Raw genomic sequence first — 62741 nt, forward strand, 5'->3', positions numbered from 1 at the left:
CTCACAAGAGACGAATAGAGATGAAGTCGATGAGGCTTTATTAAGCGTGACTTGTTCCCCGCAGTTCAGTAGCAGACTGGCCTGCGGGGGAGAACTCCTGGTTCTTATACTCCGCCTTCAGGGCAGAGCTAGAGGTCAACAGCCAACCAGGACCCGGGATCTGTCAGCCAATGACATCACGGCTTCACAGTCCCACATGACCCCTAATGCATACTACCACAGCCATACAACCTGAAGGCTTCTCAATTAATCGGGCGGACCGCACGGCATCATCAGGCAAAGCGAAGGGTGGAGGGGTTTGCCTCCTCATCAACTCCTGGTGCTTGGATGTGGCGACTCTGGCGACCTACTGCTCCCAGACCTGGAATACCTGACTGTGAAGTGCCGCCCATATTATCTTCCACATGAGTTCACTTCAGACATTATCACAGCGGTCTACATCCCACCCCAGGCAGTAGTGAGGAAGGCGCTGAACGAACTATACACAGTAATAAACAACTACGAAACAGAACACCCGGAGGCCTTGTTCATTGTGGCCGGAGACTTCAACAAGGCCAACCTCAAGAGTGTACTGCCAAAATTCCACCAGCACATCTCCTGTCCCACCAGGGGCGACAACACTCTTGACCACTGCTACTCAAAAATCAAGGGCGCCTACCGTTCCATCCCCCGACCGCACTTTGGGAAATCAGACCATAAGACGGTGCTCCTTCTCCCGGCATACAAGCAGAAACTCAAGTGGGAGAATCCAGCTAAGAAGGTTGTGCAGTGCTGGTCCGAGGAGACAGAAGAGCTCTTACGTGACTGCTTAGAGACAGTGGACTGGTCCATATTTAAGAACTCAGCGACCAACTTAAATGAGTATGCCACCACCGTCACAGACTTCATCAGCAAATGTATGGACGACTGCGTGCCAAAGAAAGCAGTACGTGCGTTCCCCAACCGGAAACCATGGCTCAATCGCGAGATTGACTCCCTACTGAAGGACAGATCTGAGACGTTCAAGGCAGACGACCCTGACCTATACAAGGAATCCAGGTACGACCTCCGCAAAGCCATCCGGAATGCCAAGAGAGAATATCAAACCAAGATAGAGTCACAGACAGACTCTCGGCGGTTGTGGCAATGACTAAACAACATAACGGGCTACAAAGCGAAACCGAACAGTATCTCTGGCAGCAGCGCACCACTCCCCGATGAACTCAATGCATTCTATGCTCGGTTCGAGCAGGTAACCAACAATCCGCTGGCGAGTGCCCCAGCAGCCCATAATTCACCCATACCCACCATCACAGCTTCCGAAGTCAGATTGGCCTTCCTGAAAGTGAACCCTCGGAAGGCGACGGGCCCAGACGGGATCCCTGGTCGTGCACTCAGAGCCTGCGCAGACCAGCTGGCAGAGGTATTCATGGACATCTTTAACCTGTCCCTACTCCACTCTGAGGTCCCCACCTGCTTCAAGAAGACCACCATCATACCGGTACCAAAGAAGAACCAGGCAACGTGCCTCAATGACTACCGACCAGTGGCCCTGACTTCAGTCGTAATGAAGTGCTTCGAGAGGTTGATCATGAAGCGCATCAGCTCCACACTCCCAGAACGCCTTGATCCACTGCAATTCGCATACCGCTGCAACCGGTCCACATCAGACACCATTTCCCTGGCCCTACACTCATCCCTAGAGCATCTCGAAAACAAGGACTCCTACATTAGACTCCTATTTATTGACTACAGCTCCGCCTTCAACACCATAATCATAGCCAAGCTCATATTAAAGCTCCAAAACCTAGGACTTGGCTCCCCACTCTGCAACTGGATCCTCGATTTTCTGACCAACAGACCACAATCAGTAAGAATGAACAACAACACCTCCTCCACAATCGTCCTCAACACCGGCGCCCCGCAAGGCTGCGTACTTAGCCCCCTACTCTACTCCCTGTACACACACGACTGCGTGGCAAAACTTGGTTCCAACTCCATCTACAAGTTTGCTGACGATACGACCAAAGTGGGCCGGATCTCGAATAATGATGAGTCTGAATACAGGAGGGAGATAGAGAACCTAGTGGAGTGGTGTAGCGACAACAATCTCTCCCTCAATGCCAGCAAAACTAAAGAGCTGGTAATTGACTTCAGGAAGCAAAGTATGGTACACACCCCTGTCAGCATCAACGGGGCCGAGGTGGAGATGGTTAGCAGTTTCAAATTCCTTGGGGTGCATATCTCCAAAAATCTGTCCTGGTCCACCCACGTCGATGCTACCACCAGGAAAGCAAAACAGCGCCTATACTTCCTCAGGAAACTAAGGAAATTCGGCATGTCCACATTGACTTTTACCAACTTTTACAGATGCACCATAGAAAGCATCCTATCAGGCTGCATCACAGCCTGGTATGGCAACTGCTCGGCCCAGGACCGCAAGAAACTTCAGAGAGTCGTGAACACCGCCCAGTCCATCACACAAACCTGCCTCCCATCCATTGACTCCATCTACACCTCCCGCTGCCTGTGGAAAGCGGGCAGTATAATCAAAGATCCCTCCCACCCGGCTTACTCACTCTTCCAACTTCTTCCATCGGGCAGGAGATATAGAAGTCTGAGAACACGCACGAACAGACTCAAAAACAGCTTCTTCCCCACTATCACCAGACTCCTAAATGACCCTCTTATGGACTGACTTCATTAACGCTACACCCTGTATGCTTCATCCGATGCCAGTGCTTTTGTAGTTACATTGTATATGTTGTGTTGCCCTATTATGTATTTTCTTTTATTCCCTTTTCTTCTCATGTACTTAATGATCTGTTGAGCTGCTCGCAGAAAAATACTTTACACTGTACCTCGGTACACGTGACAATAAACAATCCAATCCAATCCAAATACAGCACTGAGGGCAACAAGAGACCCTGGAGAGAGGGCAACTTCCAATACAGCACTGAGGGCAACAAGAGACTCCGGAGAGAGAGCAACTTCCAATACAGCACTGAGGGCAACAAGAGACTCCGGAGAGAGAGCAACTTCCAATAAAGCACTGAGGGCAACAAGAGACTCCGGAGAGAGAGCAACTTCCAATAAAGCACTGAGGGCAACAAGATACCCCATAGAGTGTGCAATTTCCAATAAAGCACTGAGGGCAGCAAGAGACCCTGGAGAGAGAGCAACTTCCAATAAAGTACTGAGGGCAACAAGAGACCCTGGAGAGAGAGCAACTTCCAATAAAGTACTGAGGGCAACAAGAGACCCTGGAGAGAGAGCAACTTCCAATAAAGCACTGAGGGCAACAAGAGACCCTGGAGAGAGAGCAACTTCCAATAAAGTACTGAGGGCAACAAGAGACCCTGGAGAGAGAGCAACTTCCAATAAAGTACTGAGGGCAACAAGAGACCCTGGAGAGAGAGCAACTTCCAATAAAGCACTGAGGGCAACAAGAGACCCTGGAGAGAGGTTAACGAGATTGTCCTTCAAAGTCGAATGCAAAAGAAACACATGATCCAATCAGCTACGTGACAACATGAAGATTGCTTTAAACAGTAGAATGGAAGCACAACAGAAGACACTGGAGGAGACTCTGCTGATTTCCAGGAAAACTCAGGATGCAGCAAGCGAGCTTCTCAAATAAAAGGAATATCTGTTGAAACACCTTCACATATTACACAAATCCCTCAGGATATAGTTTATTCCCCATGGAGATTAAAAAGGGAAGCCAAATGATTTTATATATATATTTATTTTTAATTTAGAGTACCCAATTACTTTTTTTCCAATTATGGGGCAATTTACGTGGCTAATCCACCCATCCTGCACATCCTTTGGATTGTGGGGGCGAGACCAATGCAAACACGGGGAGAATGTGCAAACTTCACAGACAGTGGCCTGGGACCGGGACCGAACCCGGGTCCTTGGCGGCGTGAGGCAGCCTTGCTAATCCCTGCACCATCGTTCAGCTCTAAGCCAAGTTAATTTAACATTACCCTGAAGAAACTGAAGAACCAGGAAGCAGGGAAGACTCAGCAATGTTCCATATTCCAGGAGGAGGCCGAAGGTTACAAAGAACAGACCGAAGAACTGAAGAAGCAGTTGAATGGCAAAGTGGAGACATTGAAACTAAAAGCCTTAGAACTTTCAAAGCTGCAGACAGAGAAAGAAAAGATGGAAATAAGATCGGAAAATGTAAATCTGACCCTGAACGGTAAGGTGCCGGAAGGAGTAAAAGTATTGGATGTCTCGTATGTACTGAAAACCATTGAGCTGCATGTCAGGCTTCATAAACTTACAAAACAATTTGTAAGTATAATGGCAAACAAGTGTTTGACTGAAATTGTGAGATAAGTGGAATTGAAAGTTCCATTTGAGAAACATGTGCATCCAGCAAGAACATGGCAGATAACATGGCAAAAGGATGTTTGAGTCCATTCCAGGAATGAAATGAATGCACATTCCCTTCGAAAGGAATACGACTAATCCACAGTGCACAAAAAAAGCAGACGAGCTGTTAATGAAGAGAAACATCACTCGAAAGAGTGCAGAAAGCAAATCAAATGGCCACAACCAAGTATCAGAAACACAGAGGCCCTCCACACATAACAGACCAATATGTGGCAGAACTGTCAAGCCTCAGCGCTGTCTGAATTGATAAAGTCGGAGTCTTGAGATGGGGATGCAGGGGTAGCAAGTAAGGATTGCATTACAGATAGTTATTCTCTATTGGAAAGGAAAGTTTTCTTTGGAGAAGAAAGGGGGATATTGTGGTACCTACATGCCATTGTATTGTAAAGGTGCTTGGCAGAGCAAGAATTAACCTGAGACTGGGAATAATACTGCCCACGGTATGATGTATTGAGTCACATGGCAAAGATTGAGTGAGAACAGCCCAGAGAGAACAATCTGGAAGCAGCCTACCTTCTTGGTCAGCGGCGCCATGCATGACAGTAACCTGGAATTTGGAAATAGTTAAAGACTAACAATAAATAATTCATGTTTAAATATACAAGTCTCACAATATCCTTGTTGAGACATTTTAAAAATCCATATTACAACAGTTGTTCCTTTTGGAAGACAAATAACCATGTAATTAATATTTGCTGGTGACTTAGATTTTGTTGGATTCATTTAGTGCTGCGTCAAAGCAGCATTTGTGGAAGACACAGGTTGTTTAGCTTGGTAATGTGCTGAAATGCTTCACAGCAGAGTTCTAGAAGAAGAATGGAGTTACTTTCATAAATATTGACAACACTGGGAGAGAGTCTCATGTGAGTGAAACACATCTGAGAGAGGTGGTGGCTAAAGATATACGCTTCAGCAGCTTCTACAGGTGAAGATACTGAAGACGTGAAATTATTGCTGAACATGTTCTGATTGTGCTCAGGAAAGGTAAAAATGGGACCCAGTGAAGACACTGCCCCTGAGCTGGGTGAAAAACAGTAGTGATAATGCAGTGTGTCACAAAAGGTATGCAGCGAAACTACACCTGCAGCAAAAGTCCACTGAGGTCTTATCACTTCCATACACCTTGGTAGAATATAGCTTATATTTTACGCCAACTATTTCAGCTTGTTTCAGATAGAAGTTGAAGGGACATAACAAGGAGGTTAGAGACAGAGTACATGTTTTCAGAATTTATTATTCTTTCAGTTCATAACTTCATGTAATTTCCTTCTTATATCCTTGTAGTCAATTTTATGACCCCTTGCCCTATCTTAATTACATTTTGTAATGCTTCATCTGAATCTCATTATGCAGCTCAATTAATTTTATACCTTTGGTGCTAGAAATACACTGAGAGGCACTTTTATTCTTTACAGCCTTTCTAGCTGGCCAGATGTGCTGCCTTGCATGTGTGGCATTGCTGAATATTCGCTCATGGTTACGTTGGGAAGCAAGGGCAGGATTTTCCGGTCGCGTCCGTCCCGAGACTGGAAGTTCCTGCCCGAGGTCAACGGACCTCTAAATGGTCCACCAAATTTTCCATCCCTCCCACGGGACTGCAAAATTTACCCCCAAATGTCCAATGCAAGCTGCACGCATGTTTAACATGAATGGCCATGCCTACTGACAAATTGGGATCACTTCAAGTCACTCAACTATATTGTATTCAGTTAATGCTTCACACGTGGTTGAATGATCCATGAGGAAGGATCTGGTTGATGCCATCCTCAACTAAATTAGTCTCATTGTCTTCGGCACAAACTCTGCTCTATAGACTTGCTTTGTGTGCAACAGAGCGAACCTGAGACAGAGACTTTTTTATTAGAGCTGCTCACGAATCTCATGACGATGCTTTTGCTACTATTGTCCATTACAGCTGTATCCTTTCTTTCCTTTTCTGTAAATTAGGGCATGAAATACTTTGATCCATTATCCAGTAAATATTTACTTTCTAGTCGCTGTGTTATTCATAAATACAGTGGAGAAGGTAATTTTCTTTTTCTGGATTATAGAATCATAGAATTTACAGTGCAGAAGGAGGCCATTCAGCCCATCGAGTCTGCACCGGCTCTTGGAAAGAGCACCCCATCCAATGTCAACACCTACACCCTATCCCCACAACCCAGCAACCCCACCCAACACTAAGGGCAATTTTGGACACTGAGGGCAATTTAGCATGGTCAATCCACCTAACCTGCACATCTTTGGACTGTGGGAGGAAACCGGAGAACCCAGAGGAAACCCACGCACACACGGGGAGGATGTGCAGACTCCGCACAGACAGTGACCCAAGCCAGGAATCAAACCTGGGACCCTGCTGTGAAGCAATTGTGCTACCCACTATGCTACCGTGCTGCCCCTGTGCTGGATGTGCAACAGTTCATCTTAAGACAGGTAGATGGCAATGCCAGAAGCCCCAGCATTCTTGCAATAATGCCTCCTTGAAATGAGCTTCCAAAAGCCACTAATGCTGAACTTTTGTCTTTTCGATCATTTGCTTTTGGTTTATCAGTTAAACTTCCTAAACAATGATCTTAATGAACAAGAATACATTTGTTGAGTAGAGTTCTCCATCGGCGAGATCCTCTGGACCGCCAGCAGTGCATTCATGCCCACGGCTTTACCCGACGGTGTGGGGTGGCCACAATGGAAAATTCTATTGGCTAGCAGCGGGAACGGAGAATCCCGCAGCTGGCGAGGGCACACTGCGCGGAAAAAGCCACTGGTGGACCGGAGGATCCCGGTGCTTATCTTTGGTGAGGTTTTACATAAAGCTGCAGATATCGGGGGAGGGATTCTCCATTTCAGAGGCGGAGTATTGACACCGGGTCTGAATCGGTGGACTTCTATGACAACAAAATTGGCGCCGTTGCCGGATTAGTTAATGAACCGTGAATGGGCTAGCACCGGAGTCATGTGGAACTGGGATTCCACTGAAAAATAGTGCCCAATTCACTGAAGTTGGGATTGACACTCGATAGATTGACAAGCTGCAACCGCATATTAGCACTCCACTCCCCACACAGACTCAACCCAGCCAACAAGATGGCAGCACAGAGAGCGGCACCCCGGTTGGCAGACGCTGAGCTGGAGACCTCGTTGGACATCGTGAGGCGGGCTATCCTGTACCCCGGGGGAGAGGGGGGGGGAAGAAGGCTGCCACCTGCTGCCATACACTGGACCTGGGCATAAGTGACAGAAGGCATGAGCGCCATGGGCCCAACAGACATACTGGACAGCAGTGCAGCAAAACACTGCATGACCTCCTCAGGACGGCCAGGCTGAATAGGCAGCAACATGCCACTGGCAGAAACCCCTGTCTTACATACCCATAACAACAACCCTCCCCCCACCCGGAGGACAACCAGGCCCAACCCGCTAGCAGTGTGCGCGTTCCCCACCCTGCACCACATGCCAGCACACATACCGGCCACCATGGAGGGATGCCCGGGCCACGGAGGCCACCAGCTGCCCACCCCTGTGCTGCATGCGTCCGACTACCTAAAATTTTGCCTTTTCTGTCTACTGCCCCCCACTCACCCCTCCAGGAGAAGGCAGCACATAACCGTCGGGACTGCCGGGAGAGAGAGATGGCCGGAGGGGGACAGGCGGATCTGTGGCACCTCATTGCAGTGGAGCGGCGGACACTGGACCCGGTTGGTGGGATTGGAGAGAGGGCAGTCACTGAGACGGAGGTCGCCATCGGGTGAGCAAGTGAGCCCCAGTTGAGTTGTGGTTCCTCATGGCATGTGTGGTATGACCCCAACACTACCCGTCACCACTCCTTCACCACCACCACGCTAACCCTCACCACCCAAAAACCATCCCACACCACCACATGCCATCCCCTCACCACCCCCACATCACCCGCACACCACCCACCACCCCAACATGCGTTCCAATCATGCATCATGTCTTGTGTGTTGCTGGATGACCTGGTGATGGGACAAGCCCTTCTGGTGTCCCTTGACCCCAACCACAAGTGGTTACCAGTGACCATGAGGCAACAGACAGCGACGAGGGCCCCCAAACCACAGTACGAGACATCACGGAGCACCAGTCAAGGACGTCATTGACTACCTGTCACAGCTTATTCCAACACCCTCCACCATCCCAGGCACACTCACCTCGATGAGCACATTAGTGAAGAGAATCCTGGGACACCATCTGGTGCTCACCACACACGTGCTGTGTACATCGGGTGGATGTTAGAACCCCCAAGGGGGTGGATGGTCGGAGGGAAGACCAACCTCAGGGACTAGCTCCGTCCAGAGGGGTTTCGGGCTTCTTGAAAGAGTAGTCCCATCTATAGTGTAGATGCAGAAGCAGAGACAGGGATTACATGAGGGGTTATCACCGACCATCCAGCACCTGGAGGTGCAGTTGGAGGAGTTCAACCGCTTACAGGGGCAGGGGTTTGTGCCAACAATGCTTGCCACCCAGACCAACACCACAAGAGTGACATCCACAGTGGAGGCCTTGGGGTGAAGGTATTGGTGATGGGTCTAGATGTCCAAGGCCTGGGGCACTCTGTGCAGGTGGTGGCCGAGGCACAAGACAGTGCTGCCTTGTCACAGACAGCCATTTACCAGAGCCACCTGGACATTGCAGCGGCCCTTCAGAGCTTGGTCCAGTCGCAGCAGGTCATGGCTGAGGGCGCAGCGGCATTGCCCGAGCGCTGACCGAACTGAGCCAGTCACAGAGAGAGATGGCACTATCACTGGGTGAAGTGGCACAGTTCCAGAGGGAGGTGGCCCAGTTCCAGAGAAATGTGGCAGAGTCACTGTGTGATGTGGCATAGTCCCAAAGCGAGATGGTCCATTCCCTGTGGTCCATGGCCATGAGTGTTGAAACCCTGGTCGAGACGGGAGCAGGCCTCCAGGGCTGGTATCGCCAGGTGGTGCGGGGGGGAGGGTGGGGGGTGGGGGGGGGGCTCAGAGGATAGCTCCGCTCGCACCCTTGTCCCCATGGAGTAGCCCAGCGGCCATCAGGCACCCCAAGGGAGCAGGAGGTGATGGGGCAAATGTCGGTGACTCCCGCAGAGGAGGTGCCGGAACCCCACAGTGCCTCAGGCTCCACCCTTCCTGTCCCTGATGCACCTGGTGGGCAGCTGGCAGAACAGGGTGGCACCACACCACCTGGGACACCGGCCACCAAAGGGGACGAGGGTCACAGCGTAGTAACCGCAACATTCCGTCTCGACTCCTGATGTATCACCTGGAGGTCCACCTAGACATAGCGTTAGGGCCCGTAAGGCCAGAAAGGTAGACACCAGTTAAGTTGGCACGGGTGCAGCGTTAGGGCCGAGAGCACAAACCTGTTCATACATTTTTACCTGTTCACAACATTGCAACCAGCCTCGGTGCTCTGTCAGAATGGTGGAAGGGGTGGGCTGGGCTGGCTGTAGAGGGGACAATGGGAGGTGGGGGGGAGATGGGTGAATGTTGGGTGTAGACTTGGGCCAGGGAGCCCATTTCAGCCACCGCTCACTGCCCCGGTACTCACCCAACCCCCATCCCTCTCCACCCCAAAACGCCCTTACCCCCCCACCATACACACTTCCCCCACCCAAAGGGTTCGATGGGACGGAATATCCAGCTCACATGCTAGGATCACACAGGTGGACGGTGGAAAGTGCTACCGTGGGCAGGAGTCAGACCTTGTCAAATGATGCGGAGCATCAGAGGTCATCGCAGAGTGGGCCATCATCATCCTCCATCCCATGAACCAGGCCCGCTGTTACTGCCAATTCAGGGCCTGCACCCCTGCAGTGAGGCAGGTAAGAATCACGAGGGGGTTGTTGGGAGTGGGTTGCTGGAGGGGAGGGCGGTGGCGCAGGAAAGATGGTCATGGGAGGAGGTGGTCGGCCTGGCGGGGGAGAGGGGATTTCATGGGGTTCCCGTGCCAGGCCCCCAGCCGGTGAACCTGGAGGCGATTAATGCGTCTTGTGCATGCCAGTCCAGATTCACACGTTGTCTGGACTCCTGTGCCTGCCTGGGTCCCATGTCCTGCCCATCCAGGCCCTCGGATGGACGAGGCCTGGCTTTCATTCCCCTCCTCCACCTTGTCATCCCCCTCTGCTATGTGAGGTTGTGGAGGACGCAACAGGCCATCACAATGTGGGATACTCTCCTAGCGCTACACTGAGGGCACCCCCAGAGCAGTCCAGGCACTTGAACTTCTTCTTCAGGAGGGCAAAACCCCGCTCGATCATGTCCCTGGTCGATGCATGGGCGTCGTTGTAGCGGGTTTCCGCGTCGGTCTGTAGCCTCTTAATAGGCGTCATCAGCCACAAACCCCAACCCCACGGCCCATCCCCTGGTCGCCCCCCCCCCCCCCCCATCACCCCCACTATCCCCCCCAGCACAGGCAGATGCCCCCTCCACCAGACAGCCCTGCCAGTGGTAGCACATCTGGGAACATGTCCGACCCCCTTTCTCTCCCTCATCAGCCATAGTGCCTGTTTCCCAATTTTTAAAACCACAAGTGATGCTCGCCATTGGCAAGTTCGCTTGGCAGAGGTGGAGCATCGCGGAAGTCCTGGAGAATACCGGGTCAGGTCCGTTAATGACATGCCAAGGCGGTGTACTACATGTGTGAAGTAGAATGCATTGACACTGCAGTCGGGACACCAGAGCATGGCATTCTGTCAGGCGTCCGGCGCCAGCCACCATTTCCACCTAATGCGCGAATTCTCCGCTCAATTACCTTTCGAGTTCCGGCGTCGGTGGACTGAGAATCCCACTCCTGGTTTTAAACTCCTCTACTCATACACACATGCACATCCAAAGTCACATTAGTGGCAGGACAAAGGGAATGAAAAGGTATGCTGCGACTAAATGTTAATGTAAAATTGGAAATGTTGACAAACAAAGGAAGAACCCGTTTCCCTGAGCAGAGAGGGGGCATAAATTTAAAATAATTGGGGGAAGAATTAGAGGTGAGTTGAGGAGAAAATATTTTCACCCGGAGAGCGGTGGGGATGAGGAACTTGCTGTTTGAAAAGGTGGTAGATGCAGCAATGCTCAGCACATTTAAACAAAAGCTGCTTGGATATGCATTTGGATGTGAAGTGGTGTAACCTACAGGGCTATGGGCAAAGAGCTGGAAAGTGGCATGAAGTTGGACCACATTTTTGGGCTATCACCAATACAATGCACCAAATGGCCACCTTTCGACGGCCACGATTTAATGAAAGAGCAACAGACTCTGATTTTGGGCACGTTTAGCGGAGTGTTTCCTGCAGTGCCCAGAACGACCCCGCTATTAAGCGATTTTTTAAGGGGACATCAGCGAGGCCGCACGTCCCTCATTACCTTCAGCGCGTCAGTGCAGGAAGAGATGGGAGCACCATTTGTAAATGCTGCCTCAATCTATTGACCCCCCACCGTGGCCTCCGGATTCCCCCCAACGTCCCAACTTACCAATTAGGGGGTCCTCGAACCCCCCCCTCACACACCTAATAACGACAGGACACCCCAGGCCCTATCCCTGTCATGGGCCAACTGGCACCCGGGCACCTTGGCACTGTTATCCTGGCAATGCTGCCTGGGCATCCTTGCAGTGTCATTGTGCCTAGATGGCATCGCGGGTGCCAGGGTACCACCCTGCCCAGAGCCCAACCAGCTGGGGCCTCCGATCATCTGGACAGCCCCCCCGCCCCCCCCCCCCCCCCCCAGCCTCCGATCATCTGGGCCATCCACCCCTCACCCCCCCTCGTTCCACCCCCCTGGCCTCCGATTGTCATTTCTATCCGACCACCCATATCAGATACAAAACCACAAATTATCAAAAAGAAAGGAGGGCCTACCAATGAGGTAAATTCGAAGGTATGTGTAAAGCAAAAAAATGGTGATGCTCTATAGGCATGTATCCGAAGATCTTAGTGAAAAAAGTGTACATATTGTAAAACAATCATTACAAAAAGCAATGGACAGACAATATGATTCATATCTCGCAAAATCACATTACAGAGTGTCACCATTATCACATGGTAGATCGCCAGCAGAGTTACTCATGAATAGAAGGTTGCGTACCAATCTTCCATACTTGGAAAAGAAGGAGGAGAATGCAGTGGTACTGCAGGAAATGCAAAACATTAAAGAAGCAAAATAAAAGCCGTTTTATGATAGATGTCTAGAACCTTACCACCTCTGAGTCGTGATGACACTGTGAGAATAGAAGATTCAGGCAATTGGTCAAGAAAGGCCATTTTACTTGAAGAAGTAGCTCCTCGTTCCTACAATGTACTGACAGAGGAAGGGTTGGTTTTAAGAAGAAATCTTATATATATATATATATATAGGAGTCTCATTAGTATATAAGTGAATGTTAGAGTCAGGTGACCTCAGACTGACTAGGGAGCTGGGAGAGAGGTTGCTTGTGCATGTTCATACTGTTATTCATTTGTTGTTTTGTATATATTTGACCCACAGTTATTTGGTTCTTCTCATTAACCTTTGTTTATGCTGTATAGTGTATTTTGTAAGTAAGTGTGCATGTCTGTTATTTATGACAGGTGCCTCATTGGTGGCTCAGAGAACAAACTGCTCAAACTGCCTCCTTGCATTCGAAAACATAAGAATATAAGAAATAGAAGCTGGAATAGGCCATTTGGACTTCTAAGCCTCCTGCACCTTGCAACAAGATCACAGCTGACGTTTCACCTCAATACCACCTTCCTGCACAATCCCCATATCGTTTAACTCCCTTAGTACACACAAACATTTATTGACCCCCGTCCTGAATATACTCAACAACTTAGCACCCGTAGATCCCTGGGGTAGAGAACTCCAAAGAATCACAACCCTTTGGTTGAAGAAATTTCCCCTCATCTGAGACCTAAATGACTGACCCCTCGTTCTGAGTCTGTGATGGTGTGTTTTAGATTACTCGGGTAGGGGAAAGACTTGCTCAGCATCTCAGGCTGGTGAAACATTTTAGACATTTCAAGGCGATCATCCCTCATTCTTCTAAGCTCCAGGGAATTTAGGCCCAGTCTGCTCAGCTCTCCTCGGAGGACAATCCCTAAATCCTATGCCTAGTCTTAATGACAGTTGAGGATTGCACTTCTCCGCAATTCCCGGCAGCAGATCAGGGAGCCTAGAATCTCGAGCCTGGGTTGTCAATTAATTCCCTCAAATTTTGTCTGTGGTAACTAGGATAGATTTTATTTCTCTGTTTATCGTTAGCCACGTGAAGAACTTCACCCCAACACCTGACTATCTTATGTCCTGTTCCACAAAGGAGACTTCCAGGAATGGAGGGGAGGGGTGGGGGGGGGGGGGGGGGGGGCTGTGAAAATAAATTAGACTTTCAATCTTTTCTTCAAGAAATAATTATTGCAGGTTTTGTGCATCAATGTGGTCCATCTGTAAACTTATAAGAGAGGTTTAAGCATCTTAGTAGCAGTTTTAAAGTACTGAACCATTCTGCATTTCATCTGATTGATGTGATACTGGACCAGAGAGTGCTGGTGTAACAACAAAGCAGAAAAGTATTCACAAATTTATTCTGAGTTGGCATGAGCAAACAGCAAAGAAGCTTCATGAAACTATGCATACGCACCCATGCAAAGATTGAAGTTATCTTGCTTTAATGTATAAATATAGGCCGGAATTCTCTGGCCATTGGGCTTATCTTTTCCACCAGCAGCGCACCCCCGTCCGTGAATTTTCCGGGGGTGTGGGGTAGTTCGATGGGAAATCCCATTGACATGCGCCGTGAGTAAAGAATCCCAACGGCAGCGAATGGCGCACCGCTGAGAAACATGCGGCTGGGGGACCGATGAAAGCCACCCATTATGTTTTCAATAATGCAAATCCTCGATGTTTGGGTTACTTCGACCAAGTTCTGCTGAAATTACTGGGACATTTATTGGTGACGACTTGCTGGTCATTCATTATGCAGTCTTTGTCTTTTTACTGAATGATTTAGAACTGACAAAATCCTCTTGAGATCCAAGAGGATCTGCAAGGAAAGAATGTTTGATAGATAGAATTTACAGTGCAGAAGGAGACCATTCAGCCCATCGAGTCTACACCGGCCCTTGGAAAGAGCACCCTACTTAAGCCCCATGCCTCCACCTTATCCCCTTTATCCCCGTAACCCAGTAACCCCACCTAACGTTTTTGGACACTAAGGGCAATTTAGAATGGCCAATCCACCTAACCTGCACATCTTTTGCATTGTGGGAGGAAACCGGAGCACCCGGAGGAAACCCATGCCCACACGGGGAGAATGTGCAGACTCCACATAGACAGTGACCCAAGCTGGGAATCGAACCTGGGACCCTGGAGGTGTGAAGCAACTGTGCTAACCACTATGCTACCATGCTGCCCACTAAAGTTTGAGCGTTTCAAAAAGAGGCAAGTTGGACCTCATTGCATCTTGTTATTTTTGAATGCAGTCCAGGGGTAAAAAGGGGGAATTTTCCAGTGCACCCAGTGATGGTCAAAACATATCCCATGACCTATTCACGCCAGGGCTGAAAGCGCTTCACTTGAGTTTATGGGTTCTAAGCAAGTCTTTTTTTAAATAAACAATTTTATTGAGGTATTTTTGGCATATAAAACAATGACATTGTATAGTACTGTACAAAAAGAAAAGCAAATAACGCATAGTACAAACCACAACTCCACTCTCGCCTAAACCACCCCCTACTCTACCCTAGCTCTCTCCCTCCCCTGCTGGCAAATACTTCTCTGCGAAGAAGTCAATGAATGGCTGCCACCTCCAGGCGAACCCCGAGAATGAGGCTTTCAAGGCGAACTTAACTTTCTCTAGACTGAGAAATCTCGCCATGTCCGATAGCCACCCTTCGGTCTTCGGGGACTTTGTGTCCCTCTATGCCAACAGTATTCGTCGCCGGGCAACCAGGGAAGCAAAGGCCAAGACGTCGGCCTCCTTCTCCTCCTGGACTCCCGGGTCCTCTGAAACCCCAAAGATTGCCACCTCAGGACTCATTACCACCCCAGTTTTCAAAACCCGGGACATGGTGTCTGTGAATCCCTGCCAGTACCCCCTGAGTCTAGGGCACGACCAGAACATGTGCACGTGATTGGCCGGCCCACCGGCGCATCTGGCACACTTGTCCTCCAGCCCGAAGAATTTACTAATCCGGGCCACCGTCATGTGGGTCCAGTGCAAGACCTTAAACTGGATCAGGCTGAGCCTGGCACATGTTGCGGTCGTGTTTACTCTGCTCAGAGCTTCTGCCCAAATATCGTCCTCCATCTCTTTCCCCCCCCCCCCCCCCCCCCCCCGCGATCCTCTCCCCACTTAAGCTTCAGGTCCTCAGTCTGTGTATCCTCTGCCCCCATTAGTTCTTTGCAAATATCTGAGACTCTACCCTCACCTCCTCACCTACCTCTCCCCTCGATACTACCCTGTCCTGCCTCCCCTTTGGCGGGAGGCGTGGGAAGGACGGCACCAGCCTCCGCACGAAATCCCGCACCTGTAAGTATCGAAAGTCATTTCCCCCCCGCCAGCTCAAACTTCTCCTCCAACGCCCTCATGTTCGGGAAGCTTCCTTCCAAGAACAGATCACCCACCCTCACAATCCCCGCCCTCCACCACAGTCGATATCCGCCGTCCATGTTCCCCGGGGCAAATCGGTGATTGCCGCAGATTGGGGTCCACGCTGATGCTCTCACTTCCCCTATGTGCCTCCACCACTGGCCCCAGATCCGAAGAGCCGCTACCACTATCGGGCTGGTGGAGTGCCACGCCGGCGGGAGCAGCAGAGGCGCCGTAACCAGGGCTGCCAAACTAGTGCCCCTGCATGAAGCAACCTCCATCCGCTCCCAAACCAACCCTGTACTCACCATCCATTTCCTTATCATTGCTATGTTGGCCGTCCACTAGTAGTTGCTGAAGTTCGGCAACGCCAGCCCCCCTTCCCCTCTGTTCCTTTCGAGCATCACCTTCCTTACCCGCGGGAACTTCCCCGCCCAGACAAATCCCAGGATAATTTTATTCAGCCTCTTAAAGAAGGACCTCAGGATGAAAATGGGGAGACACTGAAATATGAACAAGAATCTCGGGAGAATCGTCATCTTAACAGTCTGCACCCTCCCCGCTAGTGACAGCGGGAGCGCATCCCATCTCCGGAACTTGTCCCTCACTTGCTCCACCAACCGGGACAAGTTTAGCTTATGCAACTTGCCCCAGTCCCGTGCCATCTGTATCCCCAAGTATCTAAAGGTTTCTCCTACCAGCCTGAACGGCAACCCCTTCAGCCTACTCTCCTGCCCCCTCGCCTGAATTGCGAACAACGCGCTCTTAGCCATGTTCAATTTATGCCCTGAAAACCGGATAAAATTCCCTCAGGGTTTCCATGATACCATCCATCCCCGCCATTGGGTCCGATACGTATAACAGCTGGTCATCCGCGTATAGCGAGACTTTATGTTCCAATCCCCCCCGGACCAGTCCGTTCCAGTCCCTTGAAGCTCTCAGAGCAATTGCCAGGGGCTCTGTGGCCAGCGAGAACAGCAGTGGGGAGAGAGGGCAACCCTGTCTTGTCTCTCGTTGCAGTCTGAAGTAATCTGATGTTGTCCTGTTCGTCCTTACACTAGCCTCTGGGGCCTGATATAACAGCCTAGCCCAGTCAATTAAGCCCTTCCCGAACCCAAACCATCCCAGCACCTCCCACAGATAGTCCCACTCGACCTGGTCAAAAGCCTTTTCCGCATCCATAGCTACCACTATCTCTGCCTCCCTGCTCTCCGGGGCATCATAATTACATTAAGCAGCCTTCTTAGATTGGCCACCAGTTGCCTATGCCTTACGAACCCGGTTTGGTCCTCCGCAATTACGTCCGGTACGCAGTCCTCAATTCTAGTCGCCAGGATCTTGGTCAAAACTTAGTGTCAACGTTGATCAAAGATATCGGCCTGTAAGACCCACAGGCCTCCAGGTCTTTACCCCGTTTCAGAATAAGCGAAATAGTGGCCTGCGACATCGTCGGGGGTAGAACCCCTCTGTCTCTTGCCTCGTTAAAGACCCTGACCAGCACCAGCCCCACTATCTCGGCAAATTTTTATGAAACTCCACCGGATACCCATCCGGCCCCGGGACTGCATGACCTTCAGGCCCCTTAATACCTCTTCGATCCTGACCAGGGCCCCCAGTCCATCTACCAACCCCCTACCCACTCTTGGGAAGGTCAGTCCGTCCAGGAATCGCCTCATCCCCTCCAGTCCCTGGGGGGTTCCAAAGTGTAGAGCTTACTATAAAAGTCCCTAAACACCTTGTTCAGCCCTGCCGGGTCCCCCACCAGATTTCCCTCCCCATCCGCTATCCTCCCTATCTCCCTAGCCACTTCTCTCTTCATTAGTTGTTGCGCGAGCATTCTGCTGGCCTTCTCTCCATGCTTATATATCGCGCCTTTTGCCTTTCTAAGCTGCTCTACGGCCTCGCCTGTAATCAGCACCTCGAACTCGGCCTGCAGCCTCTGTAGCTTCCTAAGTAACTCTGGCCTCGGGGACTCCGCATAGCTCCTGTCCGTCCGTAAAATTGCCCGAACCAGTCGGTCCGTTTCTGCCCTATCTGTCTTGTCCCTGTGAGCCCAGATTGAGATCAGCTCCCTTCTCACCACTGCCTTCAGTGCCTCCCAGAGCACAGCTGCTAAGACTTCTCCAATGTCATTTACCTGCAGGTAATTCTGCATGCATCTCCTGAGTCTCTCACACTGCCTCGTCCACTAGGAATCCAACTTCCAGCCACCATTGTGGGCACTGAAAGCTATCCTTACAAATCATGGTCCGATTTGGCAATTACCAAATATTTTGCCCCCCACCATCCTGGCCAGCAAGTCCCTACTTATGACAAAGATATCGATTCGGGAATACACCTTGTGTACATGGAAGTAGTACGAAAACTCCCTCGCTGACGGCCGGCTAAATCTCCACGGATCTGCTCCCCCCATTTGCTCCATCAACCCTCTCAGTCCCTTCGCCATCGCTGGCAACCTGCCCATTTTTGAACACGACAGATCCAGGCTCGGGTCCAGGACTGTGTTAAAGTCCCCGCCCATGATCAGTTTGCGCAAGTCCAAGTTGGATTTCTTCCCTAGCTACCTCCTGATAAAATCCACATTGTCCCAATTAGGGACATACACACTAACCAAGACTACTCTCACCCCTCCGAGCTTACCCTTAACCATAACAAATCTGCCGCCCCCGTCCGCTACTGTACCCTCCGCCTCAAATTGTACCCTTTTATTAATCAGGATCGCAACCCCCCTAGTCTTAGTGTCGAGCCCCGAATAAAAGACCTGGCTAACCCAGCCCTTCCTTAGCCTAACCTGGTCTGCCACTTTCAGGTGTGTCTCCTGCAGCACGACTATGTCCGTCTTCAGAACCCACCAATGCGTGAACACACGCGCCCTCTTCACTGGCCCGTTTAGCCCTCTAACATTCCAGGTGATCAGCCTGGTTGGGGGGCACTTCGCCCCCACCTTTGCCGATCAGCCATCCCCTTTCCTTGGCCAGCCTCCCAGCGATGTGTCACGCGCATCCACTGGCCCGCCTCCTGGCCGGCTCCACCCATGACCTCCTCACTGTTGCCATGTCCAATATTTATCCTCGTCAGCAGATCAACCCCCCCCCCCCCCCCCCCCCCCACAACACCATCCTACCACCTAACCCCTGCTCTAATCTAACTATATGCACACCCCCCACCTGGCTTCTGTTGACTAGCCCACCCAGCTAGCCTGGTGGCTCCCAGATTCGGCATCAGTGCATCTCTCACCCATTGTTCCCTGGCTCCCCTCCCCCTGGCCCATCCATACCACTTCCCCAAACCAGCCCTGCTTAAACAAAAACTCTATACAAAGACGGAAACATCCCCAACAATAGTGCAATTTAAGTCAAACAAATAGAGATAAGAGGTACCAGGCACTCTCAGCCCTTCCCCTCCAAACACAGAAAAAGATTGCAAAAAAATTCCCGCAAAACCCCCATCATAACCGCACCTTTTAAACTATTTTCTTTTTTATATTTTCCCCCTTCCAAAACTCCAACCAAACAAGAAACCCAAAAAGGAAACATTCAAGGAAACCCCGAAAAAGAACAAGAAAGAACACATCGCAACCAAAATACATCAACCTCAAAAGGTCGAAAACCCCCCCGAAAAGAGCAGACCCAAGCATGCCGGCATCTCTCACAGCGAGAGGGAAACAAAGTAGACTTAAAAGCTCTACCATGAGTCCAAGAGTCCTCAGCTCAGGGCCAGCCCATGCTTCTTAACAAAGTCCATCGCCTCTTCAGGTTCCTCGAAATAATGGTGCTGGCTCTCATACGTAACCCACAGTCACGCCAGAAAAAGCAGCCCGAACTTCACCTTTTTCTTATACAGAACCTCCTTCACCTGCCTGTAGCCTCCCCTCCTCCTGGCCACCTCAGTACTCAGGTCTTGGGAAATACGCAGGGTGCTATTGTTCCAAGTACAGCTTTGTGTGCTCTTGGCCCATTGCAGAACCCGTTCCTTGTCCAGGTACCTGTGGAACCGGACCACCATCGCTTGTGCGGGACCCCCTCATCGCAGCTGCCTCACCTGCACTCTGTGTGCCCTGTCCACCACAAGCGGGTGAGGCAACACCTCATTCCCCAACAGCTTCTGAAACGTATCCTCCACATACGCGGCAGCATCCAGCCCCTCAGCCCCCTCCGGGAGGCCAACGATTCTTACATTCTGCCGGCGAGATCTGTTGTCCAGGTCCTCCAGCCTTTCCAAGAGCATCTTTTGCTGATCTCTCAACCTCCGAATCTCCATGTCCGCCACCGTTTGAAAGTCGGCCTGCTCCTCCACCTTCTTCTCCAGCTTCTGGAGCTTCTCAGCCTGATCATCCAGCCTTTTATCCAATCGGTCAATTGACTTCTGGAGCGGCTCCAAATTATCGCACTTCAGAGCTAAAAAGCCCTCCTGCATGGCCTGTAGCAGATGCTCCATTGTAGGCTGGGCTGTCGGCGCCTTGCTCTGGACATCAGCCATATTGGTCTCTCTCACAGCCACCACCGTGCCCTTGCTTGACCACTTCTTCTGCTGTTTACGGTCCCTCCAGCTTCTTAAGTCCATACAACTCTTTATGGGTTCAGCGCCTGAGTACTATTGCTTTCCAGTTCCGCGTTCAAAAGCGCAAAAAAGTCGGGGGAAGAGGTCCAAAAGTCCGACCGAAACGGGAGCCACCAAATGAGCAACCTACTCCCTCATAGCCGCCACCGGAAGTCCGGTTCTAAGCAGTCTTAAAGAGACCACAGAAGGCCATCGCCAAATGGCTAAACATTCTCTTTTAAACTTACCTTCATGTGAAATCAGGAGGATCAAAATTAAGACCACAGTGGATGAATATGAGGTTAAGGTAATGTAAAGCAGTTCAAGGTAATGTACGGCAACAAATAATATAAATGAAAGTGAGTTGTACAAAAATCACTGGAGAATCATTAATGTAAAATTAAGAGAACCTAAAAAGAATGTAGAAAGACTGAGAAATATATTAAAAGATTTAAATTTTGCAGATCTTTGAAAACATTGATCTTTTTCAAAGATGATTGCGGAACATTTCAAATGTACAAGCATAGGTTATAAAGCTTGTCCTACGAAGAAACCCATGGAATAAATGAGGTGCCATGCTGACTTTGGATGTAAAAATGTTTCAGACAGTTATGTAGTCATGCATTTATTTATTAGCCAAGGAGGATTGCTGAACAGTGAAATAACATAAAAAGCCCAATGTGGGCTTGTTATTGCAAACTAGATGCCCTAATGATTGCTGCAAATATAACCTTAAGAGGAAGTTAGTAGTTAGGCCGAATTTTTAAAAATTCATTTGTGGCATGTGGGTGTCGCTGACAAGACCAACATTTATTGCCTATCTCTAATTGCCCTTGAGAAGGCAATGGAGAGCTGCCTTCTTGAATATAGCGAAGTGACTTACTATGCCCTTTCATGAGTCAGCCACATTATGGTGTGGACAAGTGCCAGATGAAATTCAATGCAGAGATGTATGAACTGAATAATTTTGGTCAGAAGAATTTGGAGAGACAACATAAAACAAGGGGTACAATTCTAAAGGTGGGTGCAGGAGCATATGTGCAAAAGTTATTAAAGGCAGCAGGAGAGGTTGACACACATTTAAGAAAGCAGACAACATCCTGGGCTTTATTAACAGGACCATAGAATACAAACGCAAGGAAGTTTTGTTGAACATGTACAGAACACTGGTTCAGCTTTAAGTGGAGGACTGTGTCCAGTTCTGGGCCCCGCACTGAAGGGAGGGCGTGAAAGCTTTAGAGAGACCGCAGGAAGGATTCGCAAGAATGGTTCCACGGATGAGGAACTTCAGTTACGCAGATAGATTGGACAAGTTGGGATTGTTTTCCTTGGAGAAGAGAAGGTTGAGAGGAGATTTGTGAGAGGTATTCAAAATCATGAGGGGGCTGGACAGAGTAGACAGAGTGGAAAAAGAGAAACTCTCCCCAATGGTGGAGGGAGTGGGAATGAGAGGGTACAGAGAGAAGGCAATTGGCAAAAGAGGCAATGGGCACATGAGGAGCAATTTGTTCATGCAGCGAGGGGTTAAGATCTGGAATGTGCAACCTGAGAGTGTGGTGGAGTCAGGTTTAATCGAGGCATTGAGAGGGAATTTTACTATTATCTGAAAAGGAAGAATGTTCAGAGCTGCAAGAATAAAGAAAGAACTGACAAAGACTTCATGAGCTGAATGGCCTCCTTGCATGTTGTAACAATTCTGTGATTCAGTAGAGTCACATATAGGCCAGATCATTACAGCAGATTTCTTTCCCGAAAAGGCATTAGTGGAACAATTTAACAATAGATTAAATAACTGACACTAGCTTTTTATTTCCAGATTTTTTCAATCAGTTGAATTTAAATTCCCCAGCTGTCTTGGTAGGATTTGAACTCCAGATTGTTGGTCCAGTAACCTAACCACCACGCTACCATGCCCTATGTTAAGGCATGGGAGGCTTAACACTAATAAAAGCATGGTGACTTAAAAAAATTATTCCCCCTTACGAAACACCACAGACCTGGAGATGGTTTATATTGTGATATTGCTTGTCTGGGCTAAATCGCTGGCTTTGAAAGCAGACCAAGGCAGGCCAGCAGCACGGTTCGATTCCCGTAACAGCCTCCCCGAACAGGCGCCGGAATGTGGCGACTAGGGGCTTTTCACAGTAACTTCATTTGAAGCCTACTTGTGACACTAAGCGATTTTCATTTCATTTCATAATGTAAATGTGCTCGACAGAACAAGGGTTAACATGATGAGACTGGTGGATGGCACTGCCCATGGTATGATGAATAGAGTCACATGGTAAGAGGCTCTGAGGACAGTCCAGAACAGTGGTTCCCAACCGCTGTGCTGTGAAGACCCGTCAAGTGTTCCACAAAATAAGATTCAAAGTGATTCAAAATTTATGCAAATATACTGACGTCTTCAGCTCCGTGATCAGCATCTCCAAGTTCTGATGAACCTCGGGTCTCCTGTATCTGCGCCGACTTCAAAAGGGCCGTACAAGAGTGGATATGGATTTTTTTCACATTGGAAATCCGTATGGCACGTGTGCAGGCCAGGAAAAGGGTCACACATGCATGATTCAAATTCTTTACATTGGTCAGGTCTGATCAACTGAAAAAATCCAAACCAAGCATGCGTGGCTTGTTCCTGGCTGGCATATGCTCAGGAGGCAACGAGATTCCTCGAATAATGGAAATGCCAACCGCTGAGCTGAAGGCGAGGACCCATGCACCTGCACAAAAAACAAAAACTCAAAAAGGGTGCAAAAGTCCATGGAGAAGCACGAGAGTCAGGGAGAGTTTTTAAAAAAAGAGCGAGGAAAGGGAGCAGTAAAAAGTGATGTTCACAGTAAGGGAAGAAGATAGAGGTAGGAAACAGGAACCAATGAAGTTATGTAAAGGAGAAACAGGCTTCAATTAGAGAGAGGGCTGCCAGGAGCAAACCTTAAGTGAAGTGGGCTCAGGAGAAGCCCGAGGAGTCAAAGAGACCCCAAAAGATGTTCCAAAGATCTGAGATGGCAACTGAAGGTTGGTAACTCTGTGCTGTGGGGTGTTGAAATAAGGGTACACCTTTGGAGGACTAGTTTTTGGCTTGGCATGGCCAAAGAGTGGGAACTGTGCTTATAAGAGCAGCACGGTGGCACAATGGTCTGCACTACTGCCTTACGAAGGTGGCCCCGAGTCCAGAGGTAGCGATATTTGGCGTGTTGGAAGACCCGGGAGTCCAGGGGGAGAGCGAGGCCGATGCGTTGGCCTTTGCCTCCCTGATAGCCCAGAGACAGATCTCGCCTGGATGGAGGGACTCGGAGCTGTTGAAAGTGGGGGTGTGAGTCAGTGACCTGGCGGAATTCCTGAGGCTTGTGAAGGTCAAGTTTGTCCTGAGGGGGTCGGTTGATGAGTTTGCTCGGAGGTGAAAGCCGTTCACTGACTTCTTTCAAGAGGATTGAGGGGTCAGCAGGGGGGGGGGGGCAAGGGGGGTGTAAGTGGGTTAAAATGTGGAAGGCAGGATAGGAGATGGGGGTGATGGTAGGGAGCAGGGAGGGGGGAGTGGGTGTAATTTCCAATGTTGTACGATTTTTCTTCTGCTTTGGTTTGTTTTTGTGCCTAAATGAACAATTTTATAAAAAGCATTGCTACTGTTATATTTTAAATAATGACTTATCTAAAATATATATATTACACTTGAATCCACGAGGATGATAAAATGACCAATAGTCTTCCTGTTAAAAGATGAACTATTTAATGAGTAATAAAATAATAAACTGTGAGTCCTTTTACTCAATACTAAACTAACAATAAAGAATTAAAGTACAATACAGATAACTATATAACTATACACTATTATAACAAATTAGTTCTAACTTCTCTCACTCTACCTATTCTATGTCTTGCTTGTTCACTGTTCTGAACCACATCATCATGTGACTTAGAAAAGGCGGGAAACCAGTTCTTATAGTATCTGAAGGTGAGCCATCTAGTGCTGAAATGACTGTACTACATTTACATAGTAAGAAGTCTTCCAACACCAGGTTAAAGTCCAACAGTTTTGTTTCAAACACTAGCTTTTGGAGCACTGCTCCTTCCTCATGTAAATGATGAGGTATGTTCCAGAAACATACATATAGACAAAATCAATATATGTCTATATATTGTCTATATATATGTTTCTGGAACATACCTCTTCATTCACCTGAGGACGGAGCAGTCTCCGAAAGCTAGTGTTTGAAACAAACCTGTTGGACTTTAACCTGGTGTTGTAAGACCTCTTACTCTGCTCACCTCAGTTCAACGCCGGCATCTCCACATCATACATTTACATACATTGATCATGTCTATTGATATCTGAATATCACTACATCCCCCTTTCTTTTTAACATTCTCTTTGAAATATTTGAAAAGAAAATTTACATAAGAAACACAGTGTAAACAGTATACAGTAATCACTAGATTATTTTAAAAGTTCACATATTCAGACGATTGGGTTTTCTTCTTCTTGTCGAACTTCTCAACTTCAAAGGTGATGAAGAATTTTCCAGTTTGTTGTGCATTTGTACATTGGATTGCATTCTTCTTTCAAGTTGTTTGGAAACAGTCTGGTTCAAATCAAGATCTGGAAAAACTTTGATAGTATCTTTGACTTGAAGTAGATCTCTTCTATTTCTTCTCAAAATGGTTCCATCAGAAGTTTTGATCAGATAAGATCTTGGTAAGAATGGCTTAATTATGTGAGCTTTGTCAGACCAACCTCCTTCAGGAAGTCTGAATCTAACTATGTCATCATCAGATAGAGTAGACAGTTCTTTCAAATGTTGATCAAAATATCTTTGCTGACTCATTTTCTGTTGCTGCATTCTTTTCAAAAGATTTTCTTGTTCTTGATCAGGAAAGTGTAATTGTCGTTCTCAACACTGTTGTACAACATTTGAGATGGAGATAAGCCTGTTGGTAGAGGAGATGTTCTGTAATTGAGTAAAGCCAAGTAAAAATCAGAATCAGGGGCGTCATTCTCTGCCGGCGGGAGTCTCCGTTTTGCCGGCGCCCGGGGGTTTTCCGACGGCGTGGGGCTGCCCCACAATGGGAAACCCCATTGACCGGCCGGTGTTACGGAGACTCCCGCCAGCCGGTAGGGGCAGAAATGTGGCGGGGCGGGTAGGAGAATTTCGCCCAAGATTCTTTAGATTTGCTAAGTAGCTGTTTCATGATGTGAACACCTTTCTCTGCTTTTCCATTTGATTGCAGAAAGTGTGGGCTTGAAGTAACATGTTGAAAATTGTATTTCAATGAGAAATCATGCTATTCATGACTTGAAAAACAAGGGCCATTGTCAGACGTTACGATACTGGGAATACCATGTCTGGCAAAAGTCTCCTTGCATGTCTTTATGACATTGTTGGATGTGATGTCGTTCAGTTTCACTATCTCAGGAAAATTGGAAAAATAGTCAATGACTACAAGATAGTCTTTTCCAAAAAAGTGAATAAGACTTGCGCCAACCTTGATCCATGGTGATGTTACTAGATCATATGGTTGCAGTGGTTCTTTGCATTGCTGACTTTGATGGGATTGACATGTTGAAAGAGATGGCTAGGGAAATTGTAAATGCACTAGTGATAATTTATCAAAATTCACTAGACTCTGGGGTGGTCCCAGAGGATTGGAAAGCAGCAAACGTGACACCACTGTTTAAAAAAGGAGGTCGGCAGAAAGCAAACTTTGGTTGTAGGGAAAATGCTGGAATCTATCATTAAGGAGGAAATAGCGGGGCACCTGGAGGGAAATTGTCCCATTGGGCAGACGCAGCATGGGTTCACAAAGGGTAGGTCGTGTCTGACTAATTTGGTAGAATTCTTTGAGGACGTTACCAGTGCAGTAGATAACGGGGAGCCAATGGATGTGGTATACTTGGATTTCCAGAAAGCTTTTGACAAGGTGCCACACAAAAGGTTGCTGCATAAACTAAAGATGCATGGCATTGAGGGTAAAGTGGTAGCATGGGTGGAGGGTTGGTTAACTAACAGAAAGCAGAGAGTGGGGATAAATGGGTGTTTCTCTGGTTGGCAACCTGTAACTAGTGGGGTCCCTCAAGGATCAGTGTTGGGCCCGCAGTTGTTCACAATTTACATAGACGATTTGGAGTTGGGGACCAAGTGCAATGTGTCAAAGTTTGCAGACGACACTAAGATGAGTGGTAAAGCAAAAAGTGTAGAGGATACCGGAGGTCTGCAGAAGGATTTGGATAGGTTAGGTAAATGGGCTAGGGTCTGGCAGATGGAATTCAATGTTGCCAAGTGTGAGGCTATCCATTTTGGGAGGAATAACAGCAGAATGGATTATTATTTAAACGGTAAGATGTTAAAACATGCTGCTGTGCGGAGGGACCTGGGTGTGCTGGTGCACGAGTCGCAAAAAGTTGGTGTGCAGGTGCAACAGGTGATTCAGAAGGCTAATCGAGTTTTGTCTTTCATTGCTAGAGGGATGGAGTTCAAGACTAGTGAGGTTATGCTGCAATTGTATAGGGTGTTGGTGAGGCCGCATCTGGAGTATTGTGTTCAGTTTTGGTCTCCTTACCTGAGAAAGGACATATTGGCACTGGAGGGAGTGCAGAGGAGATTCACTAGGTTGATCCCAGAGTTGAGGGGATTAGATTATGACGAGAGGTTGAGTAGACTGGGACTGTACTCATTGGAGTTTAGAAGGATGCGGGGGGATCTTATTGAAACATATAAAATTATGAAGGCAATAGATAGGATAGATGCGGGCAGGTTGTTTCCACTGGTTGGGGAAAGCAGAACTAGGGGGCATAGCCTTAAAATAAGGGGGAGTAGATTTAGGACGGAGTGTAGGAGGAACTTTTTCACCCAAAGGGCTGTGAATCTCTGGAATTCCTTGCCCAGTGAAGCAGTTGAGGCTCCTTCTTTAAACGTTTTTAAGAAATAGATAGATACCTTTCTAAAGAATAAAGGGATTCGGGGATATGGTGTACGGGCCGGAGAGTGGAGCTGAGTCCACAAAGATCAGCCATGATCTCTTTAAATGGCGGAGCAGGCTCGAGGGGCCAGATGGCCTACTCCTGTTCCTAGTTCTTATGTTCTTATGAACACGACAATATCATGTTCGCAATATCATTGTTGATACCAGGCCAATAGACAGACTGTCTGGCACGTCTTCTACATTTCTCAATGCCTAGATGACCCTCATGTAATCTCGACAGCATTTCAGAACGCATGCTTTGTGGAATTACAATACGATCTTGTCTCAGCAGTATACCATCTACAATAGTCAGTTCTGACTGAATGGATTGATATTGCAGACAATTGCCTTTGGGCCATCCTTCTTGAAGATGGTTCATAACTTTCATCAACGTGATATCTTTCTGTGTTTCAATGCGAATTTGCTTAAATTTGACATCTGACACAGGTAGTAATTCTTTGAATAGTTGCAAATGTGAATCAACATCATTGATGGATTCTTCTTGGAGAATGTCAGTGTTGACTGACCTAGATAAAGTATCAGCCATTACTAATGCTTGACCTGGTGTATACTTCAGTGTGAAATCGTATCTTCTCAATTTCATCATTAAACGTTGAAGTCTGGGAGTGATGTCATTTAAGTTTTGTTCTATGATGTGTACTGGTGGACGATGGTCAGTTTCCACTGTGAAGTTAGATAGACCATATATGTAGTCGTGGAATTTGGAAATCCTCGTGACTAACCCTAGACACTCTTTTACGATTTGGACTGACACTCAGTGTCAGTCATCGATCTTGACGCATATGCAACAGGAACCCAATTATCAAAACGGTCTTGTTGCAGTAAAACAGCGCCAATGCCATTGCATTAGTTGAAACTTTGGTTGGTTTTGTAGGATCAAACAATGATAAGCATGGAGCTTGTATCAGTTGTTGCTTCAAATCAGTCCATTCTGCAGTATGTTTGTCAGTCCAGATGAATTCTGTGTTTTTTCTGATCAATTGACGTAGAGCAGTTGTTATCGCAGATAGATTTGAAATGAACTTTCCTAGAAAGTTGACAAATCCAAGAAAGGGTAAGACTGCCTTCTTATCTTTGGGAATTCGCACTGCCTTGATAGCTTGCACTTTGTCTTGATCTGGTTTAACGCCTTCAGCCGTTATGTTGTCTCCTAGGAATTTTAAAGATGAGTCCGCAAACATGCCCTTGGCCTTGTTTAACTTTAAACCATAGTTGTCAATTCTTTGAAAAACCTCCTGAAGACGCTTGAAATGCTCTTCAGGCGTTGTTGACCATACGATTATGTTGTCAACATAAACCCAAACTCCTTCTATGTTCTCGGTCATCTGTTCCATTATTCTGTGAAAAATTTCAGAAGCAGATATGATACCAAAAGGCATCCTATTGAAACAGTACCTCCCAAAAGGTGTATTAAAAGTACAAAGAAGTTTTCTGGAGTCTTCTAACTGCATCTGCCAACATCCTTGAAACGCATCAAGCTTGGTAAATATTTTAGCATTTTGCCATCTCAGCAGTGATATCTTCTTTCTTTGGTATTGGATAATGCTCTCTCTTGATAATTTTATTGAGATCTTTTGGGTCCATACAGATTCTTATTTCACTTGTAGGTTTCTTTACATAGACTAGGGAGCTTACCCAGTCAGTAGGTTGAGTAACCTTAGAGATCATTCCTTGAGTTTGAAGTCTTGACAGTTCAGCTTTCAGTCGATCTTTAAGTGGAGCAGGAACACGTCTAGGTGGATGGATCACCGATGTGGCATCCTTTTTCAGTTGGATTTTGTACTGAAAAGGTAACGTGCCCATATCTTGAAAAACATTTGGGGATTGCTCCGTCTCGACCCCGAACAGAGCTTGAAAATGTTTGCGGAGGTTAGCTTCCGTTCCTTACAGATTTCTGCTTTGCTTGGGACACCACTTTAATTTTCTCTGCCTCGTGGTAGAGATTCACGCTTTTTTCCTTTGGATAAAATGTTAGATACTGGCTTCTGATCTGTTCTGCTGATATGCATTTGTCAATCGCGATTTGTAGAGTTAAATCATTTTGACAAATTAATGCTTCTCTGATAGTATCATCAAGTATACCATATACTATTTGGTCTCTAACAAGTGAATCATGCAGATTTTCATAGTTACACGTTTTAGCTAAGAGCTTGAGATCTGTGATAACATTATTCACAGGTTCACCAGTTTTTTTAATTTTCCAATGAAATTTCAGTCGTTCTAAAATCTAATTTGTCTGCATTTTACAATGTTCAGCAAACTTCGCTGTCACTTGATCAAATTTGGTTTTATCTTCATTAGCACTAAAATGAAATGAGTTGAATATTTCAATTGCTTGCTGTCCTGCAAGAGATAGAAATAACACAATCCTTCCAGCTTCTGGTGCTGCACTTAAATCACGAGCTTCTAGGTAAAGTTGAAATTGCTGCTTGAGCAACTTCCAATTTAAATTTAAATTCCCAGTGGTCGTTAGATGTCTTGGTGCTTGAACTTGGTCCATTAATAGGTCATTTGCTTCAAAGTTTTCAAAGTTGCGATGATTTCTATAGTCGAATAGTTGAATCCGTTTGTTCTTTTTTCTTTCTTCTTTTCTATACTAAATCTTTGTTAGTCTTTCTTAAAAGATTTATAACTCGCTGGTACCATGTTATATTTTAAATAATGACTTGTCTAAAATATATATATTACTCTTGAATCCACCAGGATGATAAAATGACCAATAGTTTTCTTGTTAAAAGATGAACTATTTAATGAGTAATAAAATAATAAACTTTGAGTCCTTTTACTCAATACTAAACTAACAATAAGTTTAGTATATATAGTTATAGTATAACAAACTAGTTCTAACTTCTCTCACTCTAGCTATTCTATGTCTTGCTTGTTCACTGTTCTGAATCATATCATCATGTGACTTAGAAAATGCGGGAAACCAGTTCTTATAGTATCTGACGGTGAGCCATCGAATGCTGAAATGACTGTATTACATTTACATACATTGATCATGTATATTGATATCTGAATATCACTACAGCTGCCTCACAGCTCAAGGCACCTGGGTTTGATTCTGGCCTTAGGTGACTGCGTGTGGAGTTTGCACTTTCTGCCTGGGTTTCCTCTGGGTGCTCCGGTTTCCTCTCACAGTCCAAAGATGTACAGGTTAGGTGGATTGACCATGCTAAATTGCTCCTTAGTGTCCAGGGATTTGTAGGTTAGGTTAAGGGTTTATTGGGATAGGACGGGGAAGTGGGCTTGGATAGAGTGCTCTTTCAGAGAGTCGGTGCAGAGCTGATGGGCCAAATGGCCTCCTTTTGCACTGTAGGGGTTCAGTGATTCTGTAAGTTGATGTTTCAGGGCATTTATTGTGTACTGTGGCGTGTTTAATCACAGTTTGTCATGGATACGTTCTTGAAGAGAAGTGAAGAATCGCGCTTTGATTCAGATGTGGCCGAAAGAACGGAACATCAAGAGAAAAAAAGGACGTTCGTACCCAGACAGGACAGTGACAGCTATTCAGACGTTGGATTTTCGTGGACTGGTGATGTGTCCCATAGTTCTTAATTTGCAGGGAAAAGCTCTCAAACGCTGCAATGGTACCAAGTAAGTTGAAACATCATTTCAATAGAAAACACTGTTCGCTCTCCAGCAATGATATTGAGTACTTCAAGCACCTGAGAGAACAAAATAGAAAAGAAAATCAGCATGTGATGGAGTGAATGCACGTTGCAGCTAATGCACAGGAAACGAGTTACTGGCTGAGCTCATAGCGAAATCGAAGAAGCTGCACACCATTGCCAAAACCTAATTCTGCCAGCTTGTGAAAGTATTGCGAAAAGTATTGTTGGAAGCTGATGCTGCCAAAGAAATCTGATCATGTAAACAACGTATTGACAAAATGTTAGTTGATATTGAACAGCTGCTTCAGGAGAAATTAGAAATGAGTGCAAAATCTGCCAAGCAGATTGATGACGCCACAGATATTAGCGAACACTGCAAGCTCATAGCCAATGCCAGGTATGTTGATGGGGATTCTATCAAAGGCAATTTCTTCTTTTGAAACTGACATGACCGGAGAGATACATAGATACATAGAAGATAGGAGCAGGAGGAGGCCTTTGGCCTTTCGAGCCCGTTCCGCCATTCATCGCGATCATGGCTGATCATCCAACTCAATAGCCTAATCCTGCTTTCTCCCCATCACCTTTTATCCCATTCTCCCCAAGTGCTATACCCAGCTGCCTCTTGAATATATTCAAAGTTTTAGCTTCAACTACTTCCTGTGGCAATGAATTCCACAGGCTCACCACTCTTTGTGTGAAGAAATATCTCCTTATCTCTGTCCGACATGGTTTACCCTGAATCCTCAGGCTGTGGCCCCTGGTTCTGGACACACCCATCATTGGTAACATCTTCCCTGCATCTACCCTGTCTAGTCCTGTTAGAATTTTGTAAGTCTCTATGAGATCCCCCCTCAATCTTCTGAACTCCAGCATGAACAATCCCAACCTAGTCAATCTCTCCTCATATGACAGACCCACCACCCCTGGAATCAGTCAGGTAAACCTTCGCTGCACTCCCTTGAGAGCAAGAACATCCTTCCTCAGAGAAGGAGACCAAAACTGCACACAATACTCCAAGTGTGGCCCTGTACAATTGCAGCAACACATCCCTGCCTCTATACTCGAAACCTCTCACAATGAAGGCCGACATACCATTAGCCTTCTTTACCGCCTGCTGCACCTGCATGCTTACCTTCAGAGGTTTCTGTTCTTTTTGCCAAAGGCATTTTTTTTGAAGGGTGGATGGGCTGGTTTTGTTGTTTTGTGTTTGTGTGGGCAGGGAAGGTAAAGAGGATAAGGAAGTTCGCCCAACTGAACTTGTTGCACATTTACTGGGCAGAGATTGCGGAGTAGGTGCGGGGCTGGAGTAAGGAGACAGAGGCTCTGTGGGTTCGGATGGAGGCAGGTTCTTGTAACAGGTTGGGGTTGCGGGCGAGGCAACGGCACCGCTACCGCTTGCACCGGGAAAGTACTTGGGTAGTCCTGTGGTGGTAGCCACGCCGAAGATTTGGGGGCAATTCCAACAGCACTTCAAGTTGAGGGCAGGGTCGATACAAGTTAATCATAGGTTTGAGCCAGGGAGGATGGATGCTCCCATCGGTCATTAAGACTCCTATTGTTAAAAAATACTTTTTATTCAATATTTTCAACATTTTAACATCTTTACAACAATGATTTCCGAGAAAACGCGGGAAGTCTTTCTTGCGAAGATCCGCACCTGCATATGCCTGAATCCCTCCTCTCGCTGGAGCCCATACTTCACCCCCAGCTTCTTCAAATAAGTGAATCGCCACTCCAGAACTGATCCTACATCTCTTTTACCTATTTCTCCTCCCATCCCCAGAACCTCGCATCCATCCTCCCTGGCTCAAACCTATGATTAACGTGTATCGACCCTGCCCTCAACTTGAAGTCCTGTTGGAATTGCCCCCAAATCTTCGGCGTGGCTACCACCACAGGACTACCCAAGTACTTTCCCGGTGCAAGCGGTAGCAGTGCCGTTGCCTCGCCCGCAACCCCAACCTGTTACAAGAACCTGCCTCCATCCGAACCCACAGAGCCTCTGTCTCCTTACTCCAGCCCCGCACCTACTCCGCAATCTCTGCCCAGTAAATGTGCAACAAGTTCAGTTGGGCGAACTTCCTTATCCTCTTTACCTTCCCTGCCCACACAAACACAAAACAACAAAACCAGCCCATCCACCCTTCAAAAGAAATGCCTTTGGCAAAAACAGAAACCGTGGCGAAATATTAATTTTGACTGGCTGCACCCGACCAGCCAACAACAATGGGAGACTATCCCATCTTCCCAAATCCTCCTTTACCTTCCCAACCAGGCTCGTGAAATTCAGCTTGCATAGCTGTGCCCAGTCCCGTGTCCTGTATCCGCAAATACCCGAAGTGAACTGTCGCTACCATAAATGCCAATCCTTCCACTCCCACCCTACACCTGGAACACAACAAAATACTCACTCTTCCTTAAATTCAATTTGTACCCTCCGAAAACACCCCAAATTTCCTCAGGAACTCCATTATGTCCCTCACTGATAAGCACGGGTCCGAAATGTACAGCAGCAAATCATCTGTGTACACAGACACCCTGGGCGGGATTCTCTCACCCCAGGGCCGGGCCGGAGAATCGCCGCGACCGGCGTGAATCGCGCCACACCGCCCCGATGCCAGGACGCGATTCTCCGGAGAGCGGAGAATCGACACCATTGGCGCCAGCACGGTCGGCGCAATGCCAGTCGGGGTCCGCTCTACGGGGCTGCCCCAGCGATTCTCCGACCGGGATCGGCCGAACGGCCGTACCAAAAAACCCGGGTCCCGCCGGCTCCACTTCGTCGATCTCAAAGGATGTTGGTGCTGTCGTGGTTGAAGTTGACTCCGGGAGCGTGCTGCAATCCTCTTCATCAACGGGGTGGGCAGGGGGAGGACGGACGGTCCTAGGGCGGGTGATGGGGGATGCGGGGGAGGGGAGGGTGGCACTGGGGGCGACGGGGGTGGTGTGGGGGTGGAACCTGCTGGTGCCAGGTCCCTGAGGGAGATGGTATCCTGGCGGCCGTCGGGGAACGCCACGTAGGCGTACTGTGGGTTTGCGTGGAGCAGGTGCACCCTTTCCACCAACGGATCCGCCTCGTGGAGCCGCACATGTTTACGGAGAAGCACGGTTCCCGGAGCTGTGAGCCAAGTTGGGAGTGATACCCCGGATGTGGACTTCCTGGGGAAGGCAAAAAGACGTTCATATGGTGTACTGTTAGTAGTAGTGCAGAGTAATGAGCAAATGGAATGTAGTGCATCAGAAAGGACCTCTTGCCAGCGGGAGGCCGGGGGATTTTGGGACCGTAGGGCCAGCTGGATGGCCCCCCATACCGTCCCATTCTCCCTTTCTACCTGTCCGTTTCCTTGGGGGTTTAGCTCGTCGTTCTGCTGGAGGCGATACTCCTGCTGAGCAGTAACTGGCGTAGCTCATCACTCATGAATGAGGATCCCCTGTCACTGTGGATGTAGGCGGGGAAGCCGAACAGAGTGAAGATAGAATTAAGGGCTTTAATGACGGTGGCAGACGTCATGTCGGGGCATGGGATGGCGAAGGGAAACCAGGAGTATTCATCGATCACACTGAGGAAATATGTGTGTCGATCGGAGGAGGGGAGGGGGCCTTTGAAATCCACGCTGAGGCGTTCAAAGGGGCGGGAGGCCTTCACCAGGTGTGCGCGGTCCGGCCGGTAGAAGTGCGGCTTGCACTCCGCACAGACCTGGCAGTCCTTGGTGATCGCCCTTACTTCCTTGATGGAGGAGGGCAAATTTTGTGCCTTAATGAAGTGGTACAACCGAGTGACCCTTGGGTGACAAAGGCTGTCGTGCAGGGCCGGAGTCGGTCTACCTGTGCGCTGGCACATGTACCTCGGGATAGGGCGTCTGGGGGCTCGTTGAGTTTGCCAGGGCGATACTTAATCTCGTAATTATAGGTGGAGAGCTCGATTCTCCACCGCAAGATTTTATCATTTTTGATCTTGCCCCCATGTGTGTTGTTGAACATGAAGGCTACCGACTGTTGGTCAGTGAGGAGAGTGAATCTCCTGCCGGCCAGGTAATGCCTCCAATGTTGCACAGCCTCAACGATAGCTTGGGCCTCCTTTTCGACGGATGAGTGCCGAATTTTGGAGGCCTGGAGGGTGCGGGAAAAGAATGCCACGGGCCTGCCTGCCTGGTTGAGGGTGGCGGCAAGGGCGACGTCCGATGTGTCACTTTCTACTTGGAAAGGAAGTATTTCGTCTACAGCGTGCATTCCAGCTTTGGCAATATCAGCTCTGATCCGGGCGAAAGCCTGTTGGGCCTCGGCCGTCAGGGGGAAATGAGTGGACTGTATGAGTGGGCGGGCCTTGTCCGCATAGTTTGGGACACACTGTGCGTAATAGGAGAAGAACCCCAGGCAACGTTTGAGGGCCTTGGGGCAGTGGGGGAGGGGGAGCTCCATGAGGTGGCACATACGGTCGGGATCGGGCCCCAGAACTCTGTTCTGGACTACGTAGCCGAGCATGGCGAAGCGGTTTGTACGGTACACACACTTCTCCTTGTTATACATGAGGTTGAGGAGAGTGGCGGTGCAGAGAAATTTAGCGAGGTTGGCGTCGTGGTCCTGCTGATCATGGCCGTAGATGGTCACATTGTCTAGATACGGAAACGTGGCCCGCAAGCTGTACCGGTTGACCATTCGGTCCCTCTTCCTTTAGAAGACCGAAACCCCATTGGTGACGCCGAAGGGGACCTTAGGAAGTGATATAGCTGGCTGTCTGCCTCGAAGGCGGTGTATGGCCGGTCCAATTTACGGATGGGGAGCTGGTGGTAAGTGGATTTCAGGTCCACCATTGAGAAGACCCGGTACTGTGCAATCTGGTTAACCATGTCAGATATGCGTCGGAGGGGGTACGCGTTGAGCTGCGTGTACCTGTTGATGGTCTGGCTGTAGTCCACGACGATTCGTTTTTTCTCCCCAGACTTAACCACGACCACTTGAGCTCTCCAGGGGCTGTTGCTGGCCTCGATGACTCCCTCCCGAAGCAACCGCTGGACCTCAGACCTGATGAAGGCCTTATCCTGGGTGCTGTACCATCTGCTCCTGGTGGCGATGGGTTTGCAATCTGGAGTTAGATTGGCAAAGAGGGAAGGAGCATCGACCTTTAGGGTCGCGAGGCCGCACACAGTGAGGGGTGGGAAGAGTCCGCTGAATTTAAGGGTCAGGCTCTGGAGGTTGCACTGCAAATCCAGGCTGAGGATAAGTGCAGCGCAGAGGTTAGGGAGGACGTAGAGGCGAAAACCGTGGAACTCTACGCCTTGGACTGTGAGCGTGACCGTGCAATACCCCTGGATCGCTACGCGATGGGATCCGGAGGCCAGGGAGATACTTTGATTGGTAGGGTGTACCTTAAGGGAGCAGCACCTTACCGTATTTGGGTGTACAAAGCTCTCGGTGCTCCCGGAGTCCAGTAGGCAGGAGGTCACATGGGCGTTGACTTTCACGCTGGTGGATGCGTTGGCCGGGACTGGTCGATTGCCATGGATATGAGCCGTGGTTGATCATCGGGTAGTGAGGCGGCCATTGAGTTGGGGTCCTGAAACGCCGTTGGTATCCATGTGCTGCGGGGTGGACAAGATGGCGGCGCCTGGAGGTCCTGGGGATCACAAAATGGCGGCGCCCATAGAACGCACGTTGCGGGGGTGGAGCAAGATGGCGGCGCCCATGAAATGCACGTGTTGTGCAGGGGGGAAGATGGCGGTGCCCATTGCTCGCACATGGCCTGGGGAGGAGAGGAGGATAGCGGCGCCGATTGTTCGTGACCGGGGGGGGGGGGGAGTGGGGGCGACCGCTGTCGCTGAGCGGGCCTGGCACACCACTGCGTAGTGGCCCTTCTTCCCGCAGGCCTTACAAAGGGCAGCGGGGGCCGGGGAGCGTTGGCGGGGGTGTCTTTGCTGGCCGCAAAAATAGCATCGGGGCCCCCCCGGAGATCACTGGCTGGCATGTAGCGCAGGCGTATTGGGTGGGTAGCGCCCCCGCTGGGGCGGCTGCCTGTGGGGCCCATGAAGCCTAGGAGGAGTGGGCCACGCAGTTGGGGGCGTAGGACTGGACATTGTGCAGGGCGACCGTCATGGAAAGCGCTAGTGTTTTAGTCTCTGTGAGGTCACGCGTGGCCCCTTCTAGGAGTCGCTGCCTGATAACATCAGACCCAATCCCAGTTATAAAAGCGTCCCGCATAAGGAGATCTGAGTGCTACTTAGCTGTAACATCCTGACAGTCACAGTCCCGCGCTAGTGGGATCAGGGCCCTCCAGAAGTCCTTGATTGACTCTCCAGGTAGTTGTGTACGCGTTGCGAGCTTCTGCTCATAATTTTCTTTGAGCCGAGTCATGGCATCAGCGTAATTGGGTGCATCCTGGATCAGCGGGAAGCATTTGGAGCTGAGTCTGGAGTACAATATTTGAATCTTCTGAGCCTCTGGAACAGGGGTTGGCGCTGTGTTGATACACGCTTCAAAACAAGCTAGCCAGTGCTGGAAGTCCTTTCTGGCGTCGCTTGAGTGTGGATCCAGCTGCAGGCGAACTGGTTTAATCCGGAGGTCCATCTTCTGAATCTGATACTAATAAATTGAGGCACGATCAATTTGACTGGAGACGAAGTTGAATCCAAACTGAGGCTTTATTAGTATCAGATGTGTGGCCTCCCACAGCAGCTGATGAAATAGCTGCGAGCTGGGGCCACGCATATTTATAACCCGGCTCCTGGGCGGAGCTAGCATGCAGGGGCCCAGGTGAACCTGTAGTGCAGGTTCTACCGTACAACCCTTAATATAGGAACACAGTGGTTTACCACATCACCCACCCATGCTTTAAGCAAAGATATCATCGCCGTCTGATGCTTTTCTAGATGCTTCAAAAGAAAACAATCAAACTTTCCAGCCATCACCTGCGTCATCTTCTCCATAGTGATGATACTGGTCACCATCAGAGACTCCAGAAGAGAGACCACTCATTGGACGTCCCCCAGAAGAGAGATGCCTGTCTGGAATCTGGGATCATAGAATCCCTGACGTGCAGAAGGAGGCCATTTGGCCCATCGAGTCTGCACTGGCCCTTGCTCGGATAGAGCACCCTATCTAGGCCCAATCCCCGACTCCAAGCCCCGTAACTCTACCTAACTTTTGGGGAATTTATCATGGCCAGATTCACCTAGCCTGCACATCTTTGGACTGTGGGAGGAAACCGGAGCACCCGGAGGAAACCCATGCAGGGAGAATGTGCAAACTCCACACAGACAATCACCCAAGGTCAGAATCAAACCTGGCGCTTCGAGGCAATAGTGCTACCAACTGTGCCACCATGCTGCTGAGAAGAGAGACCCTTGTTTAGAAGCGCCCCAGCAGAGAGACCACTATGAGGCCGTGAAAACAATCACTGCTTTAAAACTCACCTGCGCAAAACACCCACTGGTTCAGGCAGAAGAAACTGCACCTGTAATTCCTGGAAAGAGAAATTCAGTCAACTGGATTTAAACCCCATCAGATCTTTGAACTGCAAGCATTTCTCTTTGATATTGATTTTACTAGGCTGTCATTGACAGTTTCCACACACTGGCAGCTGTTTGCATTGCTCCATTAATTTCCCTTCCGGTTGAGTGACTTTGAAGTAGTCAGTTGTGAAACCAACAGCAATGTTTATAAACATCAGGCTTTGATTGACAGCTCCTGGACCACATCAAAGAGAGCTGAATAATAAGGGGATCAGGGGGTATGGGGAGAAGGCAGGAGAATGGGGATGAGAAAAATATCAGCCACGATTGAATGGCGGAGCAGGCTCGATGGGCCAAGTGGCCTACCTCTGCACCTTTGTCTTATGCTCTTATGGTCTAAGTGTTTTCTGCTGACGATTTCAAGGTCACTCAAGCTTGAAGGGGAGGGGATGGTGGGGGTGATCCAGAAAATTGCAGTGTGGGGGGCTGAATTGAGTTGCGTGGAGTGGGGCGGAAGAGGGGCCCAGCCGCAGGACCTCGCTGTCAGGCCGCCCAGTCAAAATGGCGGCCTGATAGTGGGATCCCCAAGGGGCTAAGGATTGGGAACAACTTTCCCAACATGAGCACAGTTCAGGTGCAATTCAACTCCAGAGGAGAACATAGTCTCCTAAACAATGAATCCTGCCCCTGGTCCCTGGTTCAGTGCCAATACTTTTTTATAAGTTCTTGAAGTAGTCTACCAAAGAGGTGCCGAGTCTGGTGTATGCAAAAGTCAGAAAGCAGAAACTTTGCCCTGACAGAGACAGCGAAGTTATAGAAGTTAAGACTATATAGCAAACAGATGTGCCAATTAGATGTACAAGTTCCCCGGGATCAAGGGACATTAAGGTCTACTATGGACACAACTGTAGTGTGAACCGCAGAGGATCTGGAAGGAATTCTTGCATGAGGATCAGCACCGTGATAGCTCAGAAAGCAAATAGCATCCTCCCAGTGTTTGAGGGAATGAATGAGTGAGGGACATTACTAGAGGAGATGGGTTTAAGGTGTGAGGGGCAAAGTTTAGAAGAGATACGCGAGAGAAGTTTTTTACATAGAGGGTAGTGGGTGCCTGGAACTCACTGCCGGAAGAGGTGGTGGAAGCAGGTACGATAGTGACGTTTAAGGGGAGTCTTGACAAATACATGAATAGGATGAGAACAGAGAGATTTGGGCCCGGAAGTGTAAAAAGTTTTAGGTTAGATGGGCAGCATGGTGGGTGCAGGCTTGGAGGGCCGAAGGGCCTGTTCCTGTGCTGCACTTTTCTTTGTTCTTTGAATAAATAATGAGATAAGGAATGAAAAGCCAAGAATACTAGCCCACATGTTTTTCCAGAACCTCAATGACCTTCTCATCATAAATAGTCAAGAATGACCTGCTCTTCTTCTCCTCTTTGCATGTCAGCCCATTTGTTTGTGTGCCATCTCCTACAAACAAATATGCGAGATATATGTGATAAAATGGGGATTTTAATAGGTGATGTGTGTCACCCAACTGGTCAGATCACTAACTAATTTCTTGCAATTTGTGGACATGTACCATTCAGTATTTATATATTCGTAATGCTTGATATGATCATAGGTATTACAAACCCAGACAGGGCCTCAATATTTGCTCGGATACCGGACAATCACTTTTTAAAAAATTTGTAAAGATGTCAGGAAAGGATACTTCACTCCAGGAGTGTTTCCATACACAAATAGGGAGATAGCATATTAAAACAAACTTTATTATTATCACAGTATTAAACCACCTTAACATCGCAGAGATATAGCTTACAATTACCAGTTAAGCAATGTTGAACAATAAAATAAAAAACTTTAACTCCTAACTTCTACCTTTAGGGCTGGTTTAGCTCAGTGGGCTAGACAGCTGGTTTGTAATGTAGTACAAGGCCAGCAGCGCGGGTTCAATTCCCGTACCAGCTTACCTGAACAGGTGCTGGAATGTGGCGACTAGGGGCTTTTCACAATCACTTCATACTTGTGACAATAAAAGATTATTCTTATTATTATTATTAATCGCCAATCAAGCAAAACTCATCACAAGTCAAACCCCACTTCTCTAAGGATTACTTTCCAGTCTCTGATTTTAAAAATCCTTTAAAATACTAGAGAGAGAGAGAGATTCAATTAATACTGAATCTCTGACAGCCTTCTGCAGAAACTGTTGTTCAGCTCATATCTTCCAGCAACACTAACTCAAAATTGACTGCTACAAAACAGGCCCCGACATCATCTTTATCCCACTCAAATCCTATGACCTAATTACTTAAATTTAAACACAATGAATCTGATTATCTACTTCCCCGGATTATAACAAAAACCTATTACGCCTCTCCTTGTAAACATAAGCATGGTTTGAAATAACAATTATCTCACTTTTACAACATCATAGTTGCACCTTCTGCAGCAACACTGTCTGTCTTTCTTTTAATCTGGGCTTTTTAAAAAGCATTACTGCAAGAGAGATATATAAAGTACAATATATATATACCAATTTCTTACATTCACCTCATAGGACAAAGACAAAAGTCCAACTGGTCCATTAAGTCTGTCATATCACAGCATGGTATAACTCTTATGTACTATCACCTCCATGTCATCCCCTCAGCACCCCATCTCTTCCACCGGCACACAAAACCACACAATCTTCTGGGATGGGCTCAAAACCAGAGAGAACAAATTCAAGTTCAACTTAATTAGTAAAGTCTGAGAAATTCCTCTCTATCCCCTGCATGGTGAAAAAAAACTTAGTTCAAGGGAAATTGAACCATCTTCTACTGGAATATGTAATTTAAAAAATATATTTTGCTTAATGACTTCTTTTGGGTGAGCAAAATTTAATGCAAGGAGCTAAAATGGTGGGTGAAGCTTTTTCATAAACATTTTGACTGTTCTGTGAGGGGCCAATGATACAGCACCACCTAATGGAAAGACGCTGTAAAAAATTATAAATAAGGATTGGGACAACAAATCTGAATGTAAAATGCAGATACAAGAATTTACAATCGAAAAGGTTAACATAAAAACATGATCAGAAATTGTGACAACAGATTTTAAAGGGTGAAGATTTATTGATGCAATATGATTAACTTAAATTTTAACTCAATTCTACTTTTGGCCTATACTATCACTCTGTTATTCAAACATTTTGCCATCTTTTCTATTCCTTGAGACTATACGTGAATGACACTTGCAAATTTGTAATGTTACTCTTCAAGCTGTAACATCCTGTCTTTAACAAGCAGTGAGCTAACACCTAATGATATAACTGTGTACTTCAGATGCAACAGTTGTACCAATTCTGGATGATCCTTTATGCTTCATGAATTATCTATAAATTTATTTTGCTAAATATGACAAACAAAATAAATTATTAGAAAAGTAGCACAAAGGTTTGGTTCAATATTTCCATTGGAATTATTGAAGTATACATATGGTGGTGTTTGTTAATTTATACAGTGGATTCTGTCTTGGAGACTTGTTATATTTTTAATAATAATCTTTATTGTCACAAGTAGGCTTACATTAACACTGCAATGAAGTTACTGTGAATAACCCCTAGTCGCCTGTTCGGGTACACGGAGGGAGAATTCAGAATGTCCAAATTACCTAACGTCTTTCAGGGCTTGTGAGAAGAAACTGGAGCATCCAGAGGAAACCCACACAGACACGGGGAGAACGTGCAGACTCCGCACAGACAGTGACCCAAGCTGGGAATCGAACCTGGGACCCTGGAGCTGTGAAGCAACAGTGCTAACCACTGTGCTACCGTGTCGCCCAATTTGGATGTGTCACGCAACCCTGGGTTAGTGCACGATCAATTCGAGACCCACTTGGCCCGGAGTCACAACACAACAGAAATAAGATTTTATTTAAAATACCCAAGGTCCTTGCCCGAGCCCAATAAACTACAGCCACCAGGTTGTAATTTCAACGCAAGCAACTTTTATTATGTACAGTATTATAATTAAATGGCCAGAAATGTAACTGACTATCTAATACCCCTTTCCCAAACACCCCCTCCTAACTTGCCCCACTCTCTAAATAATACCCTGCGTTTCTATTGTTCATGTCAAAGTGGACAAGTTCACATCTTCGAACATTATACTCCCTTTGAAATTTTTGCCCACTCACTTAACCTATCTGTGCATTTTCATAGATAATTAGGTCCCCTTTCCAACTTACTGTCCTATCTATATTTGTGTCATCAGCAAATTTAACTACCATACACTCGGTCCCTTCATCCATGTCATTGATACAATTTTTAAATATTTGAGATCCCAGCACTGATCCCTGTGACACTCCACTCGTCACATTTTGCCAACTCAAAATTGGTCCATTTATACTTCCTCTCTGCTTCCTCATAGTTAACCAATCCTTTATCCATGCTAATATGTTACCCCCTACATCATGAGCTTTTATTTTGCCTCGTAATCTGGTTACAGCAACTGTCTCCTTAACTGAGGACAGTTTCTTTACCTTTCACCTTGAATTCTCTTGGACAATACCTTGGTTTCTGTTTTCATAACTTCAGTCTTCTTCGCATATTCCTTATGACCCAATTATCGGGTTATCTGGACTGTAGATGATTCTTTGGGAAACCTACTTCTTTGTAGCTCCCTGGTCCTGTCCAGTCTTTCTTCAGGCAGAGCTGAGAGATGCTCACTCCCCAATGTCCTGTCTCCATCTGCAATTAAATTCAGCTAAACTACAGAAGCCTTTCTGCCTTAAAAGGCCCCCAGTTGCTTCGCAACCACTGCTACTTCTATTTACTCTTCACACCGTAACCCTCTCTAAACACAATAGAAACACAGTGGAAATGTTAAATTAAACCCACTTTAAACTATACCTTATTTCTAATGTTTACTAATACAAATATATATCCCTTAAAACTACCATTATTTTCCTAACATACTCTTCAATATTCAGGTCTCAGGCTTTGTCACCCTGCAGCCATGTCTCTGTAGTGGCTATCAGACTATACATATTTATTTCCATTCTGCTGTCAATTCATCTGTTTTGTTATGAATGCTATGTACATTCAGATACAGAGCTTTTAGTTCTGCATTTTTACCACTTAACAAAAAAAATTAGAGTACCCAATTAATTTTTTCCAATTAAGGGGCAATTTAGCATGTTCAATCCACCTACCCTGCACATCTTCAGGTTGTGGGGGCAAAGCCCACGCAAACACGGGGAGAATGTGCAAACTCCACACGGACAGTGACCCATAGCCGGGATCGAACCTGGGATCTCAGCGCCGTGAGGCTGCAGTGCTACCACTGCGCCACCGTGCTGCCCTTTACCACTTTTAATGTCTAACCTTATCTGCTGATGCACATTTAGGCTTGTAGACTCTATTCCTCTGTTCCACACTTGGATCCTCACCTCCCTTATCCCTACCTTGCTCTTCTGCCTTGCCATTTCTATTTAATTTATCCCATCTTCTCAAACTTGATCCCTTGCCCCCACTATTTAGTTTAAAGCCTTTTCTACTGCTCTTGTCAGTCGCCTCCCTGGAACACTGGACCCAGCACAGTTGAGGTGAAGCTCACCCCAATGGTACAGCTCCCACTTTCCCTGTATTGGTGCCAGTACCGCACAAATCAAAATCCATTTCTCCCACACTAAGTCCAGGCCATGGCACACAGAGTATGGCCATTAACAATGGCAGCGTAGTCTGCACGATGTTGATAAAATGCGGTAAGAGATTAATAATAAATGTGAACTCTTACACATATAGACCTTGAAATTCAATAGGTGCTCTTCTGCCACCATTAACTTCAGTCCAAAGATGTGCACATTAGGTGGATTGGCCATATTAAATTGCCCCTTAGTGTCCAAAAGTTAGGTTGGGTTACGGGGAGGTGTGGGCTTAAGTAGGGTGCTCTTTCCAAGGGCTGGTGCAGACTCGATGGGCCGAATGACCTCCTTCTGCATTATGAATTCTATGATTCTAAGATGGTAGTAAAATGTCCAGGGAAATAACTGAAAATAGACATTGATTTGTAACATTTCCGTGGAGATTCTCACAACCTCCCTCTGGAGTTTCAGTAGGAGATTGATCAGAGTCCTATGAAATTTCTGGGTCATAAACCCATTTTGTTGCCCCCATTAAAATTAGATGATCTCACCCTTCAGAGCATTCTAAGGTAAATTCGCTGGTCACCATTTCAGATACTGACGGATAGTTCTCAACTTCACCACTTTGGCAAAGTATTGGCACACTGGATCAGCAAGCTACTGCAAATTCAACTTAGTAAATTGGACTGGTTCTCAACGATTCACTATAACATTTCATTGCTCGAGTAGTGAATGTGGAAAATAACCCCCGTTGATTCCACATAAGTACTGTGGTAGTACCAGGTATTGCGGTACCTAAGAGGTGGATGACCATTGGTTAGACCCAGGAGTCTACCATTGGCTGTTGTACATAGCTCCGCCCTGAGAGGCGGAGTATAAAAACCGGTGCCGTCCCAGCAGCCTTCACCTTCTGTATCAAAGCTGCTGGGGAAGAGTTCTAGCAGATTAAAGCCTTCAGTTATGGAATCACTTTGTCTTGAGTGTAATTGATTGCACATCAAGTACTTAAGGCTTTAGTGCGTGAACGAACATTAAGCAACCACCACTGCTTCTTCACTGCAACTCCCCAATGCATTGGCAGGAAGTTCAGGTAATGTTGGAAGGTGTCTTTTATTATTGTCACCATTAATAAAAGGCTTTTATGTCTCTGCAAGGCACCTTTTAAGAGCGAACAGGAGGATCCATTGCTATTCACATGCTTCCTTAGGTACCTCTACAGATTACCTTTCAGATAACTCCTTTACAGGCTGAAAGGCATGCTTTTCCAATGTTTCTCATAACTCAGACACCTATCACTGGGGATCAGCCTTCTGGCTCTACTCAACACTGTCTCCAGTGTCTCGCTGATCTGGAAGGAAGGTGTTCAGAATTGTTGCACATAGAACACAGTGACGGTTGAGTGAGGCCACAAACTCCATTCAATGGATACCTCGTGTGAGGGCCCTCAGTTACGTTGACAGCCCTAGGAAAAAGCTATCATGCTACAAGGATGGAAGTTGGGAGATGGCAAAGCAGATGGACAAGTCCTGACTGAGTTCTTCCAAATTCTGGTAATTTTCTCACATGTAGGCCGGAATTGTCAACCCCCGCAGGAGGTGAGGAAGGAGGACCTGTGGATTTAGCAGGTTGGCGTTGGGACCGATACCTGTGCCTTTCCGTCTCCACTGGAAGTAAGTTAATGGCCCATCATCGACCTTCCCACCCCACAGATAATTGAGGCCTTTAAATAGCCAATTAATGACCATTGAAGGGCCTCTTCCCACCTCTGCTGTAATCATCCAAACTCCAGGTGGGCCTGCTGGTACATGCACAACTGGGAAACTGTGCAGGCTGCATGTTGGCAGGAGTGTGTGTCTCTCGATCTGTACATTTCTGTGCATGATCGAGAAAGTGGAGATGGGGAGGGGTTGGCCGCTGGCAGCTACCCCCACTGCCCTTAATGCTGACCCTCATGGTTCTCCACTTCCATGGCCCTCGCGCCTTAAAAATCCACCCCCCCCCCCCCCCCCCCCCCCCCCCCACCCACCCACACAACCCCCAAAACATTACCTTTTTGCAGGATCGCTCGGTGATCCAGGGATTCTGGGATTGGGGAGGGTGGGGTGTGGGCAGCAAATACAGCCCCCAGCCTCCTCTGTGGTACTGCTGAGTGTTGTATTTTTTGTTTGTTCATGGGATGTGAGCGTCGCTGGCCAGGACAGCATTTATTACTCATCCCTAATTGCCCCTTGAGAAGGTTGTGGTGAGCTGCCTTCTTGAACCGCTGCAGTCCATATGGTGTAGGTACAGCCACAGTGCTGTAGGAGAGGGAGCTCTATGATTTTGACCCAGTGACAGTGAAGGAACGGCCGATATACTTCCAAGTCAGGAGAGTGAGTGACTTGGAGGGAAACTTTGAAGTGGTGATGTTCTCATGTGTCTGCTGACCTTCTAGATGGTAGTGGTTGTGGGTTTGGAAGGTGCTGCCAAAGGAACCTTGGTGACACTGTGCTTTGGTGGTGGAGCGAGTGAATATTTGTGGAAGGGGTGCAAATCAAGTGGGCTGCAGTGTCCAGGATGGTGTTGAGCTTCTTGAATGTTGTTGGAGCTGCACTCACCCAGGCAAGTGGAGAGCATTCCATCACACTCCTGACTTCAGCCCGGTAAATGATGGACAGGCTTTGCAGAGCCAGGAGGTGAGTTGATTGTCACAGGATTCCTAGCTTCTGACCTGTTCTGGTAGCCACAGTATTTGTATGACTGGTCCAAATTTGTTTTTGGTTAATGGTAACCCCCAGATATTGCTTGTGGGGGATTCAGCAAAGGTAATGTTGTTGAATGTCAAGGAGCAATGGTTGGATTCTCTCTTGTTTGAGATGATAATGGCCTGGCACATTGTGGCGTGAATGTTACTTGCCACTTGTCAGCCCAAGCCTGGATATTGCTGCATTTGGACATGGAGCGCTTCAGTATCTGAGGAGTTGAGAATGGTGCTGTTCATTGTGCAGTCATCAGTGAACAATGCTACTTCTGATTTTGTGATGGAAGGAAGGTCATCAATGAAGCAGCTGAAGATGGTTGGTCTTCGGGCACTGCCCTGAGGAACTCTACCCTGAGTGTGCGAGCTGCCGGAGTCTCTGGTTGGCCAGCAGCTTTTGGCAAACGGGACATCATATCTGGGATCCTCATTTGGGAAGAGGGCCCGCTACTATGTACTTAACTGCCTGATGGGCAGAAGATATGGCAGCTCTTTCTTCTCAGAGTCAGCATGGGCATCTTGCCACTTTAACAGGGAGTGTCAAGATACCCACCGAGAGCAGAAGATCCCACCCATATATTCTGATCATATTCTTTTGAAAGATGAAAGTGATGATCGAGGCTAGAGGCCAACAACTGTCTTTACCGGAAGTGATTTTTAAAAACAGTTCCCAAGATAAAATCCATTGGGAGCCGCAAGACAAAATATTGGCATTCCTAAATCGGATATTTGGCAAATCGTCATGCATCACTGGCTAAATTCAACGTACAAAATAACAAAAACACGTGTGCTGAATTAATATATCAATAGAAAAAAAATCTAAATCAACGAAGACCTAACTTTGAACTATCAGTTTTTTTTGCTATAATTTTGTCAGTAAATTCATCTTTGAAACAATCTTTACTTAAGGTGAGGAATTAAAAAAATTTTAGCTATTGATTCAGGTGATTCAAAAAAGAAGCTTCTATAGCACATTCAGAATAAATTTTCGTCTTGGCATATTTGAAATTATAATGGTCACAGCCGTAAAACCTCTTCAACCGATGACATTATCTCTAACTATAGTATAACCATACCACTCGAAGCAGCTTATTTTGAGCATAATGGTGTTTTTCCTGAAAAGAATCATTTAAAAACATAAAGTACAACAAAACCATTAACCTTTTATCCTCACAATAATCCTCACGTATTTTTCTTGACTTTTTTGTTTGGTCTTTTTTTCATGTTAATGTGACCAGACTGGGAAAGGATAGAAGCTGCAATCAGATGTTCAAGAGTTGAATGTTGCTCTGGAGCAGCAGGTGGCAGATCCCTGAAAAAGGCAGGTAAATATACCTTGCATCTGCAAAATTACCAAATAATTATGGATCAGGAAGTCCATTCACTTAACGAGAAAGCCTTCCACTCTCCCTATTGCTGCCGCTAATTCTTTTAAAATCATATTTTCCTTCATCTCTCCCCCTGGCAGTCCATTCCAAATGCTGATAGCACTCTTCATGACACATATCCTAAAGGTACCTTTTATCAGCCTGAACCTATGCCCCCTTATCCTATTCTCACAGATTAATTTTGAATTTACTTTGTTCATATGAAATGAAATGAAAATGCTTATTGTCACAAGTAGGCTTCAAATGAAGTTACTGTGAAAAGCCCCTAGTCACCACATTCCGGCGCCTGTTCGGGGAGGCTGGTATGAGAATTGAACCGTGCTGCTGGCCTGACTTGGTCTGCTTTAAAAGCCAGCAATTTAGCCCAGTGTGCTAAACCAGCCCCTGGCTGTTAGCACATTATTTACTATGCATGTTGACTAGACCTACTGTCATACACCTTCTTACCAGGTTAAGGTACTGAAGTCACTCCAATCATTCCTCAAAAACTCCAACCTCTGCTGCTGGGATTCAACCTCCTGGCTCCCCTCTGCATCGCCTTGAATATCTTTGTAATTTCTTGCCAACCTAGAGTCGTACTTGTGAGGATTAAAAATGAATGTCATGAAGAGTGAGACAGTGGTGATTGAGACCTGACCCCGGAAGTGAGAATTTAAAGTAAATGGACTAGTCCCAGAACAAATGAAAAGGTTCACCTACCTTGGGCTGATATCACAGAAAATGGGAGAAGTGATTGTGAAATCTGAAAGAGAATCGAGAGAGCCAAGACCAGCTTTGTTAGCGTGAAGGTTCGTGTTAACATCAAAGAAACTGAATCTGAATCTGAGGAAAGGAATGTTGACGTATTACATTTTATCATCCATGTTTTATTCCTTTGAGACGTGGACAACAAACAAAGAGGCTATTGATTAGTTGAATGCATTTGAGATGTGAACATATCAGAGGATGTTCTGCAACTGCTATGGACAGAAAGACGAATGAGGGAGAGCTGTAAATGATTGGAGAAAAGAGGAAATGAGTGCATATCAAAGAGAGAAAGACACAATATTTCAATCACATGATTAAAGCAGGTGACAGACAGAGGCAGGTATTGGAGGGCAAACATAGGAGGAACATATAGGAGAGGGAAGCAAGGGACACCACTATCACCATTCCTGGGTAAGTCCTGTCTCACCAGCAGGACAGACACAGCAGAAATGGTGACACAGTGGTGCACTGGGAACCCTCAACATCGACTCTGGGCCCCATGAAGTCTCATGGCTTCAGATTAAACGCGGGCAAGGAAACCTCCTGCTGATTACCACGTACCGGCCACCATCAGCTGATGAATCAGTACTCCTCCATGTTGAACAACGCTGAGGGAGGCAAGGGCACAGAATATGCTCTGGATGGAGGGCTTCAATGTCCATCACCAAGAGTGTCTCAGCAGTACCACCACAGACGAACTTGGCTGTGTCCTAAAGGACATTGTTGCTAGACTGGGACTGAAGGAGGTGGTGAGGGAACCAACAAGAGGGAAAAACATACTTGACCTCATCCTCACCAATCTGCCTGCTCCAGATGCATCTGTCCATGACAGTATCGGTAGAAGTGACCACCACACAGTCCTTGTGGAGACAAAGTCCCATCTTCACATTGAGGATACCCTCCATTGTGTTGTGTGGCACTACCACTGTGCTAAATGGGATAGACTTCAAACAGATTTAGCAACTCAAGACTGGGCATCCATGAGGCGCTGTGGGCCATCAGCAGCAGCAGAATTGTATTCAACCACAATCTGCAACCTCATGGCCCGGCATATTCCCCAACATGGCCCAGCATATCCCCCACACTACCATTACCACCAAGCCAGGGGACCAACCCTGGTTCAGTGAAGAGTGCAGGAGAGCATGCCCGGAGCAACATCAGGCATACCGAAAAATGAGGTGTCAACCTGGTGAAGCTACAACACAGGACACCTTCTGTGCCAAACAACATCAGCAGCAAATAATAGACAGAGCTAAGAGATTCCACAATGAACGCATCAGATCTAAGCTCTATAGTCCTGCCACATACAACCGTGAATGATGATGGACAATTAAACAACTCACTGGAGGAGAAGGCTCCACAAATATCCCCATCCTCAATGATGGAAGGGCCCAGCATATATGGGCAAAAGACAAGGCTGAGGCATTCACAACAATCTACAGCTAGAAGTGCCAACGGATGATCCATCTCGGTTTCCTCCGGAGGTTCCCAGCATCACAGATGTCAGTTTTCAGCCAATGCGATTCACTCCACGTGATATCAAGAAACGGCTGAAGGCACTGGATACTGCAAAGGCTATGGGCCCTGACAATATCCCGGCAATAGTACTGAAGACTTGTGCTCCAGAACTGGCCGCACCCCGAGCCAAGCTGTTCTAGTAAAGCTACAACACTGGCATCTACCCGGCAATGTGGGAAATTGCCCAGGTGTGTCCTGTGTTAAGTAATGGGTTAAGAGACATTCCAATTAGTTGTCTCATTTATGTTAAGCATCCAATAATTGACACTGATTATGTAAAGGGGCTTCAGGTGGCCCTAGTGTCAGGTGGTGATGTTAGAGTTTTGTGCAAAGGCTGTTGAAGGAAATTAAAGGTGTTTTGTGGAAAAGCAGCAGAACCTTTGATTCTTTATACTACAGCAGCTAAACGTCTAACAAATGGTAGCAGAGGATGATTGCTGTGCAAGTGTGAAGGGTTGAAAGATACAACTTTTCCAGACCAAACCGCGGAGTGAATGAGAAAAAAGAAAACAAACAAAAAAAAAGATTTTTGGCTGAACCGATGATAAAGATGGCTGGATATGACTACCCCCCCTTATTTTCTGAAAGGGGATCGTACGATCAATGGAGAAGTGCAGTAGTTATGTGGACTAAGGTAACTGCCTTGGGAAAGAGAAAACAAGGTATGGCATTGGCTCTTTCTCTACCTTATGACAGTAAAATCTGAAACAAAGTGCTTTCTGAGCTGGAATTGGAAGAGTTAGACTCAGAAGAAGGTCTGGAGACTCTATTACATTATATGGATAAGATTTATAAAAAGGATGACTTGTTAAGTGCGTATGAAGCATGGTCGGATTTTGATAGGTTCCGGAAAATAGAGGAATTCTCCATGGAACACTATATAATGGAATTTGGCAGACTATATAAAAGGCTGCAGAAACACAACCTGGAATGTCCACAGTCTGTGTTGGCCTTTAAATTACTTGACTGTGCTAGAGTGAGCAACATGGATAGGCTCCTGGTTTTGACAGGAGTTCAGTTTGCGGATAAGGATACCTTATTCGATCAGATGACAGAAGCGTTAAAAAAGTTTCTAGGGAAACATTTGATTCCGATGGCTCTGATGACCCACAAAGGTCAGTCTGTAATAAAGCAGAATATAGAAGACACACTATTAACAGGATGGCAAAATTGCACAGCTACAAACAGGTTTCAAGACTATAGAGGGAGATCGGGACCCGGAAAGTATGGAGACAGAAACCCAGTTAGAACATACAATAGGAAGATGAACCCCAGAAATGCCGGGGTATGATAAATCGATGTTTTCGATGTGACACTCAATACCATTATGCTTTCAACTGCCCAACACATTATAATAGAGTGTTTGAAGCGACACATGACACGGAAGAGTCAGAAGAGGAAAAAGATAGTGACCAGAAAGAAGGCATTGTCCTATTACAACAAGCAGTTTTACACCAGTAATGAAGGTGTTGGTTGCAGAATCGTTCAATTGTGCTGTATTGGACAGTGGCTGCACATCCACGGTGTGTGGAATTTACTGGTTAAAATATTACCTGGACTCCTTGAATGCTGAAAATCGTAACAAGATTAAGGAATTGAAAGTTCCACAAGTTTCAGGTTTGGGGATGATAATACTCTGAAGTCGCTGAAAAGAGTGGTGATCCCTTGCAATATTGCCGGAGTGAATCATTTCATTAGCACGGATGTTGTATCAAGTGAGATACCTTTGCTTCTGAGCAGGCCGTCGATGAAGAAAGCACACATGAAACTGGATATGGAACAGGATAAGGTAACAGTTTTTGGAAAGACGGTGGACTTACAAGTTACACAGTCGGGACATTATTGTATTCCATTACTGACAAATAATATTTCCAAGTACAGTTGTTAAGGATGTGTTAATGGCAGTTGCAAATGGGACTTTAGCTGATAAAAAGCTTGTTGTATTAAAACTGCATAGGCAATATGCGCATCCGTCTCCTCGGAGGCTTAAAAATTTATTGAAGGATGCAGGGGTAAAGGATGAAGACTATACTAAACTGATAGAACAGGGTAGTGATCGCTGTGACGTTTGTAGGAAGTACAGAAGGACACCAGCACGACCGATAGTAACCTTACCTTTGGCCAAGGATTTTAACAACATTGTGACCATGGACCTTAAGATCTGGGATAAAGCCAATAATATATTTATTATGCATTTTGTAGATTTAGCAACCAGATTTAGTCAATCAACGATTATACGAAGTAAAGAAAAGAGCGTAATTCTGGATCAAATCGTGGAAAAATGGATAGGGACAGGAATGGGACCACCGGCAAAATCACTTACGGACAATGGGGGAGAATTTGCTAATGATGAGTTTCGGGATATGTGTGAAAATGTGAATATCACAGTTATGAATATGGCTGTGGAAAACCCATTTAGTAATGGTGTGTGTGAAAGAAACCACGCGGTAATAGATGACATGCTCCGGAAAAGTTTGGCGAATAGACCAAACTGCAAGTTAAAATTCAGCTTTAGCATGGGCGGTACATGCAAAGAATTCATTGCAGATGGTTGGGGGCTATAGTCCCTATAAATTAGTGTTTGGTAGAAACCCTAAAATTCCGTCCATCTTAGATGAACAGCCTCCAGCTTGGGAAGGGACATTAGCTCTGCTTTTGCTGAGCATTTAAATGCATTACATAGCAGTAGAAAAGCCTTTTTGGAAGCAGAAGTCTCTGAAAGAATTCGAAGAGCTTTAAGACATAATGTACGGCCATCAGATGTCGTTTTTCAGCAAGGATACATGGTTTACTATAAGAGAGACAGTTCTAATGAATGGAAAGGCCCAGGGAAGATCATAGGCATAGATGGCAAAACAATTATTTTGCAACATGGTAATCAAACTGTTAGGGTACATCCATCAAGGATAATGGGTACAGATTACAAATTTTCAAATTTAGACAGAGCAGACCGACATGACGAGGAACCAGAGTCATCTGGTACGCAAGTGTTACAGAACTATGAGGACCAGTTAACCGATACAGACAGGGTTTCTGTAGAGGTACTCAACACTTCTAATGAATTAGAACAGGCCATTTTTCCGAAAGGGCGAATGCCAAAAGTTGGTACAAAAGTGACTTACTTGCCTGAAGGGTCTAGTCAATGGAAGGATGCAACTGTTATTAGTAGAGCAGGGAAGGCCACTGGAAAGAATAAACATTGGTTGAATGTACAGCATTCAGGGGAGGGAGTCAAGACAATGGATTTGGAAAACGAAGTTCAAAAATGGAGGGCACAGAAACACAGTGCCAGTTCTGATAGTACATTGGATAGTGAACATGTCCGCAGGAAAAGGTCGAGAACTATTGAAAGGACATCCCACAGCAGAAGGGAAAGATCAAGCAGTACAGATCGAGATACCAGGCAGGAGAGGGGACGTAGTTTATCAAGATCTCGGAACATGAGTAAGAACACAAATACTAATAGGAGTAGAAGCCCACATGCACGTGAGATTTTGGTGGCTTCCAATAAATTAGATGAAAAAGTTATCAAAGATGCCAAACAGCAAGACCGATTGCATAGTTGGAGTGGCTTTGGGGTATACACGGAAGTACCGGATAGGGGACAAAGAGCTCTATCTCACAGATGGATTTGTATGGAAAAGGTTCTTGCAGATGGAACTTATAAGGCAAATGCCAGGCTTATGGCAAGGGGATTTGAAGAAAACTTAGAAGATCAGGATTTAAGGGTAGATTCACCTACACAGGAAAGGTTATTTTAAAGATCTTCTTGGCTCTGTTAGCCACAAAGGCATGGGAATGCAAATCTCTAGATATAAAAGCTGCCTTTTTGCAGGGGCATCATCTCCAAAGAGACATTTTTCTCCGTCCTCCGAAAGAGGCAGCGAACACAAAAGGGGTACTCTGGAAGTTGAACAAATGTGTATATGGATTGAATGATGCATCTAGAGTCTGGTACTTTTCGGTAAGGTCAGTTTTGTTAAGTTAGGCTGTTGCCAGTTGAAAGCAGATCCAGCAATGATTTACTGGCACTATCAAGGAAATCTTTCTGGCATCTTTATGATGCATGTCGATGATTTTTTGTGGGATGGGACTAGTGATTTTGAAGCTATTGTAATCTCTGGTTTGAGGAAAGAATTCAGGGTTGGAAGTCAGGCTTCCGGTGCATTTAAATATATTGGACTAGAAATCGGACAGACTAAGTTAGGGGCAACTTTATGTCAGCAATCTTATTTGGAAAGCATCAGCCCAATAGCAATTAGTCGTGGCCGGGTTTCACAAAAAGACGCAATGGTTTCAAAGATGGAAAAAGAACAACTACGAAGTTTAATTGGGCAACTGAACTGGTTAGGTAGACAGACTAGACCGGACGTGAGTTTTGAGGTCTTAGAATTGAGTACAAAAATGAATGATCCCAAAGTGGAAGACATAATAAGAGCAAATAAAGCGTTGGTCAAACTAAAAATGCAGGAGTGTGTTTTGAGGTTCCTGGTTTTAGGTGACCTTAGGAATTTGAAACTCGTAGTTCAAAGTGATGCGTCCTATGCAAATTTATGTGATGGGGTTTCAAGCACAGGAGGTTTTATAATTTTCCTTTTGGGGAACAATGGTAAATGTTGCCCTCTTGTGTGGGAAACAAAGAAAATAAGGATAGTGGTCAAAAGCACTTTGGCTGCTGAGACGTTAAGCATTGTAGAGGCGGTGGATATGGCCTTTTATATATCTCAGATAGTGACAGAAATTTTAGGATTAGGGGATTTGGGAAATATACCGATTGAATGTCACATTGACAATAAATCCCTATCGGAAAATGTGCACTCTACAAAAAGTGTCAATGAAAAAAGGTTAAGGATAGACATCGCAAGTTTGAAGCAGATGTTGGACAGAGGGGAGATAGAAAAAATTAAGTGGGTTGACAGTGGCTATCAATTGTCAGACTGTTTTACAAAAAGTGGGGCTAGTTCACATAAACTTTTGGATATTGTTAAAGAAGGGCGCCTGTTTCTGTGACTGTTATTTTTTTTCTTCCAAAAATGTTAAAAAAAAGAAGGGAGGGAAATTGCGTGTGTGTTTTTGAGTTTCTTGTATCTTTGTTTCATCTAATTTTTTTTTTTCCTCCAAGGAAGGGGAGACTGTTAAGTAATGTGTTAAGAGACATTCCAATTAGTTGTCTCCTTTATGTTAAGCATCCAATAATTGACACTAATATGTAAAGGGGCTTCAGGTGGCCCTTGTGCCAGGTGATGTGATGTTCGAGTTTTGTGCTAAGGCTGTTCAAGGAAATTAAAGGTGTTTTGTGGAAAAGCAGCAGAACCTTTGACTCTTTATATTACAGCAGCTAAACGTCTAAGATCCTGTACACAAGGCACAGGACAAATGCAACTCAGCCCTATCAGTCTACTCTCCATCATCAGCAAAGTGATGGAGTCATCAACAGTGCTATCACGTCGCACTTACTCAGCAATAACTGCTCACGGACATTCAGTTTAGGTTCCGCCAGGATCACTCAGCTCCTGACCTAATTACAGCCTTAGTTCAAGCATGGACAAAAGTGCTGAATGCCAGATGAGGTGAGAGTGACTGCCCTTGACATCAAGGCAGCATTTGACCAAGTATGGCATCAAGGAGCCCTAGCTAAACTGGAGTCAATGGGAATCAGGGGGAGAACTCTCCGTGGTTGGAGTCACACCTGGCACAAAGGAAGATGGTTGTGGTAGTTGGAGGCAATCATCTCAGCTCCAGGACATCACTGCAGGAGTGCCTCAGGGTAGTGTCCTAGGCCCAATCGTTGTCAGCTGCTTCATCAATGTCCTCCCTTCCATCATAAGATCAGAAGTGGGAATGTTTGCGGATGACTGCGCAATGTACAGCACTAGTCGCGACTCCTCAGATACTGAAGCAGTCCTTGTTGAAATGCAGCAAGACCTGGACAATATCCAGCTTGAGCTGACAAGTGGCAAGTTTCATTCATGCCACACAAGTGCCAAGCAATGATCATTTCCGACAAGAGAGGGTCTAACCATTGCCCCATGACATTCAATGGCATTACCATCGCTGAATCCCCCACAATCAACACCCTGGGGATTACCATTGATTAGAAACTGAACTGGACTAGCCATACAAATATTGTGGCTACCAGGACCAGTCAAGGGCACAGAATCCTACAGCGAGTAACTCACCTCCTGACCCCCCAAAGCCTGTCCAATACCTGCAAGGCACAAGTCAGGAGTGTAATGGAATAATCTCCACTTGCCTGGATGAGTGCAGCTACAACAACATTCAAGAAGTTCAACATCATTCAGGACAATGCAGCCCGCTTGATTGCTCCCCCTGCCACTACCACCTAGAAGGACAAGAGCAGCAGATACTGGGGAACTCCCCTCCAAGTCACTGGTTCCCCTCCAAGTCACACACCACCCTGGAAATATATTGTTGCTCCTTCACTGTCACTGGGGCAAATTCCAGGAACTCCCTCTCTAATATCACAGTGGGTGTACCTACACCTCAAGTACTGCAGCAGTTGAAGAAGGCAACACACCACAACTTCTGAAGGGCAACTAGGGATGGACAATAAATGCTGCCCTAAGCACGACACCCACACCCCATAAATGAATATTTTAAAAAATGGATGAGGAATATTATAGACTGGATGGCCAGTGAAGAATGTGTAAGGCTTGCACACAACTAATAGAGGTGAAGATCCAGGGCAGTCAACCTTCTGGGAAGAAGATGGCACCAATAAATGAATGGCAGCACGGTGGCACAGTGGTCAGCACTGCTGCTTCACAGCGCCAGTGACCCAGGTTCGTTTCCAGCTTGGGTCACTGTCTGTGTGGAGTTTGCACGTTATCACCATGTCTTGGGTGAGTTTCCTTCAAGTTTCATCCCACACTCCAAAGATGTGCAGGTTAAGTGGAGTTACAAGGATAGAGCGGGAGTGGGGTGGGGTGCTCTTTCAGAAGGTCGGTGCAGACTCGATGGGCCAAATGGCCTCCTTCTGTACTGTAGAAATTCTATGAAAATTCTATGGAAGAATAATGCTTGAGATATGGTCCAAGTAGAGATTTATACCCTTTGACTTATCTTCTGCTATTTGGCCTATGTTGTTCAACATGTTAAGAACTTTGTTGACTCAGCGTTGATCATACTAAGATGGCTGGGTTTCTTAATCCAACACGATTATCGGTACTTCAATGGCATTCCTGAAACATATATGCTGTCCATTTACCCTTTACATGTGCAATATATTACACATAGGCATCTGCATTACATTTAATCTGATTTTGTTCAGCCCACTCACATTTTATTTTCCAGAATTCTGTAATTTTAAGCCGCCCTCATCAATTCCTTGGTTTCTGCAGAATTGACCCATTCACATTGAGTTCCTGAATGTAAGTATTGATGTAAATTCGAAACAGCAATGTTGTCAGCACTGGTTCCTGGGGGACCCCATTCTCTACCCATCCCCCACCAATCTGATATTGTTCCTCTTATCCCGTTATCCTTTAGTCAATTTCTTTAGCCGTGTTTTGCCCTGGGTCCCCACAGCTTTGAGTTGAGTGAGTTAATCTCTTGTATGGGATTTTATCATGTGCCTCCATGACATCAGAGTACGCAGTGTTGCAGAGTTCAACACAACTGACTTGGGTTGTCACTTCCTCAAAGAATTCCACAAATTCCACAACCAGGTTAACTGCCATTAACTAGGTTGTGATAAAGGTAATCCTCAAGTTTGCTTCTGATGATCCATTCCATTATTTTATACAGCATTGGTCAATTTGGAGCAGGTTAACACTGACAATTAAGCAACAACAGGCCTAATACATCCACTTCAGATATAGAATCATAGAGTCGTACAGTGCAAAAGGAAGCCATTTGTCCCATCATGCCTGTGCTTAGTTCTAACAGGACTAGACAGGGTAGATGCAGGAAAGATGTCCTGATGGTGGATGTGTCCAGAGGATACATTTAGGACAGAGATGAAGAGAAATTTCTTCACCCAGAGAGTGGTCGGCCTGTGGAATTTGTTACTACAGGAAGTAGTTGAGGCCAAAACATTTCATGTTTTCAAGAAGCAGTTAGATATAGCACTTAGGACTTCCGGGTGCGGCGATGACCAGCTAAGTCGCACGTTTCGGCAGCTCCCGGTGGAACGGACTTTTGGGCTCTTAATAAGAGCCCCAACGGCAATTTTAACGGCTAGAAGCACTGTGCGGTAAACCAGAAGGGAATCCCCCCTGGAAACGGATGGAAAAAGGAGAGGGAAGTGGCCAGATTGCAGTGGATCCTTTGGAGCAGCGGCAAGGAAAGCAAGCAAGAACCAAGACGGCGACGGAAGGTGGCAGTTTAACATGGGGCCCTGAACAACAAGTTTTTGAAATGTTGCGTGGAAGAACTTAAAAAGGAAATGAAGAAGGAGCTGTTGGTCCCGATATTACAGGCGATCGAAGGGCTAAAGGATGAGCAAAAGACCCAGGAGCGGGAGCTTCGGGTCGTGAAGGCAAAGGCTGCCGAGAACGAGGACGATATACAGGGCCTGGTGGTGAAGACGGAGATGCACGAGGCACACCATAAACGATGTGTGGAAAGACTGGAGGTGCTGGAGAATAACGCGAGGAGGAATAATTTAAGGATTCTTGGTCTTCCTGAAGGTGCAGAAGGAGCAGACGTCGGGGAATATGTGAGCACGATGCTGCACTTGTTAATGGGAGCGGAGGCCCCGGCGGGTCCGCTGGAGGTGGAGGGAGCATACCGAGTGATGGCGCGAGGACCGAGAGCAGGAGAAATTCCTAGAGCCATAGTAGTGAGATTCCTCCGTTTTAAGGACAAAGAGATGGTCCTTAGATGGGCAAAGAAAACTCGGAGCAGTAGGTGGGAGAACGCGGTGATCCGCGTCTATCAAGACTGGAGTGCGGAGGTGGCGAGAAGGAGGGCGAGCTTTAATCGGGCCAAGGCGGTGCTTCACAAAAAGAAGATAAAATTTGGAATGCTGCAACCGGCAAGACTGTGGGTCACATATCAAGGGAGGCACCACTACTTTGAGACGGCGGATGAGGCGTGGACTTTTATTGTGGAAGAAAAACTGGAATAAGCGGGTTATTAAAAAAGAACGTTTGAAACAAAGTGGTGGGGCGAGTATGGGGGGTGAAGAGGGGGAAAAAGGGGGGGAAAGATGAGTTTTATGTTATTAATCCTGCGATGCGGTAACTTTTCTCTCTTCCACAGGTGGTGGTGGAGGGAGGAAGGGAGGTGGAGGAGATGGGGCGTTGGCCATGGGGGGCGGGGCCAAAAAGGAAGCGCGGGCTTTGTTCCCGCGCTATGATAATCATGGCGGGAATAGGGAAGCAGGAAAGAGGGGGCGTCGCACGGTGCGAGCCGAGGTCACGGGGGGAAGCCGAGGTCGGCCAGAGTTTGCTGACTTCTGGGAGCAACATGGGGGGGGTGTAACTACGCTAGTGGGGGATCTAGCGGGGGGGGTGGGGTGGGAGGGGGGAGTTACTGGGTTGCTGCTGCTGGGGAGAGGGGGGAGCCGGAATGGGGTGGGGTGGGCGGGGGGCACCGCCTGGGGGGGACACAGCTGCGTGGGAACCGGGTGAGGAGCTGGGAAAAAGGGGATGGCTAATCGACAAAGGGGGGGTGTAAAAAGCCCCCCAACCCGGTTGATCACGTGGAATTTGAGAGGGCTGAACGGGCCGATAAAGAGGGCACGAGTACTCGCACACCTTAAGAAACTTAAGGCAGACGTGGTTATGTTACAAGAGACGCACTTGAAACTTATAGACCAGATTAGACTACGCAAAGGATGGGTGGGGCAGGTGTTTCATTCGGGGCTAGATGCGAAAAACAGGGGGGTGGCAATACTAGTGGGGAAGCGGGTTATGTTTGAGGCAAAGACCATAGTGGCGGATAGCGGGGGCAGATACGTGATGGTGAGTGGCAAATTACAGGGGGAGGCGGTGGTCTTGGTAAACGTATATGCCCCGAACTGGGATGATGCCAATTTTATGAGGCGCATGCTAGGACGCATCCCGGACCTAGAGGTGGGAAAGTTGGTAATGGGGGGAGATTTTAATACGGTGCTGGAACCAGGGCTGGACAGGTCGAGATCCAGGACTGGAAGGAGGCCGGCTGCAGCCAAGGTGCTTAAAGATTTTATGGAGCAGATGGGAGGAGTAGACCCGTGGAGATTTAGCAGACCTAGGAGTAAGGAGTTTTCGTTTTTCTCCTATGTCCACAAAGTTTATTCGCGAATAGACTTTTTTGTTTTGGGAAGGGCGTTGATCCCGAAGGTGAGGGGGACGGAGTATACGGCTATAGCCATTTCGGATCATGCTCCACATTGGGTAGACTTGGAGATAGGGGAGGAAACAGAAGGGCGTCCACCCTGGAGAATGGACATGGGACTAATGGCAGATGAAGGGGTGTGTCTAACGGTGAGGGGGTGCATTGAAGGCAGTGGTTAGAGGGGAGCTGATATCAATAAGGGCACATAAAGGAAAGCAGGAGAGTAGGGAACGGGAGCGGTTGCTGCAAGAACTTCTGAGGGTGGACAGGCAATATGCGGAGGTACCGGAGGAGGGACTGTACAGGGAAAGGCAAAGGTTACACGTAGAATTTGACTTGCTGACAACGGGTACTGCAGAAGCACAGTGGAGGAAGGCACAGGGTGTACAGTATGAGTATGGGGAGAAGGCGAGCAGGTTGCTGGCCCATCAATTGAGGAAAAGGGGAGCAGCGAGGGAAATAGGGGGAGTGAGGGATGAGGAAGGAGAGATAGAGCGGGGAGTGGAGAGAGTGAATGGAGTGTTCAAGGCATTCTATAAAAGATTATACGAAGCTCGGCCCCCGGATGGGAAGGAGAGAATGATGTGCTTCCTGGACCGGCTGGAATTTCCTAAGGTGGAGGAGCAGGAGAGGGTGGGACTGGGAGCACAGATCGAGATTGAGGAAGTAGTGAAAGGAATTAGGAGTATGCAGGCGGGGAAGGCTCCGGGGCCGGATGGATTTCCAGTCGAATTTTATAGGAAATATGTGGACTTGCTTGCCCCGATACTGATGAGAACCTTTAATGAGGCGAAGGAAAGGGGACAGCTGCCCCCGACTATGTCGGAGGCAACGATATCGCTTCTCCTAAAGAAGGAAAAAGACCCGCTGCAATGCGGGTCCTATAGGCCTATTTCCCTCCTAAATGTAGACGCTAAGTTTCTGGCCAAGGTAATGGCAATGAGGATAGAGGATTGTGTCCCGGGGGTAGTCCATGAGGACCAAACTGGGTTTGTGAAGGGGAGACAGCTGAATACGAATATACGGAGGCTGCTAGGGGTAATGATGATGCCCCCACCAGAGGGGGAAGCGGAGATAGTGGTGGCGATGGATGCCGAGAAAGCATTTGATAGAGTGGAGTGGGATTATTTGTGGGAGGTGTTGAGGAGATTTGGCTTTGGGGATGAGTATATTAGATGGGTACAGCTGCTGTATAGGGCCCCGATGGCGAGCGTGGTCACGAATGGACGGGGGTCTGTGTATTTTCGGCTCCATAGAGGGACGAGGCAGGAATGTCCTCTGTCCCCATTATTGTTTGCACTGGCGATTGAGCCTCTGGCAATAGCATTGAGGGGTTCCAGGAAGTGGAGGGGAGTACTCAGGGGAGGAGAGGAACACCGGGTATCTCTTTACGCGGACGATTTATTAGTGTATGTGGCGGACCCGGCGGAGGGGATGCCAGAGATAATGCGGATACTTGGGGAGTTTGGAGAATTTTCAGGATATAAGCTGAACATGGGGAAAAGTGAGCTGTTTGTGGTGCATCCAGGGGAGCAGAGCAGAGAAATAGAAGACTTACCGCTGAGGAAGGTAACAAGGGACTTTCGCTACTTGGGGATCCAGATAGCCAAGAATTGGGGTACATTGCATAGGTTAAACTTAACGTGGCTGGTGGAAAAGATGGAGGAGGACTTCAAGAGATGGGACATGGTATCCCTGTCACTGGCAGGGAGTGTACAAGCGATTAAAATGGTGGTCCTCCCGAGATTCCTCTTTGTGTTTCAGTGCCTCCCGGTGGTGATCACGAAGGCTTTTTTCAAAAGGATTGAGAAGAGTATCATGAGTTTTGTGTGGGCCGGGAAGACCCCGAGAGTGAGGAAGGGATTTTTGCAGCGTAGTAGGGATAGGGGGGGGGCTGGCGCTACAGAGCCTGAGTGAGT

At 47.1% G+C, this 62741-nt stretch overlaps 1 long non-coding RNA gene across 1 annotated transcript; it reads right to left on the bottom strand.

The window, feature by feature from the left end:
• Positions 1–24735: 24735 nt before the first annotated feature.
• Positions 24736–51643, bottom strand: LOC140426408 (uncharacterized). Its single transcript, XR_011948238.1, has 6 exons — positions 51574–51643; positions 48973–49095; positions 48721–48851; positions 38483–38532; positions 30947–31127; positions 24736–25407 (listed from the first exon to the last, which is right to left on the bottom strand). It is a non-coding gene; the product is annotated as an uncharacterized lncRNA (long non-coding RNA).
• Between the last annotated feature and the right edge of the window lie 11098 nt (positions 51644–62741).

This window comes from Scyliorhinus torazame, chromosome 1 (assembly GCF_047496885.1).
Source record: "Scyliorhinus torazame isolate Kashiwa2021f chromosome 1, sScyTor2.1, whole genome shotgun sequence".
NCBI lineage: Eukaryota > Metazoa > Chordata > Chondrichthyes > Carcharhiniformes > Scyliorhinidae > Scyliorhinus > Scyliorhinus torazame.